At 36.5% G+C, this 63,968-nt stretch overlaps 9 protein-coding genes across 36 annotated transcripts; 5 read left to right on the forward strand and 4 right to left on the reverse strand.

Annotated features, from left to right (window-relative positions):
- Positions 1 to 7,147: 7,147 nt before the first annotated feature.
- Positions 7,148 to 20,715, forward strand: LOC111272148 (uncharacterized). Of its 2 annotated transcripts, none has more exons than XM_022853408.2 (19): positions 7,148 to 7,334; positions 9,233 to 9,410; positions 10,321 to 10,417; positions 10,547 to 10,623; positions 11,062 to 11,369; positions 11,859 to 12,032; positions 12,391 to 12,504; positions 12,757 to 12,875; positions 13,299 to 13,392; positions 14,018 to 14,132; positions 14,348 to 14,415; positions 14,671 to 14,768; positions 14,942 to 15,079; positions 15,646 to 15,774; positions 16,259 to 16,525; positions 17,292 to 17,489; positions 17,993 to 18,295; positions 18,383 to 18,529; positions 19,163 to 20,715. In XM_022853408.2, exons 1-19 carry the CDS (start codon positions 7,310 to 7,312, stop codon positions 19,220 to 19,222), a joined length of 2,709 nt encoding a protein of 902 aa, XP_022709143.1. In that variant the 5' UTR covers positions 7,148 to 7,309; the 3' UTR covers positions 19,223 to 20,715. The 2 variants fall into 2 exon arrangements, with proteins under 2 accessions (XP_022709143.1, XP_022709142.1); XM_022853407.2 differs by having other exon boundaries at positions 7,150 to 7,334; positions 18,380 to 18,529.
- A 2,079-nt stretch (positions 20,716 to 22,794) lies between these two features.
- Positions 22,795 to 26,026, forward strand: LOC111272154 (peptidyl-prolyl cis-trans isomerase 6). The gene is made up of 3 exons (XM_022853442.2): positions 22,795 to 23,097; positions 23,929 to 24,158; positions 24,833 to 26,026. Exons 1-3 carry the CDS (start codon positions 23,023 to 23,025, stop codon positions 25,146 to 25,148), a joined length of 621 nt encoding a protein of 206 aa, XP_022709177.1. The 5' UTR covers positions 22,795 to 23,022; the 3' UTR covers positions 25,149 to 26,026.
- On the reverse strand, positions 25,534 to 33,191 carry LOC111272150 (EEF1A lysine methyltransferase 4). Of its 23 annotated transcripts, none has more exons than XM_022853420.2 (6): positions 32,772 to 33,191; positions 31,754 to 31,828; positions 29,427 to 29,609; positions 29,129 to 29,205; positions 27,701 to 27,912; positions 25,534 to 27,171 (listed from the first exon to the last, which is right to left on the reverse strand). In XM_022853420.2, the coding sequence occupies exons 1-6, from the start codon at positions 32,797 to 32,799 to the stop codon at positions 27,009 to 27,011; spliced, it is 738 nt and encodes a 245-aa protein (XP_022709155.1). In that variant the 5' UTR covers positions 32,800 to 33,191; the 3' UTR covers positions 25,534 to 27,008. The 23 variants fall into 23 exon arrangements, with proteins under 23 accessions (XP_022709155.1, XP_022709154.1, XP_022709151.1 ...); XM_022853419.2 differs by lacking the exon at positions 32,772 to 33,191 and adding an exon at positions 32,173 to 32,394 and having other exon boundaries at positions 31,781 to 31,828; XM_022853416.2 differs by lacking the exon at positions 32,772 to 33,191 and adding an exon at positions 32,173 to 32,394.
- Rpp20 (ribonuclease P protein subunit p20) lies at positions 30,123 to 34,461 on the forward strand. 2 transcript variants are annotated; one of them, XM_022853445.2, is made up of 3 exons: positions 30,123 to 30,496; positions 33,217 to 33,467; positions 33,991 to 34,461. In XM_022853445.2, the coding sequence occupies exons 2-3, from the start codon at positions 33,234 to 33,236 to the stop codon at positions 34,159 to 34,161; spliced, it is 405 nt and encodes a 134-aa protein (XP_022709180.1). In that variant the 5' UTR covers positions 30,123 to 30,496; positions 33,217 to 33,233; the 3' UTR covers positions 34,162 to 34,461. The 2 variants fall into 2 exon arrangements, with proteins under 2 accessions (XP_022709180.1, XP_022709179.1); XM_022853444.2 differs by lacking the exon at positions 30,123 to 30,496 and adding an exon at positions 32,463 to 32,610.
- Positions 34,462 to 34,933: 472 nt separating this feature from the next.
- On the reverse strand, positions 34,934 to 38,540 carry viaf (viral IAP-associated factor). The gene is made up of 6 exons (XM_022853439.2): positions 38,415 to 38,540; positions 37,450 to 37,581; positions 36,736 to 36,909; positions 36,158 to 36,434; positions 35,902 to 36,029; positions 34,934 to 35,257 (listed from the first exon to the last, which is right to left on the reverse strand). The coding sequence occupies exons 1-5, from the start codon at positions 38,418 to 38,420 to the stop codon at positions 35,911 to 35,913; spliced, it is 708 nt and encodes a 235-aa protein (XP_022709174.1). The 5' UTR covers positions 38,421 to 38,540; the 3' UTR covers positions 34,934 to 35,257; positions 35,902 to 35,910.
- Positions 38,541 to 38,636: 96 nt separating this feature from the next.
- Mettl5 (Methyltransferase like 5) lies at positions 38,637 to 40,674 on the forward strand. Of its 2 annotated transcripts, XM_022853441.2 has the most exons (5): positions 38,637 to 38,749; positions 38,997 to 39,124; positions 39,432 to 39,543; positions 39,763 to 39,944; positions 40,222 to 40,674. In XM_022853441.2, exons 2-5 carry the CDS (start codon positions 39,019 to 39,021, stop codon positions 40,461 to 40,463), a joined length of 642 nt encoding a protein of 213 aa, XP_022709176.1. In that variant the 5' UTR covers positions 38,637 to 38,749; positions 38,997 to 39,018; the 3' UTR covers positions 40,464 to 40,674. The 2 variants fall into 2 exon arrangements, with proteins under 2 accessions (XP_022709176.1, XP_022709175.1); XM_022853440.2 differs by lacking the exon at positions 38,637 to 38,749 and having other exon boundaries at positions 38,757 to 39,124.
- A 417-nt stretch (positions 40,675 to 41,091) lies between these two features.
- On the reverse strand, positions 41,092 to 44,906 carry LOC111272149 (uncharacterized). Of its 2 annotated transcripts, none has more exons than XM_022853410.2 (6): positions 44,747 to 44,906; positions 43,294 to 43,628; positions 42,950 to 43,120; positions 42,611 to 42,775; positions 42,153 to 42,313; positions 41,092 to 41,651 (listed from the first exon to the last, which is right to left on the reverse strand). In XM_022853410.2, the coding sequence occupies exons 1-6, from the start codon at positions 44,889 to 44,891 to the stop codon at positions 41,264 to 41,266; spliced, it is 1,365 nt and encodes a 454-aa protein (XP_022709145.1). In that variant the 5' UTR covers positions 44,892 to 44,906; the 3' UTR covers positions 41,092 to 41,263. The 2 variants fall into 2 exon arrangements, with proteins under 2 accessions (XP_022709145.1, XP_086829301.1); XM_086973175.1 differs by having other exon boundaries at positions 44,244 to 44,826.
- Positions 44,907 to 46,330: 1,424 nt separating this feature from the next.
- Mpp6 (M-phase phosphoprotein 6) lies at positions 46,331 to 49,825 on the reverse strand. The gene is made up of 4 exons (XM_022853443.2): positions 49,063 to 49,825; positions 48,240 to 48,333; positions 47,677 to 47,756; positions 46,331 to 47,259 (listed from the first exon to the last, which is right to left on the reverse strand). The coding sequence occupies exons 1-4, from the start codon at positions 49,230 to 49,232 to the stop codon at positions 47,136 to 47,138; spliced, it is 468 nt and encodes a 155-aa protein (XP_022709178.1). The 5' UTR covers positions 49,233 to 49,825; the 3' UTR covers positions 46,331 to 47,135.
- A 350-nt stretch (positions 49,826 to 50,175) lies between these two features.
- On the forward strand, positions 50,176 to 58,482 carry LOC111272157 (cytochrome b5). 2 transcript variants are annotated; one of them, XM_022853448.2, is made up of 4 exons: positions 50,176 to 50,363; positions 50,471 to 50,604; positions 57,398 to 57,550; positions 57,891 to 58,482. In XM_022853448.2, exons 2-4 carry the CDS (start codon positions 50,497 to 50,499, stop codon positions 58,020 to 58,022), a joined length of 393 nt encoding a protein of 130 aa, XP_022709183.1. In that variant the 5' UTR covers positions 50,176 to 50,363; positions 50,471 to 50,496; the 3' UTR covers positions 58,023 to 58,482. The 2 variants fall into 2 exon arrangements, with proteins under 2 accessions (XP_022709183.1, XP_022709182.1); XM_022853447.2 differs by having other exon boundaries at positions 50,197 to 50,367.
- The last annotated feature ends 5,486 nt before the right edge of the window (positions 58,483 to 63,968 follow it).

The raw sequence follows: 63,968 nt of genomic DNA on the forward strand, positions 1-63,968 counted from the left end.
CTTATTATATATTGATACAATGGCACTTTGAAGTTGCATGTTTGAGCAAGTTTTCGATTCACTTAGTTGATCCCCTTGGAAATCTTGCTATCGGTGTGTTTATATCAAGCGCGTGATAAATTTGACTGAAAGCTTTGCGAGCACCTCTTGTATACCTTATCGAATAAGAGGAACGAAAAAAATTGCCAGCTTTATAATAATGAAACACATACAATAAAAAATAATACGTTGATTATTTTTTCGATACATTTTGGTTTATTCTCATTAGTAAACTGTATTTGCTTTTATGACGCGATGCTCCGATTCGTGGTCCCAACTTTGACAGCAACACAGAGACAGCCGCCTTTGTTTATAATATCTTTGGTATATTAATGACTGAGCAACATTTTTATATTATATACGGCGTTTTAGAAATATGAGAAAATATCTACATGTTTCCACCTGCATGACTAAAATACAAAGATATGTCTGCCTATGACCCTCTATATATATATATATATATATATAATATTATGCAATGAATTTGTCATTGAATATCTAGAGTCATTTTGAACTCCAACATAACACATGAGTTTATAAGAAGTACCTGTTTAATAACAATCATAAGAGAAAGAACAGGTAGAATGAAAAATACAGTAAAGCTTAGATGGTTGCTAGGGCATAATGTCCATTAAAAGATTCTGCGTTTACCATTTATGACAGAAACGGCGCTAAATATTGACAAACCTGTTCTCGGAGTAATAAATGTGTGCGAGACTGTTATCTCAAAGACCATTCAAAAGGTAGCATAGCATATATACAAAATTCACTCATACTATGTGTATTATAACTCTCTAAAATAAAATATTATGTTTCTCACAGAGTAAACGGTGTTTCGAAGATTCAACGAACAAAATCAATGCGCAGCTGTACGACGCCGAAATCCGAAATTTTGCCTTTTTTTGGTTAACCCAATCTAACCTTCTAACAAGTTATTTTTGTGGAATCGATTGTTCCATGATTTTAATCTTTATGCAGAAAAAAAGAGCGCCAACACAGATGCAGCATTTTAGTTACAAACACCTTTTTTAATTAGGTTTCATAAAAAAACAGTGATTGAATAGCTATTGAAACTGTTTTAACATCATCAGCTGCGCAGGAAAACTACTTATTACATAAATTTCTTTCGTTGACGGATTTTTCAGCCCCAAGATAGGTATGAGAAGACGGTACAAATGCTTAGTTGATGCTTTAGCTTGAAGATCTGCAAACAGTTTTGTAATTACATTCTGTATTTAAATCTAACTGTTCGTTTCGACTGGCATATAACTTATTTAAATAGACGCACCAAAGCTTCTGATGGGATTTTCGAGAGCACATTATACACTGAGGGTCTATTGCATTGACTAGGTAAAAAAGAAAGAAAACATCATCAACCATTAAGCACCCATCCTGCTGCAAATAAGAAAATGCATTTCAATAACCTAAATCGGAGCTAGGCCCATATATTTTCTTAAAACAACTTTGTGTTACAGTAATAATTATACATTTGTATATGCTCCAGACTAATACAACTCATTTGACACCTAACAAAGCGGGTGTTACTAACTGTCGACAAATTGTACGTTATATAAATTCCGTTAAAATGATGAGGTGTTAATCCTTCCCGAACTATAAAAGATTAGCTATAATCAACGCCACTTTTGTTACTAATGCTTAGAGAAGCCTTGCGGCGATAACAAGAGAGATTCAACTTTGTGTCTAGCTTTTAGGTGCCTTTTCAACGCAGTTCTCTCTCTCGCTCGGTAGCTGCACAGCGGGCAAGCCTGGGGTCGTTCGCCGGTGTGAATTAGGATATGGTTGGCCAAGTGAGAGCGCATGTACGCTGAAAATTGGCAATAAGGGCACTGGAATGGTTTTTTTACACCTGGTTGATGCTTGTACATGTGGTATCTGAAAAAGAATAATTATTACGACTAGGTTCTGTCTATTTTTTACTGTTATCTCTAGCTTGTAAGATCCTTGGCCGGTTTGTTAAATGCATATTTGCCTAATTGGGAAACAGCTTGTGGCTAATCGCAGTGCTTACGAAAATGCAATTAAAGTGATAATACTGCAAAAGTTCATCACAGCTACAATCAAAACGTTAAATATGCCGTGAATTATAGAATTGATCATGTTAGTTACCGTATCGTTTGAGGATTCCTGCATTTATACTCGCAGTGGTTGCATGTAATGAACCCATTCGAGTCCATGGTGGCGTCGATAATAGGCTTGCTTGGACTATGCGAAAGACTCATCGCGGCACTGTCAATTAAATCCTGCTGCTCCGGAACTTCTGGGTCATCCTCAGCAATGACCAGTTTCTTTCCATTTTCAAGGTTCGTACGCCAGGGACAATAACACACAAAAGGCTTTGTTAGTTAGACTAACAAGCTAGAATTATGAACTCTGTTACTCTATTCGGCCAGCTACGGCACGCTGCGACTGCAAATGTGATGTTATTTTGTTGCGCAACCGAGCGAACCGGCAGTCTAAAATCTTTTTCATTTGATCGGTAAAGTATACTACAGTACTGGGTAATATAGAAATAATAACAATATTATGTATGTTTGCAGCTAAACATGGGAATTCTTATTTGAAAAATCTTTACAGCATTTTACAGGTCTATCCCAGTACAGTATGTAAATAATGGAGGTTAGCTTCCTATCCCAGAAACAATCAATGATGAATTGGCTAAACGGTTGGTTTGATAAATTCAAAAAGGCCTTAAAATAGCGTACGAACATTGGGAACATCTTCATCATCTGGAATTTCTTCCTTCACCGCAATAGGAGAGGATGCTTCGGATGGGCTACCATTTCTTGTTGTTGTAATGAACCACTCTGAAAAACAAATTCGTTTCTTAAATTTTGGAAAAAAAATACACGCTAGGATGTCTTTTGAGCTTCGTAACAAAATCTTTTATGTGGGCACTAATTGCGCATTAAAATTTTACATGAAGTCCATATGCTTTAACCAACACTATAGGTATTTCGCTAACGGAACTTAAACGCCCTAATCGTCATGTATAATTTGATTTGCTATAGTAACGCGTACACGTGATGTTTGGCGTTATTGTTCGAGCCACGATCGGTTAAATTAGAATTTGGATTCATTTAACCGTACTCACTCAGTGGATACAGTAAATATTAGTAGGTATGGCTTAGAAATGTTTTTATTAACTGCTATATATTACTATGGTCAGTTAAATGGAGCGCGAATGGATGTTTTGAACCACAAACCGTCGAACTGTCGTAACTGGAAAGATAAAGAAGAGTCTTTAAAAAGACCGACAAATTTAATTTCAATTAGTTATTATTATTATCTATGCGGTGGTCAAGTAGCTTTATTAAAAACTACTTGACTACCGCATAAAAAGACTAGTTGATGACTACTGACCGTCAATGAAAACCGCGATCGCGTCTCTAGGCAGTTATCTGTTCGAAAACTTTTGAAGCGTTTCAACATATATCAGAGCGCTGTCAGTGAACAAGACCTTGCAAACTTATTGCTCTGTGAAAGGTACGAAAGTAAGTAGTTCAGAGTCCTAAGCATTACAATTACATTTTTATTTTCTGCTTGTGAAAATATCAATAAACTCAGTGAGTGGTTGCTTTTAGATTGTGATGTGAATCTTAATCGAATGGCTGTTTTGATGATGAGAAGATGTCGACTCACCTGCAATAATAGGAAAAATTAGAATAAACGTTTCACGATTTAAACTCTAACGTATGTGTCGTTCATTTATATATCATGTCGAAATTATTGAATAAATTACTAATGAGCTAAAAATTTCTTTACGTTATATATAAAAACGTTATATCGTCCGTAGGAATTTGCCTACCTTTTCTTCAATTAATTTACTCTATAGGTAACCCATGGTCGATGGGAATTTTCTATTTTTACAATACGTACTATCTATTGGACTGATGGTGCGTTGGTAACGTGTTTGTTTATTAAACTAGGTAAACACGAGAAGTGGTCTGGGTTTGAAATGTAGCCGTGTGTTTTCGTGTTGGATGCCACCTGTCTGAGAATAACTTAACGGCACTGCCGAACGTAAAAACCAGGTAAGCATTTTTCATAAGTACGACATTTTTCGAGCATTGTTCTTAGCTTAAGTACGATGCAAAGTAGGAATTTACCACATTACATATCAGAGATAAAATTGTGCCAATAAAATATTAAGTATAATTTAAACCTAACTGAAGGTTTCTTGCATTATCTACTCTAGAGCACTACAGGATAAGCGCAAGCGATCAGTATAATCCGTCGATTGTTTTCACGTTTTATCCTCTGACTTGGATCTATCGTGACAATAGCATGTTCTGAGTGTAATTTCAACTCAAAGGAAGTCGTCAAAGATGGCTGCTACAGGTGGAAAAAAATGCTTCGTCAACATCTTCTGTGTTATGCATTTCGTAAAGGCTAAAATGCTGCCAAAACAGCTTGAGATATTTATTTTGTCTTCGGTAGCGACGCTATTCCTGAAAGGGCTGTTCAAGAGTGGTTTGCCAAGTTTTAAAACGGTGTCGAAGACGTGGAAAATGTTCTTTGCCCTGGTCGATCGTTTGAGTTCGATGACGCCCATCTACCGCCACTTTTAAAGGAAGAAAGCGTACAGACATCTCGGGAATTGACCGAAAACCAGCAGCCACACGACTGCTGTAAAGTGTGCTAACTTCAAATCCTCGGGTTTGCACTGAAATTTGTCGCTTGGGCATTTCATAAACTCTCTGAACACAACTCTGCGTTTGTTAGGACTGTTAGGGCCTGATCCATTCGGAATTGAATTCATTGGGAAGTAGAGACATTTTTATGGGAAAGTTGTGTAGACTAGACTGCGCTATCTAACAAAGAAACCAGCAAACGACGTCAGATAATCCTGCTCCATGACAAGCGAGGCCATGCACGAAAAACTTCGTTAAAGCTGTTTTTCTAGACTTAGAAGGGGAGGTCGGATTTTAGTTTCTTTTGTTCGCTTTGTTTTTTCCGCATTTTTCTAACCTTAACATCAAAACGTAACTGAAAAACTATTTTGAGACTAAACCCACTACCTGTTAGTGAGACGGCATACATTATTTGCGGAGATACACAATAATGAAGTTATTGTTACAGGAATGAAAAATGTGGGGTTTTGCATTTAGTAGAAAAAAAACTCATTTTTTCAGCCTAATATATAGCCAACGCGTTAGGCCAAATAGTGATAAATTTTTCTCACATATTAGCAATGTCGGTTTTTCAACTCATGTACCAGAAAAATACTATGTGTGGGATGACGAAACTAGGTGCTCACATTATGCCCCAAAACATTTCCTTTATCGAACACCGGGACTCCCACAAAGATATGTCTTGGCAGTTGTACAGTTAAAATCGTCAACAAAGGCTTTGAATTTTCAAAAGATACGACTCTAATCTATAAATTTTAAGTGTACATATGCTATTTAAATAACGGATACATATCAATGGCACTAGTAGTTTGATAAAGAATCGAATAGTCTCCTTGTTTATGTAGAGTTCTGATAGCTTTGTATCGTAATAAAGCTAACTTTCATTTTTCTCTGTTTACACGTTGTGGGTCAGAGTAGTTCTGATCACTAATTTAAAAGAATCGAACAAATATAATTCAATCAATCAGTAATATAATTGGAAAATAATAGAATATCGAAAGCGTTAAATAATTTTAGAAGTAGTAGCACGCCGGTGAAAAATTATATTTGTGTTCACTGATAAGACAGAACTTCGTCGCTTATTGAAGAAAATTCTAAAAACTCCAGCGATATGAGTCAGCAGGTTATAACTACATGTATTAGACGTCCATGTTAGACCCCAAGTGCGGCAATATACTTTTCATGAGGACAGATGATCTTTTTCTTGGATTACTGCAGGTGAAGCTCATTTTTGTCGAAAAGTAGATGAAAAATTTGGGAAAGTATACCTTTCCCATTGTCATTCTATAACCAAGTAGTGATTTTCTCATAGGTTGGTATCTGTAATACTTGATAAACTATCAGAGGTTAGTCAACTAAGTTAACGATACTTTATATCCTATAATTTCTAACTGTAAAGCATTCGCACTATAAAAGATCAAGCAATAATATAGAGTAACACAGCGACAAGCAGAAATATAAGTCATGTGATGACCCGTAGACAGTCTTCCCCAAATGATACCAAAACAGGTACGATTGCGTTCTATGCTCGATGAAGCGCGATGTAGACGCATGCTTCTAACCATTGTTTTTATGTCCGCATATATTTCAGATCAATATTAATTGAGTTCGATTTATTTTGTGAAGGAGATATTGCCAAACGATCATACCAATTTTTACGTCTAAAAGATATATTTTTTCTTTAAAAATGGCATAGAAACTGCTGCTCAAGAAAGGGTGTCCTTGCACATAAGTTACTATGCACTGAGACACAATTTTTACTTTTCATTCGTACAATAAAGCGCTTCCCTACGTGTTTCATACCGTTTACATAAACTACGAAGCATGCAATGCAATTAGGTACAAGCACACAGATGCGATGATACACTTCTACATTTCTAAATACAGGAATTATAAAAGCATTAACAAGCACTGTAAAAATTTACACACACACACACACACACACACACACGCACATAAATACACTCTATTGCGGAGGGGACGCTTGCCGTTATCTTACAGTCAAAGGGGTAAATCGGGAGTTCTTTTTCCCGTTAGCTAACATTTAGCACATATAACGGTCACTTGCCATCGGTACTGACTGGCGTCAGACTTCGCGCCACGGCTCTAGTCGCAACGGTGCGCGATCTGAGCACCTCAGCAAAAGCACTTCAGCTATCAATACGAAAGGTGCAACAACCGTTGAATAACGGTATCGCTTTTCTGCACGCCGCTCGGCATAGAAGCTTGCTACCAGAGCCTCACTACAGCACACATGTTAAAGGTATTTCGTAAGGGAGAGAAACTCTTGGTGTGGCAAAAGTAATTCCAGTTCTATTCTCTATATTATGCGCTCACACAGTCTGTAATAATACAAAGTAGGAAGCTGCTAGAAAACATCGATCGCATTAAGCTGACTGTGTGGAGGAGAACTAAAGCTTCTATGTTATGCTACCATATGACTGGGATGAGACAGTGGATCTACAAATCAAAACATTCGATTTCGCTGAGCGCAAAGTACTAGAAAAACTTGTAACCGAGTGTAATGAGTTTTTGTAGGAAGCACTATTATTATTATTATTATTATTTTTGACTTTTATCGTGTCTTGGTTGCTTACCGCAGTTCTGTGTCGTTCTGCATGGTGCACACAGTAAGAAGCTGGGGTAAGTAAGAAGCTGGGGCTATATTTTTATGTTTTTACAACAGAGGTATTAATTATCGATAACTGTTACTCCTTCAGGGTGACTGTGCCGGCGTCACGTAGTAAGCGTCTGGGCATATATTAAACGTTTCAAATAAATCTATCTATTTTAAAGTGTCTAATAAAGGTAATTCGTTTTCTATTGAAGATGAAAAGAATCGTACATTAACACAAAATGGCGTTGCTAGCCAAATAGTCAAGTAGCTTTGCTTAAAAGTATAGGAAGTGAAATTTAGTGTAGTCAAATGTAGTGAATTTTTCAAGCAAGCTTTCTTATTTCTCATTTTGTTTTTCAACAATTGTTGTGCATCTAATAATCATTACGTTCGGCATCACAATAAAAAGCTACACTCTGACTGGATGTTACGGGAGCGTCTTCATAGAAATGTATCAGCAATTAGCTAAATGTGGTCTCCTTTTAAATACAACAGAGTTGCGAAGCATTACTTATAGAGTCGCCTTTAGATACGAGCCTTTTAAACAATACAACGTTTTTTTTTCATTAATTTTCATAACCTGAATGGTGCCCAGTAGTTTCTACTTTTTAACATATGTGTATTTCCATAAGCTTTTGTCTTAATTGAATATTTAACGAATTAAACATTTCGTCTACATGGCTGAGAATCAGATATGTTCAAGATAATCGACCGATGACTAATCAATGTTCGAGTACTACGTAAACGAACCTTAGAAAGATCCTACGTACTACCATGAAATCCATTACACGTAGTAAATTTTCATAGTAGGCAGAGTTTCAAGGCGAACATATAGAATATAATCGCGACACCTGGGAAATCGCAGTGTATCAACGAGTTTGAATGCAGTTTTTTGCGTTTCTCGATGATTTTGGTGTACGTAAAAATCGAGTAATTTTTTGAGGAGTACAATGGCATATCCTATTAGGATACTGCACGGCTTTTAGCTGGGGGCTCGTAAGAAGAGATAACAGCTAATTCATTGGTTGGGCTTTCAACCTAATGGTTATGGTGGTTGCTAGAATTTTTAAATATAAATGAGTTCGGTTTAGAGGAGAGTTATGCTTGAAAACTATATTGCTGGCGACAGCTTTGCCAGCAACCAAAATACACTAACAAACACAATTACGCAGTAGCAAAATGTAGGCGCTTGACCAATGTAGCTTTCCTATTCACTCTAATCGTATAATTCTTTGATACTGGTTTGAACCATGTTAAATCTATTAAAAGTGAAAAACCCATCCTAGTAATAAAACATGACATCGCGTCGGAAACAGAAATCATCATTTGTGTTTCCGATACAAAATTTCTTATGAATAATATAGTTCATAAAAAATTCATGCATCCTTATGGTCGCTTCTTCGAAATACAACGATGTTTAAGACTTGGATGAAAACGCAAAATTAGGGCATTGCCTACCTTTGGGCTACAATCTACAATACGAATCCCAGTCTACACCAAGCGCAAACTAAACACGCTTACCTGTACATTCAAAACGGATAGTATAAATTAATTAGTGTTTAACGCATAAGTGCATTATGCCACCCACATGGTAGCGTTAAACACGACCTTGAGAAAGCAGATTGGCCCCGAGGTAGCCGCCCGTTCCACTACCTTAGATTATATTTGTACTCGATGTTTCAAGCAGAGTTTAATATAAGAATATTTTGATCTTTTAGAATCTGCCACAAGTTTTTAGATCCGCAATGAATCGTTTGAATATGATCACCTTAATTGTACTATTTTTGCTTGTCTGTCAATCAATATAATTCAAAATATCAAACAACTCATCCTGACACAATATAGCGGACATATCGTGTTGAGAATGCCAGAATCCATATAATATTCGCGCTAATTTAAAAATAATATTATACGCGATGCTTAGTTGATTCAAATATGGATAGCTGCGTGAGGTTGATGGTACGAAAGCAGTCGAGCGCGTTTCGACTTCACTTAAACGAAGGAACACCCTGCTTATCAGTCGTATTCGTGGTGGACGACTCCGTGGACTCTATTAATTCCGACCTGGTCGAGGTCCTACAGGAAAATCAGGTACCGCAAGGGTAAGTTGTGTAAAGTATTTTACTGGAAAACATTATTCTTTGCGAACATTATTAGTCAAGGTTTAACTTTAAATTGAATTCAGTGGCCGGATATGTACTTTATTAGATTTAGCTGTATATATTTATTAACAATTTGACATCTCGGTTTGTGATACGCCTACGGGATATTCAGAGCCAGCTGCAACGCCTCTGAGTAATAACACAAACACAAGCAAAAAAAGAGAAAACAAATTAACATGAATTCATTTAATCAAGTTCATGATAATCTGGTATAATAAAAGAAAAGATTGGTTTTTCTAGTTGTCCTCAGGCAATTTAAAGAGATATGCATATCTTTTTTGACATTAAGTGTGCTTTTACCTTGATATTCAATATCATTACACAAACATCATCAGAGAATTACACAAACAGAAAATTTAGTCAAAGATAGCTTAGTAAGTTTATTAGTTCCAAGAAATGCGTTTTTGTGGTTTTATTGTTAATTTTAATGAAAAAGAGTTTTGCATGTCTTTCATCCGCAAAGATTCATAAGCAGACAACGGTTTTGTGGGAAGGTCGTTTTCCTGCGATTTGTCTCTTTTTTTTTGCCTCCACACATAGCTTGCAACGTATATTTCAAAACAAACAAGAAAGTATTAGAAAAATTGACTTTAGATAATTTCAAGCTTTGATTAAATCCTAAAGCGTAAGAAAGACACTAAAAACCTTATTTAAATGTATATTTTTATTTTATTTTGACATATGCTTTGATATTGAAATAAAAATTTACACTACAAAGAAAAGCGAGATTGCGCAACTGGTTACCTTCCAAGGAACTGAAGTTATACTAGTTTCTGTTAGGTTTCTATGACTCACTGAATACCTCATACAGATCGGTATATTGAATGAATATTTCTTATATTTATTTCAGTTTAAAAACCGTCAAAGAGACGGCATCATTGCGTGTAGATACCAATTTACCTCAAACTCAGTTTCGTGTTGAAGAACTTGTACGTTCTCGACAAAATGTAAGTAAACTGTATGGAAGCAGAGATGCCCTAATGTCCTAATTTTTTTACCATTTATTTCTTCTTCGTGTAACTTAAGTGCGAATAAAACTAGATTAAATTTACTGAACAGTCTACGTTACATTTCAGCCTTGGACGTCATCGTTTATCTGTGCCGTATGTCGAATAGAAACGCACAATTTTCAACAGCTGAATATACATTATCGGTGAGGCTATTATTTTTAACAAGGGGTATGGTGCATGTATAAATCTTTATGGTTGAGGATTCAGTAAATGCATTAGTCAGTGCTGTCTCGCGCTTCCGAAGTAATGTTTTATATTTACTATATTAACTTGTCCACTTTAACATCATTCGTGTTACAACTGTATGTACCTATATATATGATTTTACTTTAACATCGAAGTATCAACGCATAGAATGCGTAGAACTCCACCAAATAATTTTCAGCTTTCCAATTTAAAAATTTGTCAGAATTATTGTACCTACTAATGTTACGAACGACGAGATGTGGCGGGTCTACGACGAGTGCTTTGTGCATGGTCGTCCACGTTTGCTTGCTCCGGCGTTTGCATGATATACATATGATGTTATGCTGACGCCCCGGAAAGTATCTAATACCTTACTTATTTCGCTTTATGTCCAGCGAACACCTGGTGGATGGTCCTTTGAGATGTTCATATTGTGAACGAGCGACGTTTTTTCAAAAGCTTGCCACCTTCAAAGAACATCTTCGGAGTCATTTGGAAACCACCAGAACAACCTCAGGCGTGACAAACTGTGTCAGTGACTGCACGATGACACCTAAAAAATTCGCAGCTGAATGCGAGATGTGCCATAAGAAATTCCATACCGTAAAAGGTTTGGGAGCGCATCGGAGAACTCATAAAGCTCAACCTGGAGAAGTTGAACTTCAGAAAACCCACCGAAAAGACCAACGGTACCGCTCAACAGGTGTGTGCTAATACTCTAGAGTCTTGTTCGCATAAAAGCAGTAAAAGTTTACCAGATTTCATGTACTGAACGTTTTTTTCAGTTCATCTCATTTGGACGGACAGTATATCTAAATAGCCTCATGTTAAACAGGAATTTCTTAGCACCACCGCTGGAGGGTAAAATACGTTTACGACAAATATTATAATAGGTATACATAGCAAGTAGATTAAAAAAATAGATTTTTTGGACATTTATTATGTGGGCTAAATTAATAAGACACATTTTGTAATTCTGCTTGCTATTAATGTCAGAAATATGCATAATTTCGAACACTTCATTAATTCTAACAAACAAAACGGAAGCATATTGATTTGTCACGCTGTTTGCATTCAGAAGTGTATACTTGTAGACGCTTATATATTATATATATAGAAGTGTATACCTGTTATACCTGTAGACATTTGAGAGTTTTCATTAAAGTTAATGTGTAATTTTAACTTTAACCAGATGAGAAGACCAACGAAGCTCACGGAATAACTCAGCAGTCGGAACGACCTGCAACGGTGCGTGAATTGCTGGCTGGTTCTACCTGCCGCCCTGGATCGAACCTTGTCACAAAAAAAGGCCTGCTTCTTACTTGCCCTATCTGCAACGCGGTCTTCAGCTTACAGACAAAACTGGGTATTATCACCTTTTACAATATGGAATCGCTACATCCTTTATCGGTGTATGTGGTGTAAATGGAGTGTATATCATATATGTATGTATTTCTAGAGTAGGCTGTTGACAACACTTTTTAATTGATAACTTTCTTGCATTAATACTATGTATATGGCCGCTTTATATATAGCTCCGTTTAGGAAAATATGTAGATGACCCGCGACTTTGCGACACATTAACTTCGACGAAGATCAACAAGAATTGGCTTCGGTTCTATTAGAGACTATTAAGTAATAAGTGTAAATTGTAGACGGACTGTGCTTTTTAGATGGAGTTGCGTGACTGGATTTAGTGTATTAATGTTATCTTCTGGTTCCAGAGTCTCACATGCTCCGACTGCATCACGAACAGCTAACTGACAGATGTCCTCAATGCGATAAAGTTCATTTGTCCATATCTCAGCTCCGAAATCATATACTCGAATGTCACACAGGTTCATATCTTTGGCAAGAATACAGAAATTTTGTTTTGATGTACAAATGTATTACTGTACAACAATATGAATACAAACATTTTCGATGGGTTAATTACACATGGGTCTCCTTCTCGTAGAACATCCTCCTCAGAAAAAAATTTTTTGTTTTAAACACAAAGTTTACCGCTTTCAGGTCAAGCTTTTTCTTAACGGATCCAGTTATAATAAACGAATTAACAAATAAGGTTTTTCTGGTGTATGTGAGCGTAGCTCACTTCTCTTTCTTGACGGAAGCTAGTTCAGACCCCTCAGGACATCCGCAAATGTCATGTAACCATTGCTCGCAAGTCTATCATGATCCTGTGGAACTTCTCCGTCACTGCAAACTTGTAAGTATTCAAGATCCTAGTGCGTTACAAAATACAGTTCTGTTAAATGTACATTGGAATGAGAGGTTAAGCCTTAGCCAAAAGTTATCCGGAAAAAATTACCATAAGTGCGTATAAATATTATGATCACCATGTTCAGAAAACTTTTAACTTTAAACGATAGGTGACGAAGTTATGTCAACCCCAAAGTCTTTCGTTCACTCCTTATGTCGTAGTTAAAATTCAATATTGACAGCAGAAGGTTAGTTATGTATGAGATCACGGTCCGTAACCTAGTGCATGATAACTAGCCTCTGTATGGGTCCAGCAGAATAAAAAGCTAATCTGACTGAAGCACATGACGAAACGCATAATCAAAATGCTCTTTGTAATATAACAAAGTTATCAGGGGTTTATGATAAAAGACGCTACATTCTATTTCAGATCCACTCAGATCACTGTCGCTCACTATATTGTCCTCACTGCGGCAAAAAATTTTCTACACAAAAACGATTTGCCAATCATTTAGCTTCCAAAGGTTAGGTTCGTCAATGCATATTAAATTACCCTTAAGAGTCGTTTATTTCTTATGTGGTCATGATGAATTTGGCTTATATTATTTGAGTCATATTATTAATTAACATATTTGCTTTCATTCTGTTAAGCTACTTAATAAATCCAAAATTTTTTAATGAAAACATTTTAAAAATCTAATGCAAAATAACTCTTTATGTAAAAAAGAGGTTTAGAGTTCTATTATTGATATACATTTTATTAAACATTTTACATCTATCAAATTTTATAAATGTTTAAAAATCAAATTAATTTTTGTGAATATATTTTTAGAAAAAGGAAACTTGTAAAGTATTATTATTTGTATAATTGATAATATTATTATTACTATTATTATTATTATTACTACTATTTTTTTAAGCATTAAAGATTTGTCTCATTATTAAGACTGAGGCCAAATGTATGAGCTATCGATTTATGTTACTATATAATATTAAAAAAATTTCTTAACAGTTATCATTAAGATTATAATGTCTATCATTACTGGATTTTTAAACCTTAACAGTAAGAAGGATATGTTTACATCCTATGTATGATTGAATATTTGCTTTGCTAAAGAAGTACTGTATCTTTAAAAATGAATTTTGTAGGAAATGAATGCGCCCGAAGACCATCTTGCCAGATATGTTTTAGGGGCTTCTCTTCTCAGAAAGCTCTGGCCGATCACATGCGTTCGATCCACCCTCAAGATGGGCAGATTCATAGGTTAGTCTGCGTCTCTCAGTCAGCAAATTGATCACGTAGAACCAATGTTTCGAGGTTGATAATCCTGCTATTATTAATGACCCTATTATTTTCCGCTGGATACATGCCGATGCGTTTTTATAATTGCTATCAACCGTTACATTATTTTCTTTCAATAATTCCTATTAGCGATAAAGTCAAGTGTTTTCTCTGCGTGTTTTCCCTTCATTATACAGGATGTGGTACTGCACAGAATGCAATGAAGGCTATGCAACAAAAGCAGCGTTACGATACCATATTAAAGGTATGGATCTTAATGCGACCCTATATATATGTTCCCTTCGACATAACATATTATATGCTTAGACCATATGCAGAAAGTATTTAGATACTACTCTATATTGCTATCGTGTTGATCGACGTTGTAGCATTCTTATGACTTCGTACCGGTGTTTCTGATATAGTGCAATATGCAGTTTTTCAGGAAGTATACGCACAAAATATTTTATTTAGTTACAAAGTTTAACAGATAAATGCAAATGTCAACTTACATGTTCAGCGAAACATGGATCTGAACGTTTTCCTTGCACGTATTGCGATAAGACGTTTGCTCTACCGGTGCAGAGACACCGACACGAAAGTCGTGTTCACCAAGGGGTAAGTACCAATTCCAGTTTCATTCGAATATGAAAAAACTATTATTCGTAGCGCGCACAGATAATTTGACCCGTTAGTTTTATAGTTTATCTATTTTTATTACTAAACTAAAGTATAATTTTTAACTGTGAGTTGCTTAGTGGTGCATACACTCACTCATTTATATTCCACAGAGTCCAAAACGTTATGCATGCAATTTGTGCTCGATGGCGTTCTTTACGACGAGAGAACTGCTCCAGCATCTTCTAAACGGCCACAAAATCGTGCCGGACGTGAATGAGCGCGGGGAGGCAATTCTACCTGATGGAACGGTTAGTTTATATCTACATTATATTAAATTAATGATAAATTGAAGTAACAGATACGCGTCATTTGTTCGTCGACTAGACATATACCACTGTAAATCGATTTGCCGTTACTTTCCGAGTAACGACCTTAATCTCCTTTAATATGTAGAGACAGAGGATACAGTGAATATTTATGTAGACTGTTAAGTATCGTGTGTTTGTGTGTGTATACTTAGAAAATCGCGTAAAATTGTGACAGCCCTGCTTTTTTTGGTTAGTGGTAATCGTTCTCTGTACACTGGCAAACACAGCGCACGGTGGCTTGTCCTACCCTAAACAATTAATTGAGGAATCAACAAATTATTCTAAGAGCACTGTTTTCATTACATTTACCTGAGATTATATTCAATAAGTAAAATAATAAACGTCAAATTTTGGTCGATCAGAGCAAAAATTACCATGAATGTAATAGTTCAGGTTAGTCTGTATAAAATTTGCATCCCCTCTTTATGAACTTACGTTTAGTTTGGATTCCTGTATTACTAATAAGGAAAACTATAATTATTGTTTATGGTTTCTTACATATTTAGGTGGGTCCCACAATGAAGTATTATGCTTGTCAACACTGCTCGCACATGACGTATTCCCGAAAAACTTTTATTCGTCACCAGGCGAGCCATACAGGAATTTGGCCATTCAAGTGCGACGTCTGTGGTAAGGTGTGTGAACATAGCAGCAATAAAGAGATTTAGATGTTGCGTACCAGTACTATTTTAACAATGACAGTGCTAAAGCAATAAAATTACATTAGATATGGGCAATTACAGAACCCGTTTCCGCAAGCATCATCTTACCGATCTTTAAAAAGTTGAGCAAGTTAACCACTTCAGCAAAGAGTTTTTTTAACACTGATGACAAGGATATTGAGGTCATCCACATTCTGTAATTAGTTCTTCCCTTATAATGCACGTGCGGATACTATTTAATGGATTCAGTGGAATTACCATTCCTCTAAACAAGCAGATTTTTCTGTAAGTATTGTTCTTCGATGGAAACACAATTACAATTACGTGAAAGCAGCTTTTGTCCAGAGGTATGAATCGGCGACGAGAAGCTCAGTCGGCTGTTTGTTTGGATCTTTTTTAGATTCCGAGACTAAGACGCCTGCATTAGGGAGCTAACGTGTTCATGACTTCCTTTCAGGGCTTTTCGGAACGTTTTCAAGCTTTAAAACACGTCCGAGTCCAACATACCGTAGCACCAAATAATAGTCGATGCGATGCGCGAACAGCTTCCAGAACAAACGACAGGTCCGCGCACGAAAACGAACAGTGCACGCAGTCTGTTGGTGAAGAGATAGCGTCCCAGGCTAAAGACACAGTTCACACTTTGTTTACCAGCAGTAAGATTATACCCGGCTATGGAAAACGAGAACACCATAACAAAAACCCTGAAAAACAAATGTTAGAGGTTCGTATCGCACTAACCTAAAGGATTATCGTATAGTTATGGTAGTTTTCTATATGCAGCGGACTGTTACTATATTTAGTATAGTTAATTAAAAAGCAATGCGTCTTTGAAGCACTTGCGTGTGTTAAGATTAATGCGTTACATTTTTCCTACAGTGTTCTGCAGCACAAATGGTCCTATACATTTACGCACAGTGTGTGTATTCCCTGAAAATTACAATTTGTTGGGCGTTCGTAGTAATTTTCGATAGACGATTTATCGGTCAGTTGGTCTGGTGTTGGTCTGTGATCAGTTGTATATGAGCAGCGCCTTTTAATAATTATCACTCTAATTTTTTCGGGATGGATGCGCAAATGTGTGTAGCCGAAACTCAACAGAATAAGAAAACCTAAAATATCTTAATTGTATTTGCAGTATACTGACCATTAAAACTAAACGTACCTCGGCTGGTCAAGTTGACGTTTGTAATTTTGTTATAAATTCACACGTTTAAACGTTATTAGGTTGCCACTGAAGTTAGCGCCATCAAAATCTAAGTTTCTTATTATTATTAGTATGAGGATAATAACGTTTTCAAGGATCGGCCATTTTATTTGAGTACGGTAAGAAAAAGTATATAGGAAGTGGCGATAGATCAAGTGTTCATATCGACTGCAGATCTGACCGATTTTCAATCGTACTTGCTAGGACGTATCGTAAAATAACAGTTGCTTTTTCTTAAGTTAAGTATTTTTTTATATATGCATATTTAAATGTCATATTTCAGAACTATACCTCGATATCAAAAGCTACCGACGTTAAAAAGTTCAAAAGGTGTAAGATTCGTAATGCAAATCCTCATCTTCAATCACCAAATGCCTTCAAAGGTTGGCCATACCAGCCTTGTAACTATCTTCGTCGCACGGAACGGACCAGTTGTTGGAGGTACCGCTGCAGGCGCTGCTCCAGAAGCTTCCAGGGCCCAGTATGTCTTGCTCAATACTTGTCTTGCTTCGGTCGATTGCTACATCAGGGAAGGGGCACATTATTTAGCTTTGTTATTAGTGCTAAGGGGTTTTGAGCCCAGTACAAAAATAGCATCGCAAAGTCTCCATATTTTTAATATCATGATGCGAAAGAATTAGTGTGTGAATAAGTATGACGCATCCCAGATGTATTTTTATATACAAATATTGTTATGGGTAATGCAAAGAAAATGTCATTTTCCGCCTCAGTGCAAATGGCGTAATTACCAGCACATGAACAGCTGGTTCTTAGTGTTTGTTTTTCATTGACTCAGACTTGAACTCAGTCCGTCTAAGTTATGACCAACTAAAGCACAGATGTACTATTTTGGAGAACTGTCTACTACCTGAAACGTAACTGTTTGAACGAAGTTAGTATCTAAATATGTATACAGATATACTCAAATAATTATGCACCTGCCATTGATCTAGGTATTTGATATTTTTCTTGAAAATATTTCAGGGGGCTTATTTGGTACACCGCTATCGTCTTTGCCAAGCGCTTCAGCAGGTGGTTTACCGTAGCTGTCCATACTGTCCTGTACAGATCGTTTCATGGGCTGTATTCCAGATGCATCTTCGAATGCACAGATATTCCGATATTAAAGCGTATGCTTGCTCAATATGTACAGCCGAATTTTCCTTCGAGTCATCTCTAACTGTCCACATACGACAAAGCCATCCTGAAGTAGGGCATTCTCGTTTTACGTGTCCTCGTTGCAGACGACGATTCCTCACTGAGTGGTCAATGAGAACACATCAAAAGGTACGTAAGCCATATAACCGCTTACGATCAAAACAGCGAAGTTCAGCAAATGCTTAGGAGCTTACCCTCGACTTTCTATTGCAGAAGCACGGACAATCTGACCGAACCGAACTAAATATTATCGAAAATAGCGAAGAGTTGTGCCCGTCAGTTGGCACTTCTGCCACTAAAAATCGTGGCAGTCTTTTTGTGGCCATTGAGGCGACAACTGGTACCTCAACGAATGTAGAAGAGGCGAGTACTGAAATATAATTGCTATGCACTTACGTGTTATATGAACTTGGTCATTTATTGAATATTCGATTGCTTGCAGACTACAGGCCACGGCCGGAAATAACTTTGCAGTTGCTAATACATTGCCGACAAGCACGTGTCAATGTACTCTTTTCCAACGCCGCTACACCTTTGCGGTAACAGATGAGATATTCAACTCTGGTCTGTAAAATAATTCCTACATCAGGACAGATCACATCTTTTCAATATCCCTAGGAGACTAACGCCCTAATTTTAGATTTAGATCCACGTTTTAGATAATCTTTCAGAAGCGGCATATTGGGTGAACTTTTCAACCCCTTCACCCGCACACTTTGGTCGTTCGTATGTCTCCTTCATGAATTTGTATTATAAATACCCCAAGCGTCGTCTTCGTTGTATTTTCTTCGCGTTGTAACGAACTTCGTGATACGCCAACAGCTGCTAGTTACTTTTGTTCTGTTGCTAGCTGAATTTTTTTCTTTAGATAGATTCAAATGGAGAATTGCCATATCAACGTTTTTTTCCAAAAGAAGGGCCAGCTATTGTAAGCTTCACTGCAAATAGAACCACTCCATTGCTTTAACTTCGATATAATTCTATGTTGTTGTACAGGTGATAATCTCATCAGAAGAGTTACTCGAAATCGAACAAATGGATCAGCAAAGTGTATAGGATATTGCGAACGTCATTAATGTAGTCTCTTGCATTGATTAAAACGTTTTTAAGCTATGATTCGTTCTCATTAACTTATTCAAAGAAGTCCTTAGGATTTATTTAGCATGATAAGTATTTGGTATGACTAATCGCTCGATTTTACTTATTAAAATCAGATTGTAGTGTAGATCTCAAATCAGCTTTAACATGTCGACAGGCGATAATAAATTTAGAGATGTCTTTAGTCAGAAAACCTGTCAGTTTTTTTATCCTTTATCATTTTTGATCGTGCGACTTATATACATTTAGTTCGCATAATAGATGTTTGCCAGAATTAAGGCAAATTAAATTACTTGAAGTAAACCCCTAATTGCTCGTCTGTTAGGGAGTTATAACAGGAATTTAACTTCTCCAACAATTTTAATTTCGTTGTTGAGAACATGTGCGCAGCTTCATATTTGACACTTGCAGTAAAACACAAATCTTCTGCTAGTCTAACTGTGCGTGACAATTTCTCATTCTATCGAAGACCACATTCTAATTAAGGAATAGCTTATAACAAATATTGGAGTTGTGGCTTGTTTTCGACTGGTTTAATCATTCAAACTTATTTTCTCAGTTCTGTGTAAGCTCTTTTGACAAGTATATACATTTGCAATCTCAGAAGAGGTCTGATTACTTGTGAAAGCTTGTAAAAAAATGGTTTAATCTCTATGGTAGACGGGACAGTATTTATCTCTGTTCTACTAAATGTCTTTTACCTCATTAAAAAGGACAAAAATTTCTCACGATGAGTACGCCACCAGGCTTCTTTTATTCGTTCATGCCACTCATTTACTGTGGATTATAGAATTTAGATAAAATACAACAATTTTAATGTAATTAAAAAATATGCTTTAATAACTTGTAATCGTCTATACGGAATGGTTTACGGCATCTCCGAGCACTTGAGGCCAGGAAGTCTTCGATTTTAATCTGATTAGGTATATGCAGATCGGTGTGATCTCTTATTAATTTATTAATAAAGAAAACTAGTATACTTTTTATTCATACATTGGTCCTACATTTGATATTCAACGATCATATAAGAGTTGTTAAAACCCATGCAAACGCTTTATATGAAAATGAATCAAAACATTTTAATTTCACGTGATATACTTGCGTCTTATATTTTAACTGTCAAGTCTGCGCTGTTATATGCATGCATTTGAAAAATATGCATTCCTTATATGAGTGATACTGCCTTTTATGTCGCAATGGCCTTTTTGAAATTTACACAATACTCGAACAGGATCTTCTCTTGCCCTTGGCCCTTACGCATAGTGCATTGATGAATTAGAAATTTTCTTTGATTCATACCATCCTGTGTGAGCTTAAAATGTCAGTAGACATACAGTTATCAATAGAACGGTGTGACCTAAACGTATGTGACTAATCATAGCCCCATTAATACATTTTGTACATATATAGATCAATCATTGGCATCAATAAATGTTACCTTACAACTTGCAGCGTTTTCTCGCATTATATCTTAATTAAAGTTATCATATATAATTAACCTTACTTAATATTAATTTAACTTGGTTTGATCATAACGATTGTTTGCCAAAAATAGCCAACTGACCCAGATGTAGCGGGGTCAAGATGATTATTCCTAAATAATGACTCACGGTTATTCGAAGTTACCGTCTATACATGATTGCCACCTGCGGTTGTTCAGGGAAGTTGTACACTGCGTCTAGGACCGCCCGTTGCGGCATGAATATCAAAAGTGAATCAATGAATCTCAAATGGTTTGATATAAGGTATTAACTAATCATCCACCATGAATCTGCCTGTCAAAACGGAAAAAAGACTTTGCTTTGTTATCAGTGATAAGGGTGACGATGATAACGGTTATTTTCATTACATTTCGTTCAGATGTTTTATTAGCTATAGCAAGAACTAATAATAGTAGCAACGTGTCCATTAATATGAATATCAATTAAGTGTATATTGCCATCCTGAACAAGTCTCGTTCAGGAGGTACAGTATTTTTGTCAAGTGCAATAAACCACGTAATGGGAGACTTGCATGTCGTTTGTTCATTGCAAATGTGTCTAGTACCTATTTTGACTAATTTATTGCAAATAAGTTTCGATTCTTATTTCTTAATAGACGCCAGTATATAGGGATTTTGCAGTCTTTAGAATCTGTGACTGCGATTTCATTGCAAAAATGATCCTTCATAAAAATCTCGTGTTTTATATTTACGAACAAGAGTGATCTAAAATCAATAAACTATTTCACGTGAACTTATTTGATCGGTATCCCACTCCGGATTAGGGCCGGACATTGGCCGACACCTCAGGAATGTACGCAGATCGATAATGGACTCCATTGTTCGACAGACTTGAACAGAGGCAGTATGTATACCGTCTCTTATATATAAGGGCGACTAATATTTAAAGCAAATAAAGAATCACATTCTTCATTAGCTAAATGTCGCCATTTAGATAACTACTGCGCTTGTACCTTCATTACGCCCACTTCCTCTAGCTGACTATGTTGAGAAACGTATATGATATATATTGATCTTTAGTACGACGAAAGCAGAGTCACAATTAGCCATCAGAAGCTGATGACAAGAGCTCTTAAAATAATTAAACTTCATAACCAATTTAGATATTAATTTGTTATGGCGTTAAGTAGTATTCTTCCAATTACGAAGCAAAATTCCTTACATTTGAGCTGCCAATTCTCGGTAAATGGGTCTTGAGGTTTATAAAGAGTTTTATTAGATGAATCAGGGAGTAGTATGGCAGTACACCACAGTACGTGTACCTGGAATGATCGGATAAGGGAAGCGCATTATCCATGGGTCTAAATAATACTTGGAGGCAGCTGATCGATGGACAGAAAATAATATAATTATCCTGGATTTGAAGGAAACGTTTGAAGCATAGAATGCTAGCAAGTCTGAAAGAAAAATTATTGGATAGACGTCTACCATAACAAATTTAGTAAACTATCATTTGGGGGACTTTGCATGTATTAGGTGAGAACCACAACATGAACTAATAGCACGCAGGAAGAGAAAGATCAGCGCAAATATTAATCGAGAGGTAAATCGTTTGGCTCAGAAACTTTTAATTAGAGCGGTCAATGCAAATCTATACTATATATGAGTGAACAAGTTATCACTGCAGTGTCTCCAGCTAAGCTATTTACGATTATTGGTAATCAGCAACCTAAAATAGATCTTATTAAACACAAAAAAAATTACTGATAAAGCAGAATTTAGGAGCAGAATTTATCGACCGAAATAGTATGTTTATCTTCTTCGCATACGTAGTAACCAATAGTGAAATCGATCTGGTAATTCATTGTTTATAGTTCGCACAATTTCATACTTGATGAATGTGAATGTGTACGCATGAAGATATATTAATGTATCCAATGTGTTCATGGCTTTTAAAACTATTTCATTTTTAATATTAATACGTAAAGTAAACATCACAGGAGTTAGGCGCGCCATCTATTTTGAACAGTTGATGATTCTTCCCCACCCAGCCGCTAGCTCCGCGGCCAATCACACAGCTCGAAATTGACTGCTGTGGTCGAATTGTTGTTGACGTGTTTACAGGCCAAGGTACTGTCGACAAGTGCACCGAACGAGGCATCAACGAGCCGGCGTTTATATATTTGATATATGTTTATTGCTGAAGCCTGCAGGCGCTCTTCGATCAATCGTGATTTGCAGGTTGTTTCGTGGACAAAGGAGTTTATTCGCTCGTATGTTAAACGATTTGACCGTTTCCAGCCACTGAATATTCGAGATGCGAACGCTTGTCGGTTTGTTGGCGTTGGCCTGCGCTACCTTTGCATCGAAAGGACCCAAAGTCACTAACACGGTGCGATACCTTAAGAGAGCATACTTCTTATAGAGGCAAAACGAAAACAGAAAATGTTATGTATGTGTGTGCTCTAGACCGTTGCAATATTGCGAAGTACAGTGCCCCTATAGTGGATTTATTTTCATTTATTTATACCTGGTATTGTAGCCAACTGAGTGAACAGCTTGTACCTTATCAATTCATTTTTGTGAGCATCGAGTAGAAATAAAAATCAATGACCAAGTTTTTTTTTCTGGAATTCTCTTAAGAGTACTACATGTGCATTATTGCTGAAATACCGATTGTTATTTGCCCATATTAGGTTTATATTTATATAATACCATGCAGGCCTCTAGAAGAAATAACATTTAATCGGGACGGGTCATCAGATTGTTGTCCCAGAATGATAAACCTTGTTTTTAATTCGACGAAATGTACAAATACACCAATGTTTGTTTGAAATGAGTGCTAAGAGACGCGTTGAATGGAAAACAATGAACTAATATAGTAAACACAGAATATTCACACAAAAAGCTTAGCACCGTATGAACATGCATGTTATGCATTTGAACAGCCGTTACTTTTTAAATTTTTGTAATCGATAAGTTATAGGCTGTACTCATAAGATTATGCAATATTGCATCTTTTCAAAACGACATATACTGCTATAGAAAGATATAAAAATACATATAATGCACAACCGTTCAATTTACATAAACAAGTCAATCTAAAAACCTCACCTCATTCGAATAAGGACTTTTATAAGGTCACAATAGTTTGTTGCACTAATCGTCGTTTCTTAGTCAAGTATACACTATAGTAGATATCTCGCTTGATTTAAAATTGCAGGTCCGCTTCCACTTGACGATTGGCGGCGAAGATGTGGGCACAGTCGATATTGGCTTGTTTGGAAAGACCGTGCCTAAAACAGTAGAGAATTTCCGCCAGTTGTGCATTAGCAAGAGAGAGAAGGAGACGGATGACCTCGTTGGCTACGAAGGCAGCATCTTCCATCGGGTTATTAAGGATTTCATGATCCAGGGTGGAGACTTTACCCGGGGCGACGGAACCGGTGGAAGGTCTGGCCTTCTCAGATTTTTTTCTGTTAAGTTTGTCGATATTTTATTACGTCGACACGGCTTGTTCAAGTTGATTAGGCGGTTTTTTCTTACTTATTTCTATAGTTATTTCCATTTGTCGGAATAGGATCTTCATGCTTATATGCTTAGAAAAATAGACATACCGCAGTGATGTCCACAAGATAACTTGTAAAAACATATAGTAAAACCTTACTGCCAGATAAGCTAGTAACATAGTGATTGGAGGATTTTCAAGCTGAGGATTATTATTTCTGGTCCCGGAAAGCGTACAGCTAAGCTTTTGCTCTATTAATGCAACTTAATTTGAAACTGGCATTACGCTTAACAAAATGCCCATTAAATATTAGTGAAATGCTACTTACAGCTCCTTAGTTTGCTCCTAATGGCAGAATTTATGTGAACATCAAACTATGAAAAAATATTTGATAATGGATTTTGCTATGATGCAAGACACATTATAAAGAAAGTTTTTTTTTTTACTGGCTACGTAAGGATCAAATATTGTGTTGTTCTTTACTGATATTTTATTGATTCATCTTTAAAGCTTCTGTGTCTTTATAGCAAATGCGTTATAAAAAGATATCTTAAATATTTTTTTTTCTTTTCGAATTCTATGTGCAGATTAATAACTATTTGACTGATTGTATGTACAGATCGATCTACGGTGAACGATTCGCTGATGAAAACTTCAAGCTGAAGCACTACGGAGCCGGCTGGCTGTCGATGGCAAATGCTGGTAAGGACACAAATGGGTCGCAGTTTTTCATTACAACCAAGAAAACTTCGTGGCTTGATGGGCGGCATGTGGTCTTTGGCAAAGTCATCAAGGGTATGGATGTAATCCGCAAAATCGAGGCGAATCCAACGTCGAGCAACGACCGGCCTGTCAAGGAAGTGAAGATTAAGACCTGTGAAGAAATTCCAGTTCCGGAGCCTTTTGCCGTTGCTAAGAGTGACGCCACAGAGTAGAGTACATCAAACCGTGGCAGATTTTTGCCTAATTTTTGCTTCATTTTTATATTTAAAATAGGGGGCGAGAGATTTACAAACTATTTGCTTCCAGAAAAAAATTAAACATATGTAAGCGTCACTGACGGGTATGCATGTCCGCCTCTAAAGCGACTAGCTTGTGTCTATTATAATAATTAAACTTATACTTTTTTCTAATGTGGTAAGGTAATCGGCCTGAGTGTGGTCATTACATACTTTGCCTTCCAGTGTATTTTGGCTTGCTTGTAATTGTAAAGATGGTCTCTAGGAAAATCAAAGTGAGTGTTTAATTGCGTGTCGCGCCGGCAATTTTCACTGAACATTCAATTGATTACCTATAATAATCGAATGAGACGACACCTAATAGTTTTCTCCAGTATGCAAGATGTTTATTGATGTATTCGACAGACCACAGTCAGCTCACATATCTGTACAAATGTACACTTGACAGTAAATGTGTGAATGGAGATTTATGATAATAAAATCTAGTGGGATTTAATGAGAAATGAAATGAAATTTTTGAAACCGCGTGTATTATTAAATAATCATTCTTAACAAACGCGAAAGCATACCAGCTATTTGTGAAGTATTTTAGAATAAACCTCACAAGAGACGCGGAGTAGCAATGTACTTTCTGAGGTGGCAAAGTACCAAAAACAGAGGAAACGGAATTGGATAAGTCTGTGCAGGTCACAGCAGCATTTTTTGTTTTTTGTCGCCATAAATAGCTGTCACAATTGATATTCGCGTAATGGGTCGGCATTTGTATAACACTTGGTTTTATGTTTCCGGAGTAAAGTCTAGATCTTTTTAAAAAAATCTACACAAACTTTAATAAAATTTCAGTTCCACTTAAATTGATATTGTGTTCCTAGTTTTTAAAGTTCTCAAAACTGAAATCACTCGTCTTGTTGTTGCTATGTTTAAGCATAAATTCGTACCATATTTAACATTCATATAGCATTAAAAAGCGAATAATTTAGAAGCTTAGATATAAAAATATATTTTTACTTAACCCAAGCGTACTTTAAGATAATTGTCAGAAGTGAAATCAGTGATCAGAATTGGCAGCTTACTGTTGAACATGTGGTCGATGATAGTCAATGATTGAGAGGTACGGATCTTCAGCTGCCACTACCCTAATGTTTTTTCCCCAGAAATAGAAGCGAGATACTTTAGAAGCTATATATATCTTAATATGCCTACTGCCCTTCAAGTGCTTAGTCTCATTATCTTCTGAGTCCCAGATTATTATTAGAGAAGTGTAAGAGTAAGGACTAGGTTTCTTTTATTTTAGTGCGAACTTGAATGTAGCTAGAGGCTTCATTCAGAAACTCATGAACTTTACTAATTCTTATAATATAGTACACAATAACGCACATGATTTCACAGTACTCCTAATTTGAGTTCATCCATTACGTTGGCTCTATCAAATTGTCACCGTGTGGCATACTTTAACAGAGAGACATTGCCGTCTTTCGTGAACAGTGAATGAGCGGTAAAAGGCCAAGACACATTTAAACCGACAAGCTTTCGAGGGTCGTATGCGTGTGGGCAAATTTGAATTGCTTTTTTATTCATAATCGAAGACAAAATATTATTCACCTTCAGAACTGTATATTCAAATCTGCAGCTCTTCGTTGGGCAAAAAGTACATCCGCGAAGGTGGTTGTTTTTTAGTTAAGCAACTCGCCTGTGCTCTCTTATTCACAATTTGTAAACAGAGAGCAGCCGGCACGAACTCAACTAACGTCGGAAATGAATAGCAACTTATAGTATAGCGTGCATATTAATAAAAGGTTATAAACTAACTTTACATCGTAACCATAGGCGCAGCAATTACGGGCATTCTCTCGTGGCAACGTAGAAGAAATAGTGGAATCCTTCACCGAACGTTTCATAGTTTATCTTCCACTTGTACTCTTCATGCTGGTAATACTTCAGGCGGAAATGAGGTTGAGTGAATGTCACCGAAACAAATCTGCCCCCAGGGCGAAGTAGACTGAAGCCAAAGAAATAACCAAACGGAACTCCGTGATTTTCCAGCGTTCTATATACTAGATGGTAAGCCGATGCGCAAATGTACTTTAAGATTAATATTTGGTAAAAATGACTCCTGACATTCATGAATGACATTCAAGACCAAGTTGCACATACTATCATATTTATTATGTTAATATAAGCTCTGGATTTTTTTTATCTCCAACCATAAAAGCTTTTGCCAAAGTTAAGCGATACCTTCCGATATTTCACCTCGTGTGATGATATTTATTAACAGCAGTAAAATTCCCTATTTAGATTAGTTTGATTATATTTCTTTGTAGAAAACATGCTTTAATACATTATATGGATTGTTGAAGAAAGCCTAGATATATTTGAACCCAATATTTGAGTATAGCATTTGAAGTTTAAGGCTGATATCTAATTATAGTGGCTGTTCTGTAGTGTACTTTCTAGGCGCAGTAGCTATTGCTACTATGATTACAAGCACAATAGGCATACCGTTGTTCGAACGAGAAATCGCACTGTACCTATATATGCTGTCGGTTGTCCTTTTCATGTCGTGTTTGGTTGTTGGCGAAGCTTCCCATGGACTTTTATCCTTAACAAACAGCACATCTAACGTTCCTTTTTCGATGATAACATCGAATTGGCCTAAATCGGCGTCGCCCTCAAGTGTGCGCATATCTTTGCAAAACCATTGCATTTGGGGATAACGCTTAGTCATCTTCTCAATAACCACCTGCGTAGAACGCCAACACAATTTAGTGCATCTTCAATATTCGACTAGCAATGGTTTACTTAGGGCCATACATTCTAGACCCGGAAGCTTAAACCTGGCTATATGTCACATTGTGGAACTGGAACCTAACGTCGTCGATTTAGGATTCCGGGAAACCACTACTAAAACATACAAACATGGTTTTAATTTTTTTTAATACCAGTGTTCGTTATCGGCAGAGTGGCTTTGCGTGCTGCGTGAAATCTAAATGCTATTTAATTTAAATTTAGTTATAATAAAACTTAAAGAGTTTGAATTGTTGGAAACTGACAACCACAGGGTGACGCATCTAAATCCAGACGTCCTCTTACGGGTTGTTCCCAAAATTGTATCTATGCCAAGACAGATCTTTCAACGAAATCTGTCGCATGCGCTAGAAATGTCGTTCATGACGACCATATTTATTCAATATAACCACCATTCACTGCTATTAAAATTTCAAATCGGAGCGTAAACCACTAATTAAATACTTCAGCAGGATTAAACTTTAAACAAAAGTATTAAAAATGCGAAGGCTTAAAACAACAAAAAGTTTAAACGTTGCAAAAAAAGTCCACAATGTATTAAAAAGGCTAATCGCTAAACCCTATCTGGTTGACCCACTGGCAATCAATTTTTATTTCTGTAAACGGCAATTTACTTCTATATTAAAAAAGTAGGAATATCAAAAATCATTTTTGAGCCCATTAAATGATTTTCAAGCCTTTTAAATCTATTGGAACTCATAATTTACTTCATAAAAGTCTATGAATGCAAAAAGGAAGTTTTTACTTTTAAAGGGGTTCGTCCTGTGTGAAGCCATTACATAACACCCGATCTTTGCTCAAATTCGGAAAATAGTGTGCTATTTTTGCTCTATCAAGTTTGTTACTTTATTCTGCAAAAAAAAATGGCTTCCTTTCAGTCTCAAAAACAGTGGATAAATGCAGGAACAAACAGTCCTCCAAAATTTGTTCGAATTTGGACATTAATCAGCGATTTAGAAAACAAAAACTGGTAGGCCTGCATGTCGTTCATTTGCCCTTTAACTACATTCACAGGGATTTCAACATAATCAGACAGGTTGGTCTAATTCACACAAATTTTTTAGCGATTCTAACGAAAGTAGATTCACAGCATGTTTCGGTATTACTTCTGTGTATTTAACTTAGTACCTTTTTCAACAAATTGAATTTACCTCTGAAAAGTCGATGTTAATAATATTTTGGAAACCATCGCTAAACATTTCTGCTCCTAGAGAGCTGTTCCCGCATCCTGTAATGATATAAAAAAAGTGAGCATAGAGCAAAACTGCTTTACATCACTCACACGTTATTGCAAATGTGTTCCGTTCCTATCCGACGTAGTTTTCGTGTATAAAACTAGTATAGCCCTCACATCTGATTTATGACATTGCACTCCTATCTGCCATTGGCTATATCTGGAATTCATGACATTCATCAACGTATAAACGATAACAGAGTCGTAGAACTTACCCAGTATAAGCACTCTATCATTTTTGCCCACATACTTCGTGATAAGAGGTTTGAACTCCTGGTATCCTTTGCACCATTCAAAATTATCTTCACTTATATATCGTAAGTTCCAGTATCCTTTCGATAAGTAATCACAATTGTGTCCAGGTAAAGTACTTAGCCTTTCCATTGTTTCCGTTCTATCTGAAATATATACAATTACGTAATAGAATAAGCTAACTTTAGGATCATTTTCAACTTGGTAAAATTGTTAAAAATGTTTTTCCGAAATCTGTAAAATTTTGGCGCTAACTATCTTACCCAGACATTTTCCGTTGTGGCAGATTTTTACTGATATTATTTTAATGTGAACGCTGCAGCTTGACTGATGACACCTTTAGACAAATATCTGAATAAAAAAATGTAATAAGCGAATTAGAGGCACACTGAAAAACTGCGATAAAAAGGTGACTTAATGGGCTATTGATACTGTTCAGTTTCAAATCAACGTAAGATAAATCCTACGTGTGAACTCATGTTTTATTCTAATAGACATACATTATCTTTGTTAGAGATTTAAAAGAGAAAGATATAAAGATATATAAGCAAACTACTACATTGGCGCAGGTATTATAAGCGTGCAGAAACTTGCAAAACAGTAAATGGAAAACCTACATACTATAACAGCGATTAGCAAGCTGTTTATTAAGTACATACGTCGTAATTCTCATTAGATATAATGATTTCGGCTTTATGTCCTTGGCCTATTTTATATCGTGTTATCTTACATGCAACGAAATTGACTTTAAGATATACGTCGAGATGACAACAATTCAAAAACACAGCTCCAAAGGCCGAATATTGTCAAAACTCTTCCGGGGCAATGGTTCGAGGAGATCAAAATGCGTATCTACGCCAGTAGGCTTCAACACCTGAACGTAGCCAATAGGGTAACGTAATCGGAGTGCTTCTTCAAGCAAAGAGCTGGGCCAAGGTCCTATTAAAACGTTACGACTAACTTCATGCATCGAGAAGACAACTCTTTTTCGGTTGGAGATTGAGACAACAAAAGCTCGCATTGATATAGTACGGTATGTATTTTATATATTGATTAATTGACACAATACAGAATCTATAATTTTATATGCTAACCTGAGTAAAATATAAGGTGTGCTTCATATAAGGTTGCGGCAGTAAGCATCAACGGCAAACAGGAACAGTATTGTATTTCTAAACTGTGGTTACCCTATTAACATACCTAGTTATTTTTGCCTTTGCATACGAAAATACTTGCTCTAACTGTAAAAAATACTTTTGAAGAGAATCGCTTTTTTCGATCGCTGGTGCCATTCTTTAAACATTACTCAGCGACGCTGAAAATGTGGCATAGCTATAGAACAATGTTTCAAAGTAGGTGATAGATTAAACGCCTTGTGTGTAGCTTTTAATGGATCAACACGTAACAGCTTACTCACACTGGCATTTTCAGTGCGTAGCTATTTACTCTTCCAAGTTAAATATCAGGGAAAATCAAGGGCCTAAGAATTTCGGTGCTTGCAATAAAATTATTAATGAAGAATTAAAACATTCGCAATTGAAGCGTGTACACTGGCAACGTAATCCTTGTGTGATGCGGATGATATAACTGTAGTAATGCAAACTTAACTCTGCAAGGTTTGCGGGGCGAGTCCCATAGTGCACATCTCAATGAAGAGCTAATGGGTACGCATTCCGTCTTTTCAGTATAGCCACATACAATGCAAAACATCGAAGCATCTCATTTAAGTAAGCAGGTAAAATTGTGCACCAACTGCGTATCACATGTTTTCATAACGCATATGACAGGAAAGGCCCATAACTTTTGTTATGGGCCTTTCCTGTCATACAAACTACCGATACACTAAGTGATCACTACGATAAAGAGAAAGCGGAACTGAGCGTTATCAATATTACCTATTGAAAGAAGCATTAATACCTCTGCTACGAATCTTCCTCTACAATCTTTTTCGCTTCTGCTCTAAACAAGAGCAATTTTACTTGTTTTCAATATTGAATTGGCTTTTTGAATCAATAGTCAGAAACCGCGAAACTGCGGATGAGAACGACCTGGTCCGATTAGTCCGCGCCAGCTAAGAACGGCCGTAAACGAAGCTTGTAGGTATGAATATTGCAACCATTTTCATTTTAATTGCGCCGTTTTTCAAATTTTCGTCTACATATATTCAGTTATACTAAATTAATTAAGCAGTATACTACACATTGAATAACTTCATTTTCGTTTCTTTTTCCTGTGTCAATAAGAACGTCCTCAAAATAGAAGGACTATCTAAAATTTAACTTTTCTTAACTGGACAATATGGCATAAACAAAACTACCAATCCTCCAAAAAAATGTCAACACAAAATACTCCGCGGGTGCGCCGTCTGAAAAAAATCATTGAACAATATGAAAAACGTTAGACACCTACGACATTTCGTTGAGCGGTAATATACGAACACTTTTTAATTTACCTATATGATGCATATGGATGTCATATCCTTCGCTGATTGCAAATCAGTATATGACTGATAGCAGTGCCCGTAGTCAATGTAACTGAACAATAAACTTGACTATTACACAGCCTAATCATAGTTGTATTACCAAAAACTTATACTACTAATAGCTTTGTTCACTTGAATGGCAGCACTTGAAACGGTCTCAGATGAAAATAATTTTTGCTAGAAGAATCGGGAAGTTTGGACTGATGCCGACTCACACATACAAATACCATGTAGAACACAGACGCGAGCGCAGTCTGCAGTGGAGAACGAGGATGACAAGGAAGTATTACGGTTATCCATAGGTATTTCTCATACTACAGACATCTACCCAAATATAGATCGCCATAGCGTGAAGAAATTGTCTCCCCAGACATCTTCCTAAAAAAAACTTGTAGCTATAAGATAAATTTGTGCCATCTTGTTCAAAGCAGAACGGCATGTTTATCTCCAAAGCCATGTGCGGGGATAACTCGCGGAACTTGAAATGTGCGGAATACGATAAAATAGCTGGTTTTCAGAGCTAAAAGTTGCGACACCGTATTTGAGTACACATATGGTGTGATTAGTTTTTTTAACATTCATAATAACTGTTGTATCTTTGGTGGTGCAGGAAGGAATAATCGAATCTATAGCCCTCCCGTGCGTTGTGATTCGGGTGCAAAAAGGTGAAAACAACTAACTTCGCACTAAGGAGAACAACGTGTTTATTTATTTGTTTAACATACAGCCGGCATTTTACTATTACATTTTATCATGATAATACATATCATATGAAGCCTGGGTCCGGTATCAAGTCATAAATGTCTTAACCACAGCTAGAACGTACCTTTTAGCAAACACGAAGCAAATGTCATATCATATGTCCGCTTGTGAGGAAAAGCGCAACCTTAAGAGCTACGGAAGCTTGAAATCGTTTAAGCGTAGCCACTTTTTTAAGTGCAAAAAACTGGCTTAATTTTGAGACAAATATACATATATTTACAAATGATCGGGTTTAAGTTAATGGCACATAGGCATAATAGCATAAATGTAAAGGAAAGATCCTACCGACTCAAAAAAAATACGTGTAATAAAAATACTTGTAACATATTTGTGGACTCCCTTTAAATATATTTGTTCTCAAACCAAATAGTTCGCGCCCTATCTGCGGAACTAGAATAAGCAATATAAGTTTGTGCAACTTACAGGACAGGCATATTCCTGTTAGGTATGTATAATTATAAACGATGCAGGCTGGTATTGCCTTGTTAATGCTTTAATATGCCGTTTAGGTGGCTGCATATTAATTATGTCATCTGACGCCTCAAAGAAACGCGTTCAGTTCGATAAGTCGGAATATGAATTACGTAAAAGGCCTCCTCCACAAATGCCTAGATCTCCTAACCACGTCTACGTGAATACCCGAACCGAATTTAAACATCAGTTCGAGCGAGCGAAAGATGTGCTTCTTGGAGGGGGCAAGGAAGTTCATATACATGGTATTGGAGCAGCAGTCAACCGTGCAATTAATATCGCTTTACAGGTTAGATAATTCTGTTCAATATTTTTTCATGTTTTCTTTCGCTGTTTGTCTTTCAATCTCATTCTATACAATAAGTCACGCTGGAGACGAATCTAAGTCGTATATGACTGATCTCAAATACATTAAAGCCTATTGCCGATATAGATGTCTACATTCGTCAGAACAACCTGTAGCTTCATATCATTCACAGTTCGATATTTTATTTCGCCTAATGCGGCATCTCTTAGTTTCTCAGTCGAACAGAACTAGGTTGTGAAGACCTTTCCTACGTGACTAACTTATTAGGCCAAAAATAACAAAATACAATTATTTCAAATTAGTAAACTCAGCAAGAGATGCGCGTTCGCCGTTGTTGAATGCGGTATTATTACTGAGAGCATGCCGTTTAGAAATTGATCAAAAAGATGCGTGCTTGATGGATTAAAATCGGAGCATTTGTTATTTCTTCATTGGACTTGGAATCATTTCGGGAAGTTAAATTGGTTGGCTATATATATATAAAGAAGTGTGTTGTTTGTTACAGGTTCAATCACATTTCGGAGAAGTAATGGGAACAGATGTACGAACCGGAACAATAGAAGTCACAGACGATCTCGAGCCACTTGCAAATGATGTTGAACCGCAAAGTCAAAAGCGAAAGGTTTCGACAATCCATATTCGCGTGTTCCGCAAATCAGAAAGCGCTACAACCTGAGGGGTTGGTCCGTAAAACTAGGCATTTGCTGATTTGTGCTGAAATACTTTATCATCTTGGTGTTGTTGGTCTAAAATGTTTGTTTGGGATGTCTCGACAGAACCGTCTAGAAAATTAAAATCGTTCAATGAATCAACGATAGTATATTCCTTACCCTGCATGCTATTTGATTCAGCAGGACGGTCTCTGAAAGCTTCTCTAGACAGATATTGATACAAGTATGTCACTGTAGTTGACTTTTTCAATAAACGTAATGCCAATATGTATGCTAATTGTATCCATGCGCCCTTCAAAGGTTAAGTAATTGATGTACTTATTTAATCATTTCGTCTTCATCGATCATGTAAATATTACTACAGAAAAAAAAATTATGACAACGTGTTTAATCCAATTGTGCGCAAAAGCCGAATTATCTTACTGCTCCCTTTGGCGATTTTTTCGGTTTATGAATAACAGGACAAGCTCTTACAGAGTATCTTCCAGAAATACAAATCCGCTGTAGTTCTTGGTTTGATTTTTAGTTAAATTTGAAATTCGTAACTTTGGTATCGATATGCTGGAAATCACATTTGTTTTATGCGCACACAGAGTTGAAACTCTTTTTAAAGTTTATCAACAAATATATGTACATACGTGAGATAACCGATGACTGCTACTTGTGACGATGAGATAAAAACCTGAACTCTGGAAAAAAATTGCCACACATACGCATATCTTCGCTGTGATACATAGTTAGTACCATATACCGGATATCAGCTATTTAACAACAAAATTATTTAGATTTAATTTATATTATTTATTATTTATTTATTTAAAGAATAAATACACATGTAAACGCAGGCACTATAGATAAGTCTAAACCTTAACTTTCATTCTTTGGCATTAGCGTGATTAGTTCCATTAAGGTGATCACTTGTACTCATCACAATAGTCATAATGTAAGTATGTCCTGTACATTTATATCTAATAAGTCCCAGTATTATGGCTCATCTTTTTCTAGATCGCGTTTTGCTGAGATATCGGTACAAATTAGTGTGATGCTCTTCCGTCCGCATGTCATGTCTTTAACGGTGCATTGGTCTGTTGCATTAAATTTCTACAAAAGAATAATGAATTACTTTAATGAGTTTTTGAAGTGTCAAAGATATCCAAGTTCTTTAGAACTGTTAATATTCAAGTCTAAATAGCTTAAGCGCCTTTACATAGCTTAAAGGCATATTTGTAGATGGGTAGTAACAAATAAGTTCAGAAACATTGCGCTCCATCAAATATACGGGCAAACAGAAGATAGTTTGCTTGTGGATTTGGAATCGAAAAAGCTATAATACGAAGTTATGTAATATAGGTTAAATGTCGATAATGACGATAATAAACGTGCACATAGGTAATCATAGCGTTACCTTATAAGGTAATATTTTGATCCACAGCTAACCGTCGTGAAGGTATTTAAAAAATCGATATGCACATCGTATTAATCCTGGTTCATAGACTTTTTGCTACGCTTTAGATTGAATTCGATTGCAAGACACTAAGCATTCACCAGTCACGTTGTGATTGTTTAGCTCCTCGAAGCTAACCTCTTCAGCTGGACCTGGTTTACCGGTCGACCTATACGATGTATTTAGTTTCGTACATACACTTACGACGGTACCTAAACATCTAGAAAATTATATTTTTTCCAGAACTGTTCGAAACCAAGATTGTTCAAATCTAAGTTGATAGATTAAAATTTGCGCTTACGTCTGCAAGCTACCAGTCATCGCCGTTATCATCATAATCCTTGCCCTTCAGCTGGCTTAACAAGATGTCACGAACTTTTGGCCGAGGGTCCTTCTCGATCTCAGTTTCGAAAACCTGGCCTTTTTTTGCTGAGAAGCGCATTAAATATTATTCAGACTGTTATTGATACTTCATTTAGTGAGAGCTACGTTAGTTAACAAACAGGGATAATAAATAACAATAATAAAAGTGCATGTAAATAAAAATAAGAGCTTACCAAGAACCCATTCAACACTTTCAACGGTCGGCCGACTGCCCCAAAATTCGGGACCTACAAATTTTTCCACCGGTTTTCCATTCCGGTAAATCATTATACAGGGCAAATGCGATTCCGGGAAGTTAGGTATGCAACATTGGGCAAGACCTTGAAGGAATTTCACTGCAGGGAACCTTGGTGCTAATTTTTGGATATGTTGATTAAGTAGGGTACAAACCGGAACACCACTACTAAACAGATGTATCACCACTGTAACATCTTCACCGGCTTTGTTCACCTGTAGCAGAAATAAAAGCTGACTGTAGTTTATTGGTGGCAGGGATGCCTAATTTTTACTTTTCGTGATAGCTCGTGAGAGCTAAATAATATTTTTTTTAGCTATGCTACGTCACTTGTTCTGCCTAACAATAACTCAATCGTCGAAGGACTATGTGTTGGGGACGGCAAATAAACAAAAACAAAAGCAGGGAAACAGTAAAAAAAAAAAGAGTTTGAAAATAGGAAGTTCTTCTAATTGATTCAAATTATGTCAAGTACACTGAGGGTTATACCAGAAATTTCTGTCAAACAGCCCTCACCTGTTCGACCCAGTCATCAGCAGAGATCTCACGTACTTCACCAAACCTCGCTTTTTTCGCAGCTTCCCACATTTCAGCAATCCGCTTTCGACGAAATTCTAGTAGAGCTCGCTCATCATCTTCGTCCTCAAGGAGTTCCAGTTCGTCGAGGGTTAGATTGTCCAAATTGCGTTCCTACTTCCGAAAACACCCCTTATTCAACAATTTACTTGCTCCATAGTTTGCTTCTACATTTATATATGATTTTAACCCGGCGTAAATATTTTATGCAGTTTCTAAAATAGAGAACTGGCTGTTTTCTTTACCTGCGTAATAGGTACACGTTAATAGAGAAATGATTCCAAATATTTAACTGATTCGGATAAAGAATATAACGTTATGATTCAAACAACAAGTTATTTGCAATGATCACAGTGCCGCGCGTTGGTTGGAATCTAGTGTAATTATTAGTATTGTAATCATTTTATAGATAAATTTAACTGCGATAACTGATCTGCTTCATTTTCTAGCGAGTACAAGGAAACTTTTATTTAAGAGAACTCACAGGCTTAGGATAGCCACCGATTACTTACAATATATAATTATACGTCAATATGGGTATATGCTGGCACTTAGATAAAGACGGCCTTAAACATTACTACAATTACGTTAGAAATTTGCGACCCTCATCAGATCTTTGTTTCTTGGCCAAAAAAATTAAATTAATCTTGATACTTGAGATTCAAGCCGTTTTTTCGCAGCCTCGTCGACTAATGACACAATCTGTTCTTCAGTGATCTCCTTTTTTTCAGGGATAATCCCATGCCGTCGCAAGGCATCATTCCATTCTGTGTCCTTGCTAGAATCCTGTCGAAGAAATAAGTAAGTCAAAATATATATGACAACTAATGTCGGCCTTAAATTGAATATAGCTATCTACACAAAAGATAAATCTTTTAGTAAGTAATAAATAGAAATGTAATATATCGATGCAGCTATTCTTCCTAAGAGAGCTCTGGGGAGAATTTAAAGACGGTTATAGGCTTTTGATGCGCTTCCGTTAGCGCATCCGTTGGGTATAATTGTCGCCCAAGGGCATAGAAAATAATTTATTTTAAGCAAGGATATCAAGGATATAACAGCATTACTTTTTACGTACGATGAAATATGTGTCCGTAGGGCTCAACAATATTTTAATTTGACCGTAAGAAACATATAGCACAAATGCCTTGAAGGGCATCGCATTTCACTGCACTCGATGAAATGATTTTAAAAAAATACCGAATTTATTATTAAAGTAAAGGCAGGCTGTGTCTACGTCGTTTGCTTTAAATACATTGACATATTTTTTTTTTTCTATTGTATAACCCTAATCACTAGTTGAGATATGAAAGCATCGGTCTAAATTTTCTGTTCTCCTTGACTCACAGATTTGTGTATTCGTATACTCCATGTAGCTCTGAATAGAATAAACTGAACTTCAACATTTTAGGGCAATAATTTGGATAGGACGCACCAACAATAGTTGAAAAAAGATAGTGCGTTTAAGGCAATTCTTCTAACTCCATTCATTGCTACCTACGTGCCCATATAAGGAGCTGGCCGCAAGTCATTATAGAAAACACGGATTCTCCAGAACTCGAACACCATAATACATATATTTCTGCATTCCTAGACATTTATATAAATTTAGGGCTAACCTGCATGATGTATTTAGTCGGTAACTTCTTCCACAGCCTATCGGAAATTACAATCGCGTATTGGATGCCGATTAGTCACAGGGGCAATTTGCCGCACGGAAAAGCATTCGAATTTTACGAAAGCAGTTCCGAGATCTAGTGTCAAGGGAAAACCAAAATATCGAAAATAAGTTTCACAGAAAAACCGCGGAAGCATATATAGTAATAACTATTTTAACAACAAATATACTTTAGATTCTTAACTCTGGTTTCCGAAACTGAAATAGCAGCTTTTGGGAATAACACATTAGTTCCTAGATATCCGTAGTATTCGCGTTCCGAGCGACGCGCACATGGTGAGGTTCAGCTATTTCCCATTAGATTTTCCGCGCTTTATCGAAAACAAGTGTATTACACTATGATGCATATGTGTTACTTTTCATACTTGATTAGCTTTAAGACAATTTTTGGGTTTGAAAGAGTTGTCGTTTGCCTAGTTAAATGATCACTCTTAACCGCTAGATAATCGCACACAGTTAGAAGATGTTGTGAAAAACTGAAATCTATGCGTCATATTATTTATATTGAGACCCGAATTTTCAGAAAACTGGATTTATGTGAATTTATGAAGATGAAATTGAAACAACTCAAGTCTATGTTGGATAATGTAGAGACGTTTGATAAACCAAATATTCACTTGGAGCAATACCCAACGCCACCTGATATTGCCGGTCAGTAGAAAATCCGATGACTACTTACACATTGTTATTATAAAAATGTTCCTAGCGGTCAAATTGTTGTGCTCGTTTAAGCTGGTTTAATACAATACATTTCAGGATAAGTTTTTGCGTTTATTTAGATAGTTGGCTTTTGGATGAACTTGAATAATTTTCTCTTAAATGTTATACTGAATCATTGTATTCAGGAAGTTCAGTTGCTGTATCTTCTTAACGCCTTACCTAATGTAGTACTTACTCAGCGTGACTTTCGAATCTACTTTTGCAGCGAATAATATATTGTTTTGAATTAATTTCACAGCGGAGATGTTGTATCACATTTGGAGCGCAGGAGAGATTGAGAATCGTGTGGTTGCCGATCTTGGATGTGGAGGTGGAATTTTATCCGTGGCAGCCGGACTTCTCGGTGCTGAGTGAGTTTTGGCAGGAAACTATCGTGATTTGAGGAGATACAAAACACAAATCCATTGCGAGTAGCCAATAACAAGATAGCAAGGGGCTGTGCGAGACAGCAGGTGTGCAAAAACAACCAATATCGATGTATAGGGTCTTCATGCATGTAGATCCTTAATAAATCGGAATAGAGTTTGATTTATGTGCAAACAAAAACATAGACTTTATATTAATTTCAGTTATGTTGTTGCGGTTGATATCGATGAAAGCTCACTTGAAATTTGCAAGAACAATATTCAAGAATTTGAGCTTACAAAAAGCGTGGCCCTTCTCCAGACCGATGTGTCATCGCTAAGTCAAATTTTACGAAACCCAGTAGATACAGTTATCATGAATCCTCCATTTGGCACTCGAAATAAAGGTACCTTCCTCGGCTATAATTAATATATCTAATGTATATTGTTCCAGGGATGCGCAAGGAGCAGACCCCAGACTAGTTTCGATCTGTCACTCTGTTTAACCAAGCTTCTTTTTTAGCAGTTGTAGATATACCATTACAAGAGTTTTTAAGCTCTAAAGATTGGGCATTTTGAAATTATTCAAATTGTCCATTTGATAAAAAAAAACACTCGACATATTTGTTTATTATTTGCTTATTATTTTTGGTACACTTAGTTCTTCCCGCTCTGTATTTACAGGAGCTGATCTCATGTTTGTAGATATAGCCTCATCTCTGTGTCATGGTAGTGTCTACTCACTGCACAAGAGTTCTACTCGCCAACACCTTGTACGAAAATCTGAGCAGCGTGGACTTAAATGTGAGATTATTGCTCAGCTGCGATACAATATCGATCGAATGTATAAATTTCACAGGGATGATACGCGTGACGTCGAAGTTGACTTTGTCCGGTTTATTAAATTGCCGCAAGAGTGCAACTGACAGTTATAGTAGACACTTTTGATAGTTTCTTTGCCTATGATCATTTACGGGCTGTTTTATTCCATATATAGTAATAAAATTGGAGAAAAGATGCCAATATATTACAGACATATATATTAAGTTTGTTGTTTTCCAGAATGGCATTTAATAGGACCTTCGCAGCAGCGGAATATAATTTAAGAATAAAAACAGGTCCCCAAGCATAACAACATGTTCATGTGACGTTTATTTCATTGTAAGTTTTAATTCTTGCCGTGTAGGTTGATCATGAAAAATTCATATAGCCGCTTTAGACGAAATCGATTTATATGTAAACAGTATCATTTCCGGTAATTTATTCCGAGCACGCGTAAATCTGATGTCTGTAAGGCATTCAATGGAGTTTTTGATATCGTTATTTCAGAGCTGGTAGGTTATATTAAATGATGGTATTAAATGGTGATGATATTAAATATATTCAGAACATTGCCTTTCAGCCTAAACAAACACGCATGAAGATCGTGTTTAAAGGAATAATGTAGAGAAATTGTTGCTCTTGAAGAACTATAACAACTTGGGATTGAGACCCATTTAATTATTTCATGGAATGGAGTTCTAAAACCAGTATTGTATAAAAAAAAAAATAAAATTGTTTTAAGTAACAACATTATGGAATTTATTTAATTGCGATTTATGTACATTATTCCACGGATGTATATATACACCAAGCTTTGTATACTCTTTCTGTGAAATAAAGAACATTTACTCTTAATAAAGAACCATATTGCAGTTGCTCTAAGCAGTAGAGGTTATATAGTACGTCACATATCACGCACTTTTGTATTAGGCACGATGGTTTCACTGCCACAAGTGTCGCCTATCACAATAGACTCAGTTGTTTTATTGACCATTTCTGAAGCAGCAGATTCGATATTGTTTACCACGTTCTCCTGTTTTTCATTTCCGCACTTAAGTTCTTTACTCGGTTTAGTTTCCGCAGACGTTTCTTCGGCGTCCCCGGATTGATTCCGTCTTTTTTCACCTTTGCTATCTTCTTCACCATCAGCATCACCTTTTAGCTGAGCACCCTTGCGGGCAGGTATAGCTCTAATTATAGCCTCTTCCCATGTCATTCCATTAACGCGATTTAAAAGAATTTCGAAACAATGATCGATAGTTAGCACCTTGCGTGTCTTCATGTCCACATATCTGTAAACAAGTTCAATTTGCACCGCATTAGATGAAATACTTTTTGCGAACAATTTTACACGAACACATTATTCATTGCTTTAATATAAAAGGTTAATTAGATTAGTTTAATATAAAAGGTTAATTAATAGACTTGTCAAACAAATAAACACTTTTTTCGGTTCGAGAAACTGTAGCTGATGTATATGATATACTTCCGCATACCATAATATCGCAATATAATTGCAAATGTCAGCTTGGAGTGCTGGCCTTCTGAATATGATTCGTTGATAACCTAGGTAATTATACTGTTCGATTTAAGCTTGGGGTAAATAGGAGACATAGGAGACGCCACTGTGCAGACAAAATGTATATTATGATAAGGGTTATTTATAAATATTTTTTATTTACTTGAACACTTACGTGATCCATAAGCACTTCCTTTAGATCATGCATGTTAGACAGTTAAAGAAAACAGAAAGATGATAAGACATATCCAGTTTGGAAATTCTTTTAATTCACCTGTCTAGAGGAAGCCTAGCATGTCGGACCCCTGCGTCAAGCGCTCGCTGGTACGTGACCCCTTTAAGTCTATTGTGGTCGACCATACACCCGATAATGTAGACTTCTGAATCGACAAGTTCACTAAGCTCCGTATCCGAGTCGCCAGATAAATAAACCACCTATGACCAAAGATGAAGGTTACAGTGTTGATCGTTCGACTAAAGACAGCTAAAACTTTTATTGGAATAACTATCTGATGCCGTTATATAATAGCAGAGAAACCGATGTATTATGTTACCGATGCGAATAAAAGATACATACTAAAAATACAAAAAACAAAGGGTTTTTTTTGTTTAGATCTGTTTAACGAGAAGTAATGGCCAGTCCATCCGGATCTATCATTGAATCGATAACCAAAACTACATCTAAATATACTTACTACCACCCTACTACAAGGCATATTTAAAGCAACTTGCCTGATCCCTGCCAAAGTGCTCAACATGATTCGATTTAACTTGATGTACATCCCAATTATCGAAGCCAGGCATCTTTCCAGTCCAGTATTCGGTGCCTTCCAACCCAGTTAAATAGAGCTGTAGGGGACGATCGGCACGGCGATTCATCGCATAGCATCGTTGTGTCTGGAATCATGTAAAGTAACAAACATCTTGCTTTAGCCATTATATTTGAATAAATAATGATTATAACAATTATCATGATTTTTGCGTTTTGTTTCACCGTTTTATATGCCAATGTCACTGATTTTACTATAAACAATTAAAAAGTAAATCCGCTAATTAATCAATCTCACAAACCTGTTTTCCGGCTTTCATCCGTTCAGCATCGGTCATAAGACCATGAACAGAAAGATCAAGAGCCACGCGGACTTTACATACGCTGTTCGCCATTCGGACGATGCGCTGACGTTTCTGTGAAGGCTCTCGAGTCCCCTCTCGAATTTCAGACTGGCGCTTCTTACGCTCAGCCTAATGGCAAGTTACATAAACAAAATTCATTTTTGCTGGCTTACTCATTTTTTATATTTGTTTTATGATTTGATGTGACCATTTGGTGGCAATGTTTTAATTTTAAACTCATCCAAGTCAGTATAATCTGGTTTAATAAGAAGGCTCAGTTTAAAACACACAGATGCACGTACTTTTTTCTCATCGTTTCTCCGCTTTCGGTTGGCAACCCATTCTACCTCTTTCCAAAGTCTTTTTCGTCGGTTTTTCGAAATAGTTTCACTGGCCAACTCAGTTTGCAGCTCTCGCAGGCGATCCTTATCTTTCTCTGGAATAGCATCATCGACTAGATACTCCCCTATCTCTAACCTGGGTTGTTCGCACGGGTTCACAACATTTGTCGCCATTAAAGAAGCCTCTTTTTTGGTGTTCGTAATCACTGAAATAGATATATTTGCTGGGGCCTGCCCTTCACTACCCCCTGAGCAGTTTTCTTTAGTCATTGCTCCGTCCCGTAGCAACAGCAATCCTGTTCGAATGAAAGTATATACAAGATAATTAGACGGATTCGTTGGAAATATCTCATGGGAATATAATGGGCGCAAACATTTTTTTGCATAAAGCCTAAATGTTTCATCCCATTTTAGTAGTTCCAGGATATTTTCAGAGAATACTTTGAAAACTTTATACGAATATTTATTTTAAAAAAATTGTTTGTCAAAGTGATTCTTTTACCGATTGAAGCCCCTTATTGGCTCTAATGATACCAAAAGTTGATAGGATTATAGCATCTTTACTTAATATTTTATTATGGTGGATTGAATGAAACTCTGCCAATTCACGAATAAATGACAGATTTGTCATTAATGTTATGTTGCATTATCCTCCTTGTTTTTTCCTTTTTAGAAAATCGTTTGCAAATCATTGTATGAATCGAATAGGTACCACGCGCTCAATAATGTTCTTGCGTGATGTGTTACAGATGTGAACTCTAAGAAATGCGGATATTATTAATAGAGACAATTATTTAACATAAGTTGAATTTAATAAGCATTATTAAAGTGTTTTGATACTTACGAGTTTTACCTAGTAATACAATAATCTAAGTAAAGAAGTCAAATTTTACTCTTCGAATTACACTAACCTTGTCTGCATCAGGTGGCATCCACGTGTGCACGTAGTTATACCAACATTCCAATCAGAAAAGAATAATAAAGTAGTATAATAGCGTACGTAAACACAGGTAAGCAATTTATGCGCGTTTCATGTAACAGACACCAGGATCTAACAATCTGTATAACTAATGTTGTGTTTTTCCAATAATGCTTCTTAGCACTGATTTTCAACTATTAGTGATTGATAAATTGTTGTAACAAAATCTAGTTGAATTGCAATTATATTCAATATACGGCGCTTAATCGAAGCAACAGGTATTAACTCCAATCTTTAATTTTCTAGCACAGAAGAATACATTTTTAAGGAGCCTGAGAAATTATCTGTCTGGTTCGATCTATAGTTTTGTAGGAAGAAAGCCTGGCAAAAACATCGAGAATATGTCCTGTGGATATTTCGGTATTAGAAGCCATCGAGGCAACAAGAAGTTGGCATCTATCATCGGTGGCTAAAATTTCGTTCCGATCAACCTGCCTGGAAGGAGATAGTGTGGATCATCTGAAAAAACATCGGTTCCAAGCGCATAGCACTGTTTAGTGAATACTGCTAAAGCTGACGTCGTCTGCTTCAAAACTCTAAGGCTCCTGGTAAAAAATAACAGAGGAGCTAAACGTGACATGAGCGAGCGACGTGAAAATTACTCTCCGATAATCTCTGGTATTCATTACAGTCGTTGTAAATGTATCGTTGCTCCATTATTTGTTCTACATTAATTTGCGCATTTCCCTAACATTTGGTTATTATGATGATGGCAAACATAGACAACAAATTACGCCTAGCAGATGATCCGATAGCTTGCCATTTCCCCAATGTCAACATTGTGAACGAGTACATCTCATAATTTCGTATACTTAATGTTAGTATCCTTTTTTTTTCATTTTTTACACGCAACAATTGTTATTAGCAGTTAACACTTACCGAACTCACATGTTTTAATTGTAGCGTTTTAAAGGCAAGATATTGGGATGTTTTGATTTCTTCGTAATATCTTAATGAAGCGCGCCTAGTTTACTCGATCACATTGTGCATGTTTTTACACATTCTTCTTGTGTCATATAAAAAAAAGCAAAATGAACTAGGTAATGAATAGTGATATACTATTTCGTCTGTAGATCAATCGCAAACAAAAGTAAAATGGACACCAGTTTGAGAGAGGTAATTGTGTAGTGCGTTTTTAATCGGACGGCCGATTTCCTGTTGCGTTCCTCGGGTACTACTTTCAGTATTTATTGTGATTATTATAGTAATGTACTAGTAAGACGTATCTATAGGGGGAAGCATTCAAATCAGGGAAAATTTTGACGCGCTATTTGTTGTAATAAACATATGTGCATCAGTCACTCCTAGTACCAAAGGGCAGCTGGTTTTTTTTCTGGAACAACACAACAAACTTGTCATGGCGAACAACAGTGCGCTCTTTCTGGAATTTGAACGAAGATCAGCTATTATGCACTGGACAAACCTTCACCAGAATTAAAAGCTTTCTTGTTTGCTCAAATTCTCGCCAGTTTTTAGCGCTTTTTGAAAATCCTGAGAAAAATTTTTATGAAACAATTCGGACAGTCTTTAACAGAATTCATAATTAAAGGACTCAAAAAGTCACCGAAAGGCTCGAAAGGCCATTATTGTTACACCTAGATTTTTGATACGAAAGTTGTCCACTGTTTTGGAATGAAAACATCAATTGCCAGTTTGTTTATCCAGATGACCTCTGACGGCCAGCCTTTCTGCAGCTTTTTACGCCTTTTTGCACCTTTTAAGTTTCTTCGCTATTTTCAGCTTTTGCATTTTTTAAATATTCTGCCTGCTATAGCCCAAAACTGAATTTTTCTGGAATTTTTATTATGAAGCATAATTTTTTGAAAGGAACCTAAGTTTGCACCTACGAACATTGCGTTGTTATTAATAGAAAGTTATTTGCGGGTTAAAGAGCGAATACTCTTCGAAAATAATTAGTGAATAGTTTAAGTCCCGAACAGAGTCTGTAGTCGCGGTTAATTGTGTCTCTATTAAATAAGTGGCACCGTCAGGAATGGAACTATTGACACATGCAAAGAATTTCGTTGAAACATTTGTTTTTATTTAAATGTAGTCTTAGATTTTTTTCAATTTTAGATGTGCGCCATGTATCTAAAACATACATGTGTACTTCTCTAAAAAATGCTATAAGTAATGAGAGATTTGTAACCAGGAAACGGGAATCCTAAAATGACAGGACGGCGAGCTGATTATCCCAGTTTGTAATCAACATGTGAACCAAAGCATATCATTCACTTTCTTAGAAAAAAGACGAGCAATATTCTTATGAGTAGAAGGGTGATTAACTTGAAACCCAGTTGCAAGAACCGTGGCATACATTTTTCTTCTGTACATTTAGTACTATCTAATCCTTTGACACGTTTTATTTTGCTTTATAGCCTAACGCATCATTCCACGCAAATCTTCAAACTCATCTTTGGCTTCTGAAGAATGACAGCACACGCTTGCTTGATTACTCTTTCTGTAATCACAGAAGCTCTGTTGATCTATTATTAATTCAGTTGAGAACCAGATCAAACTTAGGCTAGAGTTTGACAATACTAAAAGGACTAAAGAGAGTCAACCATAAACTGTGTTTGAAGTATAACTGTATATAATATCGTATATTTCAAAAGCTCTGCACATCATTTGCAGTGCAAAGATGGTAACCGAACCCTGTGTTTTTAGGATTGATAAGTATGTGAGGCGCGTCATGACCGATATTTATTTAAAATTTATATCGGTGTCGATTGTTCGCTCACAATCGCGCATATGATATATGTTAAGCTTACTCTAACGTTATATACATATGATAACTGCGTTGGAAACGAAAAAACAGACTTGTTTAGTTATCATCTATCCGTGGTTTTTTTAATTTCTTCTTTTCTGAAGCCTTCTCTATGGATGCTTGCGAACGGTCTCGTTTTCGTATAAATTTTTTACTCATAGTATCCACTGTGCTCGAGTACCTGAATATTAACAAAAAAGAGATGATGATTAATATTTGTTCATATATTCAGTAGAGGACAGGCGTATCGTATAAACAAGGCCCGCACAGTATAATCTTAAGATACAATATAAGGGCAACAATAAGGGCGTGTGAATAAGTTTTTGGCTGTAATAAGACACGAATTGATGAGGACGCTATGTTACGTTTTACGTGTAAAGCTAAAGAAACCTAAATTTGCGACAGTTCCTTATTATACTATAATATATCACAGCATAGATAAATGAAAAGATACTACCATAGCATATTACACCTCACACGAAAAATTATTTATGATTTCTTTCAAAAACTAGGAAAATGGCTAGTTCTTTCTCCGCGTCATACGTAAGGTGAAAAAATAATGAACAGCTAAAATGAGTAAGTAAATGAGTTATTTCACCTTTCTGCAAATTCCACATCGTCTATTCCGCCCATTTCGCCGAAATGGGGATCTTCGGTCTCCTCTTGTGCAGTAAGTTTCTATTCATACAGCAATATTATTAATTTACTTGTTAGTAATTGTATTAAAAATACTGAAAACCATAGCTTATAATGCAGCACCTCTCCATAAAATTCATGCCTACTTTAATTCAATAGTAAATGTGTTAAATACAAACACAAAAAAGAACGAGATACAGCGCTCCAGTTTTAAGATTTTGAAGTAATTGAGTTTTTTTTACTTGATTTTTATCTAGTCCGATCATGTAAAGGATATTGTTACACCCAGTTTTTAATACGTAAATCTAAGCTTTCAGTACTTAGTATAACTAAATTTCCCAAATGCCAGCTGAGCAGCACCCGACTGGATGACGTCATCCAGCACAACAGACGTACGCTTTTCGTAAACGTTTATCAAATAGCATTGCTTTATTGTCAAAAAAGTAATCAGTCCTCTAGGCATCTGTCTTTATTATTTGTTGACATAGTTTTTGGTAAAACATTACATGATTTGTTGGCTCTTACCTCTATCAAGGGGTTGCGGCCTTTGAAAGACATTCTGCCAGCTACCAAGTCTGCGCAAGGGACGAAACTTCGTTCGTGAATGAAACGTTTCTGCCTGCACCAGCGTCGTAATCATAATTTAATTACAGTACATTTCTAGAATTTCAATATTTTCTGAAGCACCTCTTTATAGGCTAGCATGTTTACTTTTGAGAAGCGGCTTACTTAGGTGGGAATTGTTTCTACATAATTCAAATTCATGGGGTGACAGAGTCTTTACCAAGCGCCGATGTATGAGACTCTATAATTAAATCCGCTTCTTTTCAAAAGGCCCAAACAGCACTCCTAGACAAGAAACATAATCTTAGCAGCGCTGTATAGTATATTTATAACGAACCAAGTATCTGGCTCTATATGTAAACACTGAAAATAAGGAAATCTAGGCAAATGAAGTCACCCTCATTTAAAGCATTCCTTTACCATAGCTTATTAACTCATATATAAAGCTCGAACGCTTTCATACCTTAATTTATAAAATACCATCAAATATCAAATCAGTTTACCTATAGATACCATCTATTTAGGAACTGTATAGATGGTGAACACGGGCTTGGAGCAAAAGGAAAGTTTAAGCCGTTACTAGTAAAGCTTTCTAAGTTGGCAGTTGATACTTTTCGTCTCTAATGCAAGGTATGCCCTCTTAATCGACAACGAATCTTACTTACACAAGACGGCAAAACCATAATTGTTTAGATTAACTCAACCGAATCGGCCTGCAGAGACCTCTTTTCATGCAAAGCTTGCATAAGTAATAATCGATTTGAATGTAAAGTGTTTTACGTACGTGGCTTGTTTCCCCTCAAGCTTCTGAGTGAGACTCGTGCTGAATAGAGCTCGTTGTTTTGCTTCGAACTGATCTTTTTCATACTTCTCCTTTGTGCGTTGCATAAACTTCATTTCTAGAACATTCTTTGATAGCTGAGCATTTCTGTTTCCTGTACTCGAACGAAACATCTTGGCATCAGCTATAATCTTTTAAACCGGTTGGTTCAATTTGGATCGCAAAAAAATAGTATAGGCTGTCGGTGAAGTTTCCTAAACCCCACAGTAAATGTACATGCAGTCTTGAGATTCACTGTTCTCCGTAGTAATATAAAAAGCTTGACTGAAATCTTTAATCCAAAAAATGAAGACAGACACAGTTCTTATAAACAGAGACTTTCACTTTTTCATTATTTGACTCGATATGCAACACAATCGCAAAATTTTTAGTTAACAAAAGCGAGCTTTTCGGTGTATATTTCACTGACAGATCGAAAAGCGTCAACCAAACAATATGTGAATCGAACTGGTGGAACTATTGACATGCCGTTCTGACGTTTAATACAAACCGACAGAAGTTATGGAATCAGCAGACAAAGGCGGAGCGCGCGCGACGACAACGTATTTGACGCTTTTCCGTCAAACCAGCGGGATGAGGACAGGATGAGACAGGAACTTTTTCTATGCCATTATCTTATCATCAGCCTTGGACCTATGTTTACAAATTATCAGAAAGTATCTTATTTTTACTCTTTTTTGAATGTAACTCGACATCGCTTTGAACTGTTATGCCTCTGTGGCTTCCTGTGTACACTCAGCTGGCCAGATGATCGAAGCTGCAAATCATCTGCTTGAATTCAATAACTGGGTAGTGGCTGGCAAGGACCCGCCAGAACTCGCTCCGAAAGACGCTCCTTCCTGTTTTCCAATAGTCGGCGGTGTTCAGTCGTTTGTTTACGTGCTCTTCATTATTCCAGTTGTTGTGGTCATACTGGACAAAGTTGCGGCGGCAGGGTAACAGGTACCGCCGGCAAGGGAAATTGTTGTTAGTGTTGCCAGCAAGTCGCAGAGCGACTAATGATCCACGCTTGTAGAGACAGCTACGTCACTTTCGAAGAGTACATCAGCGCCATCGTTCGTTGGACGTCACTTTACAACCACTAATACTACAGGGATAGCCACTTTTCGGATTGTCCTTGATGCTCCGCTGCGCCTACTGCTCATTTACCTGTGTTTGTCGTTGAGGAAAGTCGTCCTTTCGAGCCCCCATCAAAGACTGGTGTTGGCGTTCGAGTAGATTTAAAGTCTACTTGCTTTTCTTGTGTAGGTAAGTTATGGTATCTTTTCAGTTGCGTGCCATACGCAAGTCTAAGTTCCTCAGAAAAAAGTAAAATTACAGTAATGGCACTCTTGTTAATTATTTTGATCAGGTTCAACACAAGTACACGAAGACAAAATGACGACGAAATACTCACTCGAAGAAGTGCGCAAGCACAACGGGAAGAGTTCGTGTTGGCTTGTGATTCACGAAAACGTTTACGACGTCACGAAGTTCATGGAGGAGGTGAGTGGAGATTTTAACGTTTGACAAAATAAATATATGTTAAATAAATGTAAGAAAAACAATGGGTAAGCCAAGTTGGTATATTATGCGGCAGTTATTGTATATAAAATAGAATTTAGTGCCAAAAGTGTGACAAGTGTGGCACGTACTCAGCGCAACAGTTAACTCTAATGCGACATGCAGGCCTGCGGCTAAAGGAATTTCGGGTAACACCCAAACTTGTCACGATAATAACAGAAGCCGTTGGCAGTTGTAGCAGCTTAATAACAACATTTGGCAGCTGCATATGTAGTGCTTGAGGAAACAAGTAATATTGAAGAATAGAGATTCCTCAACAATTTCTATTGATAAAACACGAATGCACCACCATTTAAGCAATTGTGGTATCAATACACATGTGCCCTTTTTAATAATTCTATCACCTATGCGTAATTACTTTCTGATTTGGCAAGTAGACACCTTGTTTTAGAGCTTACAATTAGCTCCTACAGGTGGATCCTAAATTAGATAGGCTACGGAGCTAAGTTTCACAAAATGTAGATTTCATGTTCGCTTAAAAAAAATTTAAATAACTTTATGCATATTTCATTTACGTTTTATATCTACGATTGCGATTTTTGGTCAATTACGACATATCCAATAGAACATATTCCAGACATTTAGGCCATCAAGAGGACATATTAGGAGGGCAGCGACGAGTGATTTAGCCATAGTCGGTTGTCTATATTCAGTCCGATAGTGGTGTCAGCAATAACTTTACAAATACTTTCGAATAGCTAGCTCACTGAATGTATATTTGAATTTCGCCACTACATTTTAAACCCGATCTTAGGACGTCTACTATATGTATGTCAATAAGTCTTAAATAAATCGTCGTTCCGGTATACTTCGCTAGTGTGGCCTCGCAGAGATTCTTCAGAGGGAAAACAACCCAAATGTATAAAAGCTAAAAGCTAGGCATTGACAGCAGGGCAAAGCTGATCTATCAATGCTAAATGATTGCCAATAATCTTAATAGATGCAGAAATGACTTTTTGCTCATTTTTGTAGTTGAATTCTAACTACAAGTCATGAGGCAGAAATAACAGTATCGCTTATACTAGATACCCTGCACGATCTGTCTCTTTTCTCCCATCATCGCTACTGTTACTTATACCAGAAGTGGCGGTCGTCAAAGACAGCCCTCAGTTATGCCATCCTTGGTGTACCGTATGAGAGCAGCGAAAGAGGACCGTCTATGTAACAAGTGGAACAATCTACTGGAGGCTTGGGTGCCTGCCTAACAGTAGACGCTTGTGTGCCTGCCTAACAGTAGACGCGTCATTAGATGTTACACAGCCTTCATTCCTTCGCTTGATTCTGTAGAACAATAACAATTTTATGGAACAATAAGAAACACATTAGAGATTAAGGGGTTGACGGAGACACGAAGTGCTTATTATCACAGTTGTCGACTGTATCGACCCTAATGGATAAAAATGAGACGCCCTATATTGCTCGTGTAAAACGTATAATTTTTGCGGTTTATATATAATGTCAGTCGAATTTTGATATTTTTGTCCGATCTATATGGCCGTGAATCCAGACGATCATGCACGTCACTTTTCGTACTTAAATGGGAGCTGCAGTTCTATATTCAAGCGTATATAGTTTCTCTCCGATCTTAGAGGATAGTTTTTCAAACCAAATATACGAAGTTCCCTCGATTTAATAGGTGAACAAAATGCGTGCTTTTTTGCACGACTCTTGCGCTGATCCACTGCTGGTTAGCTTAACAATTCTGATGGAGTAGTTGTTTGCTCTTTAACCCCACGCAATGTTTTTATTCTGAGAAACAATAGAAATGGTATGTCATATAGTTTAGGCTGTTCGATTGCAGCAGCGGTTTAAAGTTTATCCTAGATTTCCATAAGACTTTGTTTTTTACCAGAAAATCATATTTTTGGCTATGAAATATAATTGAATGTTGGTGTGTTTCGTGCTGAATAAAGCTAACATGTGGAACGATTTTACCCTCGGTATGCTTCAGTTTTCTAAAAGCAAAAAAAAACCTTAAATGCTCTAACATCTGTTTTTTGTCTATAAAATATCTCGTAGAAGTCATTCGTGTTTGCTGTCAATATTGCTGTTTTTGTTATATATCTATATCGGTTTAGGAAGATGAAAAACGGTTAGCAAATAGCGGTACATTGTATACCTGTGGTGGAATAAATTAGGAAGTTTTATTTAAAAGTGAAAAAAAAGCATGAAGTCATCCGACACAAAGGTTAATACTGATTGAATGGAAAAGGAGGGTTTTATTAACACACAAATGTACAGCTAGTTTATATGCTCTGAATTTAAGTTCAAGCACTGATCCTAGCTCCCAAGAATGAAGTGGATGATAACTTTAATTTATAAGGCCGTGCAGCGACTCGAGGGACAAACTTTTATGCACTTCTCTTATAGTATATGTAATTGAACTACAAAAGTGAACCGTGCCTGGAATACCTCGAGCTCATTCATCGATGGTATCTGTGTATTAGCAGCCTATGTTTTTTGCCCTTTCAGTATAATGAAGTTCGGAGTTGATCTCGGAGGCACCTAGCATGAACTTTTTATGCCAGCATCGTCGAATGTCATCCACTTGTTTTCTGCCGTTGACCCGTCATAACAACCCTTGAACAGAATGCCCTTACGAGAACATGGCGGACCAGGTTACTACTGACGTTAAAACAGCCGCGTTAAAACAAAGCTCAGCTGATTAAAGCTTGACAAAGAGATCACTCTTTGTCTCACAAAGAGAGACAAAAAGAGTGAATAGGGTCCTAGCTTCTAGAAGTTCGTCTTTTTGCTTTACTAGCATGCTCTTGGGCATTTAAGTAAGCCATCGAATAGGGAAGCAATACCTTGATGATTTGAAGTAGCACTGGCTTAATGAACTACTGACCTTCACCGTGTTGTTAAAAAGAATTTGCAACTCTCTAAGTGAAGAAGTTGAATTAGGTGCATTGCTTCGGTGATACCTTTTGAAAACGGCATCGTGTCTTGCGAAGTCAAAAGGTAGCATAATGGATCACATTTGTAAGTTTTCCTAATAGGATGGCCAATCAATTTTTAATTTACGAGAACAAATATAGCTCTCAATATGTAAATCCATCTCTTTTCGCTTTTTTGCGAAGATTGAACCTTCAGTGGTTAATGTGCTAATTTTATGTCGATGGTACACGTTATCCTAACAATTTTTTCAAGTTCGATACCAAAAGCAAAAACTTAGATTATCGGATTAATTGTTAATTAATTTCAGGTTAAGGCTTAACCCCGACTTAGAAACTTTTCTTAACTATAGATGCACATGGACCTAAAACAAACAAACCCTTATTTTCTGTCCATATGTGGGTTGTGTGCGTTTGATGTAGTTCTTCTGTTATAATATAGCATTACAATGTAAATAACACACGGTACAAGCTAAGTTGAATACATGGCGGAATTGATAATTCCTGCACATTCAGATAGTCGGCGAAAATAGTTTTTGATCTGTGTAGACCAAGAGCATTTTCGCCGAGATCCAGAATAATTTTTGCTTAGAAAATCTAAAACAGTAGGTCACGACCAATTTAAATTGTTGGACAAGCTCTGCTTCACACATATTTTCTCATAAAACGGTTTAAACGATAGGGAAAAGGGCCCGGCAACTGTTAAATCCCAAGCTTGAGGTGGCGGGCGGATTGATATATTATTATCGAGGCGAACGGTATCTGACAACCAGTGTATACTCACATGTTGCAAAGTACTTGACTGATTGCTGAAAAATATTGTTTTTTATAGTGTGAATAGTCAGCTTTAGGTCAGTAGCTTAATCAGTGCAGGCCAATGTTAGTTGTGATAAATGCACTTGGTTAATACTTCGACCACGCAGGTAGCCAAAAGCATCACAGACCAATGAATACGCGCGACGAGTAATAATAGTAAGAATAATTACAGGTAGGTTGACCGCCACATAGCTGCTATGCTGGGGTGCAAGATTCGCGCCTATAAGGTCCCTGTTTTAATCCCAAATTAAGGCTTATTACTTTGTGCAAATTGTTTGAAGTATTAATATCAATTTGCCGGTCAGCTTCATTTACGTTGCGCTCCCTATTTTAGTGTATTTAAAATAATATCCACCGCGCTCTGGGTATTAAGCGTTTGGTTGGTTTAGCTACGCTGAGGCCTTACCATTTTTTTACATCTTTTTATGGTGATTATTTTATTAATTCGCTAATTTGCACAATTTTTTTATTTTTATGTGCATTATGTATGCATAAAACTATAAAGCAGACAGAGGTAAAACTAGCGGTTTGAAGATTAAAGAATTTGACTTTGACTAACTGTCATTATTCGATGTTCGTAATACTTATAGGTCCTTTGACTTTTTATTTAGGAACGGGGAACTGTTTTGAAAGTTGGGAATTTGAATATCAAATTTTGTGCTGTTTGTTCCACAAATCGCCCTGACGCCCAGTGTATACATAAATCTCTTTTGGATAAACTGGTCGAATCGGCGTGTATTGTTGATATTCCCATAGCTTTATTTACGAAATAAAATCCGTTTGAAACTTCCTACTGTAGAAAAAATAGCCTTCCGCATTTCACAGAGGCCGTACTACATCAACAACAGGTAGGGCTGTCTCTGTTTGATTTCCTTGTAAAGATATAAAAGAAAAATCTGATTGAGAAACAGGACTGTTGTTGGTAGCATTGAAGTAATATATTTGCTTGCACTGTATGGCCTACACTTGCTAATAATTACATACATCAACTAACAATCCAACTTGGGTTTTTCGTTCTTGTTTTGCCTAAGTAGTGAGTATTTTTCAACAGATTGGTTTGTCTTAAATGGCTGTTGCATTGATAATGTCATTCATTAACAATGTTCTTTGTTCTTTAGTAGTAGCAAAAAAAGTTGTGCTATTTGTCGTATAACGTGAGTTCTGTCATCAGTACCAGGCTCAACTGATATTATAGATACATACGTACACAACTACCTGGCAACGTTCTTATGCGGAAATAAAGCGCATGGCCGTGATACGAAAATGTACTGTCGCGGCGTAAACATCTTTTGTATATCGATATACTGTATTTATCTGGAATGGTCTTTTTAAAATTGCAGCAGTGGAATGTACTGCAAATAATCACAGATAGTTTTTTATTACCCTTCAAGAGTTTTACGATGTGTGATGGTTTTTAAAGATAAATAAAATTTAAAGGCACTCATTTTTAATTAATTTTGTATAATTACTTTACTATATAGTTAATAATCTTTGCTTAATGCCAGAAATGCAAAAAAATGAAAATTGCGTACTTTTAATGTCACAAATAGTTTTCTTGTTATTATTAGGTTGTTCAGTATGACGTGCAAGAGAGTAAATTCCAACTTTCCGAACTTTTTGTACAAGCATAGTTATTTTATCTTCAGTCAAAATATGTACCATTATTGTTTATGACCCTCTGCCATTTGGATAATAACCTATTTATTCTGCCGCTGTAAAAGCCTATGGTGCGAAAGATCAGAGCATCGAAGGGTAATTTTGACGTAGTGTTGAAATTCAGACTATTATTTTGTTAAAAGATAGTCAAGATTTTTTGAAAGAATAGTAATTTGCGGAGTAGTATCTGACGAGTACGATGGGTGACTGGAAGCTTTAGACTCCAACTTCTGCATTTTTGTCAACGTGATTCTTCGCTCGTTCTCACACTGGAACGATTGTGTTGTCGTGCGATGGAAACTGTTTACGTTTGTTTACTAATATTGGTTGTTTAATGCATAGTTTCTTCCCTGTCTGTTCCAATGATTGAAAGTACACAGTTGTCATAAATAACGAACCAGAACTCTCGATGCTGTAGTAAATGGCATCTGCATTATATAGACACTACAAGTTTTATTATAGGATTATATATATAATAAGGGTTAATATAAGACTAGGTCACTGTTATAACATGGAAGCAGCGAGCAGCAAGCGTCTCAACTTTGCTTTACACGAAACACATTTTCTTCTCACTCGAGTCTAAAATTTTCTTGCTAGGGTTTTTTTAACTAACGCCTCGCAGTGTTCCTAGGCTTAAATTTTTTATTGAATACAAGGCTTATAAGGTAAGCTGTTGCCACCGTTGTAGCCAAGATGGGACTCATGTCTCTAGACCACTCGAGTTTTCTAATTTTTTATGTCCCACTGCAGCTCGCTGGTCATCAACCATCCAACTGAATATTTCAGATTCCAGAAAGAAAAACGGCATTCCCAGAATAATAAACATTTCATATTGTTATAAAATAGCGTCATTTTCAAATATGAAATCAACTTTTATCACTTTTCACAATAAACGGTCTAATAAATCGAAATAGCAATCCCCGAATTTAAAAAGTGGTAAGCGAATCATATGATGCTTTCAATAGGAAGTAATGGTTATTAAGAATTATCACGCAGAATTATTACGATTTTCAACTGCAGTTTCAACTGTTTTTCTGCAGTTAATTTTTTTTTTGTAAGCTACAGAATAATGGTGTTTTCATTGGTAAAAGGAATTAAAAAATTGCCGTTAATCATTGCTTCAGGAAACTAGCTCGTAACAAGAAAGAAAACATTTTTGCTTTTGGTTTTGAACCTGGACCACATCCCTTTCCTTCAACGTTTGAGGCAATCGCGTTGTCAAAGTTATATGAACCAGATATAATTCAAAAGTGGTTTATTTAATGTAATTTAGATCATGCTATTTGGTAATGTCTCAGAGATGCGATTATGACAATATTCATGTTTTACTTTATTTGTTAATGCAGCACCCCGGTGGCGAGGAAGTGCTCTTGGAGGTTGCAGGAACTGAAACCACGGAGGCTTTCGAGGACGTGGGCCATTCCACTGATGCCCGCGAACTAATGGTGCAGTACAAAATCGGAGAACTCACTGACGAAGATAAGTCAAAGGTTAAGAAGGTAAGCTCTCACTTTGATTATATGCTATTAAATACTGCTGATGAATGTTAAGCTTTAGAGGACCTTTAATGACTGCTATTTGTTTAAATACATTTTTAAGTCTTCCAGTGTACATTATATGTATACATTATCGATTTATTATGCATATACCGCCGGGTATATACGTAGTAAATTATTATAGATGACATAGAAGTTTACATGATGTTTACATGAAGTTTACAGGATGACATAGAAATAAAGAATATAATTACTGGCTTTCATTGCAAATTATATGTGTGATTTGACTGGCGTTTTCTTTCTTCCATTGATTCTAGTTTATGCGTATATGTGTTTTATTCAGGTGACGGAAAAATCACAGTTCCGCGAGTCATCAACAACTGGAAATGGTGTTTCGTCGTGGCTTCTTCCAGTTAGCGTCGCCGTCGGGGCCACTATTCTGTACCGCCTTTTCCTCAGCTATCAGTCCAGCTAAGCCGTTTTTCTGTCAAATACGCAGATCTGTCACTAAGTGCGTCCTAGAATTACTCTAAGTTTACTGGAGCCGTTCGAAGTTTAACTGGAAGCTTCAGTATACTTTTTTATTTTCGAGGTCAAGTTTTGCGCTAATGGCATATTTACTCAAAAAAACTCACTTTCAAAAATCTGGTTAAGTATGATAAGCGTATGAGGGTGTCTTGACGGCAGCTTTTTCGATTTGGTATTAATAATGAACAAGCAAACAGGGACCATGAAAGAGGTTAGGGTAGTATTATACAATTTGTTTCATCATTTATTACTCTGATTTTAAATGGTATAATGACTATTATTATTAAGAAATGATGGAAAACAAGTTATTGTAAGGCAGCCTCACACGTCTTGTTTAAACGGCATGACGGCATAGAATACATGAGTGGTGAATAAACATATTTTACAGAAAAATGATAACTACACAAGTTGTTTTCTGTTGGAATATATGTTTGTCGTTTGATGAGCACAGCTTGCCCAGATGTTTACCTTCCAATTTACGCTAAATTATAGTCTTACCCTATATATTGCAGCACCAGTTTTGAAAATGGCCCTAAACCTTAAATTTGGTGGGCCCACGAGAAATTTCTATGATGAACACATTATGTCTAAGAAAATTCATTTTCGTATTAAAACTTGAAAAAACTATACTTACAACTTGAATTGCGCGCAAGCTAGCAGGAAATACAGCTGAATTGGATACAATGTAATCCCCCGCAGCACGTTGAGGGAGGACGATGTGCTCACGTGTGGTACAATTTTTCACCACTAATATCTGCTCATTATGTCGAAGTTTTTATTTGCCCGGACATTTCACTGCGTATGGTAGTTGACTGTTTTTGATTATTCCATAAGGCCTGATTCCTTGAAAATGAAGATGGATCTTCAAAATACTTTAGAAAACAACGAGAGAGAGAGAGAGAGAGAGATAATTTTTCTTAATAAAACATTGCAAAACACCTTTGGTGAACAATTGCCTGGTAAAGCTGAACCACGAGCATGTTCAAAAGGCGTAGTGCCAACAAAGAGAGAATAGTCGTCGACATAGACTGACCGGATCCATGTAGGTTTGGCTGATTAAAACTACCATTCTATTAAACACCATTTGAGTCAGTAACATATAGTAGTATCATATTAGCTTGATAGGACAGTTTTTACCTAACAAAAAAAAACGCATTTATCTCGAATTCTAGCAATTATGTATTCACAGCTTTACGCTTTTCTCTTATCTACCGATTTATTTAGTCCATCGTTCCGGGAATTTTCAGGTCTAGTGCTAAAGAACTCATCAAGAAAGTTTCTAACACTCCCTTGATTGTCGAATGTACTGGTATCAGTTTAATTTTTCAATGCTCGGAAAAGCTAAAATCCATCTGTGCGAAGTTTGGGGAATACGGGAGATGCAGGACGGCTGGCTGCTTGAGGTCTTGTAAAGAAACTTTCGCGGTATTTACCGTGTGACGTCTGGGATTGTTATGGAGAAGCACGTGAAATTTGTCTTGGTTAGCGGGTTTTTTTTTAAGAACTTATGCTTCTAGGGCTTAAGCCTGTCTGAGGAAGCTATGTATTCTTTCTCTGCTTCATATCCAAATGGAGCAGCACCCCTTCTTATCCAATAACAGCTCGCCAGTGCCTAACGTTATGTGGAGGCACCGTTGAGACAATGAAAAATCGTGATTTCTTGTGCTCTTCTTCACCGAATTTACTACACAGCAGGGTTTTTAATTCTTGATAAAATTCTAGAAGCTTAAGATGAGTGTTCGCAGCCCATCTTCTCAGATAATTAACGAGTTGTCTGTCGCAGGGAACTGTCATTGGCCTTAAATAGTTGGTCTAGGCAGAGTGTATCGTGCAAGACTGATATGCCGTCTTCGAATTTCGTAAATCGTCTTCGAACATTCTCTCAGCTATCAAGTTGTCGCTGTGCGCGACACACAAATATTTCGGGCTAATTCAACAGCTTTCTTGTAGAAGGCGAAATAAAGCAAGTGCTGGAATTTTTTTTTACGTAAACATCCATCCTCAGAGAGTGAACTAGAGAAAAAATTCACACAATTAAATGACAATAGGTTTATAAAAAATAGGCGATCCCTTAAAGTATGTAGAACAAGTAATAAAAAGAGAAAAGGTACGTATACAAAGACGATTTTTCTTTCTGATAAATTTAAGAATTATTATGCTTTTTTCCCTTCGTTCTGTAAATTGAAATGATTGTGTTGAATCGTATTTAACAACAGTTTATATCGTTAATAAAGGTGACTATTAACCTCTTTTTCGATCTACGCAATCCTTCATGCGACTCCAGCAAGGATTGGCGCTGTTCAAGACGTTTGGAAGTAATCGTCAGACAAGCGTACTACAGTATACAAAAACACCTGAATTGTAATTAACTTGGCGAATTGAGAGCTCTCATACATAATAGTCGTAGTTCCGACACAATTCGCGATCATAACCAGACCCACATAATAGTCCCACATAAAACGTTGATTTTCAGTTCATACGCCACGAACTTCAATCCGCGTTTAATAAACCCAATAAAAGAAAAAAAACTTTGACAAAAGTATATCGTACAGCTGCTGACAACTACCGTTACTGATAAATACGATTCGAACAGCAATACCTGCGCAATGAGAGACGGTACTGCTTTAAATGCCGCTAATTCGACTGTTTCAAATAAGAATTCTGAATCGATCTGCTTTGTATACGAAACAGTTGAAGGAAAATTGGGATAGAAAAGAAGAGTACGCGAAGATCGGTGACAGTTGTAAGTATCAGACAATACATAGGTGCTGTTGCTCATCTAGTCTTTCGTGACATCTGCTAATCCACTTAGCCCACTTTCCTTTCGGGCTTCATTACCTAAGCACACTTACTAAAATTTTGATTGCGAATCTAACGCTATCTGTTCACTGCATGCATGCGATTATTTGCACAATTCTGTCATGAATTATATAATACTTTTTCATAAGTCATTTTGTGCATGAAATACTACATGTGCACTATCATTTAGTTGCTATTATACGAGGCGCATATATGTATATATATATAACATTAACAGGAACGTTCTAACATTAGCCATAATGTCTTCATTCGACATCCTTAATGAAGTCAGTGAAGCTGGACTTGAATGTGATCTTAAAGCGGTGGTCCTCAATATTTGCTCAGAAAACAAATGGGTTAGATCTATCTTTCTGTGTAGACAAGCACGTGATCGCTATACTATCATGGAGAAGTTTCTAAAAATAGTACTCAGCTATAAAGATGATAGCAAATTCAGCTCCGTATTCGATATTCGAGCCTGAAATTAATTCTGATCGTCTTTCAGCTATATCAGCGAATATATATCAGCTAGTACAGCGAATAAAATACTAAGTTTGAGAAAGAAAATTGATAATTTTAAGATTAGAAAGATTGATAATATAACTTAGCAGCACGTTATGAGATGGTATGAAGTTCGAAACCCACTGTAGACGTCACTTTATGCTGGAAAGACTTACCCGTCTAAATCAATGCTTAACGGCAGCACTTCATATAAAATTTGAAACAAGTATTTATGTAAGCAATTACCGTTTTTTTTTTATCGATAATAGAGCGCGTTTAAAAAATCTTTTAATGATTAGGATATATTGCACTGAGACCACTCCTAATGTTTTCAGGTTTCAACCTCCTTGAGGAAGGCTAATCAATATACAATCTTTCACACATTTAGGTACCTGTGTATTTGTATGACTTATCCATATCACGTCTACTCTAAAGGGGTGTAGTTATTTTTTAGGACTAGTAGTGTAATGTTTTGAGTGGCTGCACGTGAGATAATACCGATTAAATAAATACTTTTTTTTTCTACAGAGAATAGTTTTTCCTTCATAGAGCATATTGCTAATATGGATAGGTTGATCTTTTTGAGCCGAAAAAAAGTTCGATATATTGAAAACTTTGTTCTGTTCAAGTTCTACAAAATTGGCAGAACGTTCGATTTCAACGGAAATTTTCCATTTTTTTACGTTTTTTGCGTAAATTTGCGTTCGAGAGCGTAATTATGATTTTTACTGAAATTATTGCAGAATGATGAGATGTGTTGCCGTGAAAATTGGAAAACGGATTATTTGGGGTACTGAAGCAGATATTAACGACACAACAGCAAAAGGCGTAGAGTGAAATCCGCGAGTCCGTCTATTTATTCCGTCTGTTTATTATTACAAACTTTCCATTTTACTTATTATTTTAGCTGTAACAGTTATGAATCATATTGTGCTTTTACATAAGTAGGGTCTAGTAGTCCTATAATGATTATATTGATTTATGCATCCCTTTTAGTTATTAAAAAAGGACAAGTTGCAAACCATTACATACATAGTACCAAACTGTACCAGTAAGTAACATTGTCTACTCGCAAGCTTAAAGTGATAGCTTAAGTAGTAATGCAAACAATGGTAGTCAATTCGGGTCGTTTTTAGACTTTGTATTCACTGCCGATTGACTAATTCTCTAATAAAATTAAATTACGAATCACTAAGTCTTACTACTCCGTTTAACGCCATATAAGGCAATTTTAAATATACATGAAAATATACATGAATATACAATAAAACATAATCAAAGACTAAATGAATTAATTAATCAATTACACAAATTAATAATAGTTGATAAGAAGGTTTTAATTTCTTCATTAAGACTGAATAGCTATTGTTTTGACTGTTAGATACGCATTTTCAGAAGGCAACCCGCTAAATATATATATTAGACGTGTTGATATCAAATAGAAATAGACAGCGTATACCAATAATAGGGCAAACATTTATTATAAAAATATAAGGAAAACATACTAGAAGAAGTACAACTGTAATTAGCCTTTGTGGTAGCATGGAACCAGCTTCAGTTACATTTGGTATTTTCAACTTAGCTGAGATTTTCCAACGCAGAATTTAAATGAATGCGACTTTTTAATACAAGATACATTGTTATCAAAAATCCAACCGGTCTCCTAACGCCGATAACAGCGAGCTCATAAAAAAATGAAGAAGCATGCTACAATAAAAATATTTTTAGTGGCCAGAACAACCGGAGCTGGAAAATGCATCTAATAATATGCAAAAGTTTCCTCAGCCGTTTGCCTATAAGTACATGAGCTCTTATTTTATGTTCTTATTTGACGCCTATGCATACAAAGACATATTTATGTATTTGGGAGTGCAGTTCAAATATACTTAACACGTATTTCTCCGACTACAGATTTCCCGGATGATTCCCGGCGTATGACAAGAAAGATTCTTTCGAAGTAGTCATTACCAATCTTAAATACTGTAAATAGAAGAAGACGAGTCACATAACCATCACAGAGGTTATAAATTTTAAACAAGCTATATAGCAAAAGCCCATATGCCATATCGCCTCCAGCTTGGCTTTATTGCCGAATCCTTACTTAACATTAGAGTTCCGTTCAAGCTACTTGAAATGAGGAATAACGCAAATATCACAGTAAGGGTAAGATTGAAACAGGTTATTTTGCTCGAAGCTAAACCTAGTTTAGGCTGATATGCTAGGACTATATAGTTTTCTTGGAAGAAAACAGTTTTTTTAAATGGCACATAGCGGGAGACTCCTCATAAGTTGGAACACCATGCTGAACTCGAGTTCTCATGGCTGCTTAATTAGCATCGACGTTCTAATATTCTCATAAACTACAACTATTCGTTAAAATAAGTGCTGGCATAGCCAGGGTTAGACATGTAACGTATGCAGCATGCAACCAAACGCCTGTTTAGTTGCACAAAAAAACCGGAGGTAGTATTTTGCTTAGCACGAATAAAAATTACAATAGCATTTAGCTTAGAGTTGTATTTGGCGTTCCCAAACTTATCAAATATGGAAAATATACTAGGTGATGTTTATATAGCCTGACTGATTGCTTCCG

This window comes from Varroa jacobsoni, unplaced genomic scaffold (genome assembly GCF_002532875.2).
Source record: "Varroa jacobsoni isolate VJ856 unplaced genomic scaffold, vjacob_1.0 contig01702, whole genome shotgun sequence".
NCBI lineage: Eukaryota > Metazoa > Arthropoda > Arachnida > Mesostigmata > Varroidae > Varroa > Varroa jacobsoni.

Bases quoted from the DNA above. Each gene is read 5' to 3' on its own strand.
- viaf (XM_022853439.2), bottom strand. The intron at 36,910-37,449 runs GTATCAAGATTA...TTTCGGAAGTAG, and splicing joins AAAAACGGCTTGAATCTCAA to GAACGCAATTTGGACAATCT. The intron at 36,435-36,735 runs GTGAGGGCTGTT...TTTCTGCTACAG, and splicing joins CTGATGACTGGGTCGAACAG to GTGAACAAAGCCGGTGAAGA.
- Mpp6 (XM_022853443.2), bottom strand. From the start codon at position 49,232: ATGTTTCGTTCGAGTACAGGAAACAGAAATGCTCAGCTATCAAAGAAT. The intron at 48,334-49,062 runs GTACGTAAAACA...ACGCTGGTGCAG, and splicing joins CTTGAGGGGAAACAAGCCAC to GCAGAAACGTTTCATTCACG. The intron at 47,757-48,239 runs GTAAGAGCCAAC...CTGTATGAATAG, and splicing joins GCCGCAACCCCTTGATAGAG to AAACTTACTGCACAAGAGGA.
- Rpp20 (XM_022853445.2), top strand. From the start codon at position 33,234: ATGTCATCTGACGCCTCAAAGAAACGCGTTCAGTTCGATAAGTCGGAA. The intron at 33,468-33,990 runs GTTAGATAATTC...TGTTTGTTACAG, and splicing joins CAATTAATATCGCTTTACAG to GTTCAATCACATTTCGGAGA.
- LOC111272148 (XM_022853407.2), top strand. From the start codon at position 7,310: ATGGTGCACACAGTAAGAAGCTGGG. The intron at 10,418-10,546 runs GTAAGTAAACTG...GTTACATTTCAG, and splicing joins TTGTACGTTCTCGACAAAAT to CCTTGGACGTCATCGTTTAT. The intron at 12,505-12,756 runs GTTCATATCTTT...ATGTGAGCGTAG, and splicing joins TATACTCGAATGTCACACAG to CTCACTTCTCTTTCTTGACG.
- Mettl5 (XM_022853440.2), top strand. From the start codon at position 38,959: ATGCGTCATATTATTTATATTGAGACCCGAATTTTCAGAAAACTGGAT. The intron at 39,544-39,762 runs GTGAGTTTTGGC...TATTAATTTCAG, and splicing joins GCCGGACTTCTCGGTGCTGA to TTATGTTGTTGCGGTTGATA. The intron at 39,945-40,221 runs GTACCTTCCTCG...CTGTATTTACAG, and splicing joins ATTTGGCACTCGAAATAAAG to GAGCTGATCTCATGTTTGTA.
- LOC111272154 (XM_022853442.2), top strand. From the start codon at position 23,023: ATGCGAACGCTTGTCGGTTTGTTGGCGTTGGCCTGCGCTACCTTTGCA. The intron at 23,098-23,928 runs GTGCGATACCTT...TTAAAATTGCAG, and splicing joins GACCCAAAGTCACTAACACG to GTCCGCTTCCACTTGACGAT. The intron at 24,159-24,832 runs GTCTGGCCTTCT...TTGTATGTACAG, and splicing joins GGCGACGGAACCGGTGGAAG to ATCGATCTACGGTGAACGAT.
- LOC111272157 (XM_022853448.2), top strand. From the start codon at position 50,497: ATGACGACGAAATACTCACTCGAAGAAGTGCGCAAGCACAACGGGAAG. The intron at 50,605-57,397 runs GTGAGTGGAGAT...TTGTTAATGCAG, and splicing joins TCACGAAGTTCATGGAGGAG to CACCCCGGTGGCGAGGAAGT. The intron at 57,551-57,890 runs GTAAGCTCTCAC...TGTTTTATTCAG, and splicing joins ATAAGTCAAAGGTTAAGAAG to GTGACGGAAAAATCACAGTT.
- LOC111272150 (XM_022853414.2), bottom strand. From the start codon at position 32,245: ATGGATAACCGTAATACTTCCTTGTCATCCTCGTTCTCCACTGCAGAC. The intron at 27,913-29,128 runs GTAAATTCAATT...CGTTCTACGCAG, and splicing joins TTAACATCGACTTTTCAGAG to GTGGTTATTGAGAAGATGAC. The intron at 27,172-27,700 runs GTACAGTGCGAT...CTTTGGCTTCAG, and splicing joins ACAACCGACAGCATATATAG to TCTACTTCGCCCTGGGGGCA.
- LOC111272149 (XM_022853410.2), bottom strand. From the start codon at position 44,891: ATGTCACGTTTAGCTCCTCTGTTATTTTTTACCAGGAGCCTTAGAGTT. The intron at 43,121-43,293 runs GTACGTGCATCT...ACTTGCCATTAG, and splicing joins GGAGAAACGATGAGAAAAAA to GCTGAGCGTAAGAAGCGCCA. The intron at 42,776-42,949 runs GTTTGTGAGATT...ACATGATTCCAG, and splicing joins GGATGAAAGCCGGAAAACAG to ACACAACGATGCTATGCGAT.